The following is a 53,697-nucleotide window of genomic DNA, read 5'->3' as shown; positions in this document are numbered from 1 at the left end:
GTCCTTTGGCTTTGTAGCTTTGAATTTTAAAGGATCTTTTATTTACTGCTAAAGTGAATCATGTTACTTGAGATATTGAAAGGTTTCTTATATACATTAGGGCATCAGGCCCTTATGACATACCAGTCTGAGATGACTGCAACTTCCTATGGAAGATGAAGCAGGGCATGAAGGGAAATGGACAACGACTTCAATGATATAAGTTGGACATAAGAAGGACTTCTGCGGGGGAAGCATGAGGAGCAGCTGTGTACTTCAATGACAAAAGATGCTGATGTCAACTAGGGTTCTGAAACAACTTGAATATGACAATGTCAGTTGCAAAGTCAGATGAAAGCCAGCAGGCAGATGGCAGTCGTTATTCTTAGACCTTGTCTCAAGATGGTGCTACTGTGTTGTTGGAAGAGGACAAGTTAGGGATAAAAACTCTGTAAGAATTGGGAAAGTTGACGTAAAGATGGAAACCATCTCAGGGATTTCTTTTTATCAGGGAGGGATGTAATGGGTAAAGAAGCCAGAGAAAGGCAGTTAAATGCACTGAACTAGCTTGCAGCAACTTCTGAGAAATGAAATGCAAGTTAAAGTAAGGCTGGAGAATACTAGATGCTAGCTATTGGACAAGGATTTGGTAATTCTCCCAGATTAAGGATCTATTAAAAAATGAAGGATAAGGAAGCATTTGTAAAAATTTGGGGTTGATTCCGGGCCGTTCTTTTAGTCAGCTACAGAGAAGATGTCTCAGAAGACAGACCGGGATGAAAGGAAGGAACAAGTGCAGAGATGGCAGCTAGGGCTTATCTAGCATTCTTTGTCAGCTTGGATATTTCATATAATGGTATTTTCCAAGAATTGGTAATAGCTGTGAGGTAAAACTGTTCTCTGCAGCTTACAATTTTGTAGGTTCTATTTTTCTAAAGGAGATCTGTGTCAGGTGTGGTTCAGTTGCATTTTATCAGCAGCTGTTAGATCGCATTGAGCTCAAATATTGTATTTAATAGACTGTTTGAATGGCAAAACAAAAGTTGCCTTCCTGAGGACTCTGACTTGCATTACTCAGTGAAATAGTTTAGACTGTTTTACAGGCTGCAGGTATTTAGCAGGCTTGGGAATACCAAGATAGTGAGGCACAAGAGTGCTTGGGAGTGGGCTTAGGGGAAATGAAGGGAAATTAAATTTTCTCTAGCTTAATAATAAAATAAAACTAGCAACAGCAACAAAAAAATCACACCAAAAACCTGAACTGTGACTCTTCATTAAAAAACATATTTTCTCCTTCCATATCAGATGCATAGAAATTTAATAGTCAAAAAATATGCATTGATTCTGTGGCAGAGCAAGCCAGTGTTAAAATTTTTACCTATTCCATTACCAGGAGCAAAACCAAGTGAAAGAACAAAATGTCTTAATAAGCAAGCCATCCTGAATTTGCTCAGAGAGTTTAAGCTCAAACTCAGTTTATTAATCGGTTCCAAACTGAAGACGTAAGTAGTATATTGATCTGGAAATAAGCAGCCCATGCCTACAGCTTTTGTTTTTTTCTATTGGGAACCAGCTTTTATTGAAACCAGCTTAAATTAGCAAAGTCAGATGGTATAAGGACAGAGCTTAACGTCTTCCAGTTGTACAGCCAAGTAAGGGAGATGAAGCTTTCAGGAAATTAAATGTCCCCTTCACTTCACACCCATTCCTAAAACAATTTAGCTGCTAAAGAGATGCAGGATCTCTCTCAGTTTATTCACTCAGGGCCAAAAATAATTTTTTATTGTACTTATGTGCTTTGATGCAAGATGAAAGTTTGGTGATGTTGGGGAAAAGGATGATTAGCTTCTAATAACCTGTAATAGGGAGAGTATTACGAGAACATGCCCTTCCCACACATTGCAGTTTGTCTTCCTGTTGTACTAGAAGTCATAAGCATCTGGACAAACAGGAAGCCCTGTCAGCACACTTAAAGCACCCAGAAGGAAGCTGTGAGGGCATGGTTGCAAGATTGGAAAGGGTTCATTTTTCATTCTCAGAGTTTCATGGTGTCCTGAATCCAGTCAAGATAACGAGTCACATTTGTATAAACACCAGGTATGTCTTTGCGGCCACAGCCTATTCCCCAGCTGATGATTCCAATCACATACATACGATCATCCTTCATACAGACCAGAGGCCCTCCAGAGTCGCCCTACAGAGAAGTAGCAGATTAGTAACAATCTCTTTTGGTTTTGCATTGCTTTTCCCACCCCCACTGGCTTTAGGGGTGCATTAGTGTTTACAGAAATACCCTGTGTAGTATGCTCACAAATCAAGAGCTCTTAGTAACAGTACTTTTACCTAAGTCACTTTTATGTTCCAGACTCCCTCAATGCTCCTCTTATGGGGAGAGACACAGAAAAATGTAACACTAAAGTGTCTAACTTTGTATGGAGCTCATTTATGAAATGCAGATAAAATGTTGAAAAGAACAAAGAGAGGAAGGCCCTTATTCAAGCTATAAAGATCCAAAGGGTTTTATACTGCTGCGTGTAACAGTAAAGCAAAATTATTAAATAGCTGTTTAAACAGAAAGGATATGGATTGAATGCATGCTTTCCTTTTTCCTCATGCCATTGCTCTCTACCACCTTTCAGCCTTTATTCTTCTTTTCTCTACAGTAGAGGGGCACCCCTTTCCTTCTACAGAACCTCCTGCTGAGTGTTTTGCATGCTCACATAACAGAAAATACTAGGAAATGCTGGGGTGGATTTTCCTGTTCAGTTTTGTGGTATTTCCTGTATTTGGGATTTTCAGTCTGTGTTGCTCTGGTTTGATTGCTTAAGGGTTCCCTGCCTTCCTCTCCATGAGTGGTGGGGGAAGAGAAATGAAAGAGGAGCCACCAGTTCTGTTCATCAAAAGCCTACTAGAACTGCCATGTAGGCAAATGCGTAACTTCTTTTAACTATTTTCTGAAGCTTTTTGTTTAGTTAGCTCAAAGTACAGAGAAAAGAAAAGAGACAAGGAAAAGAAAAAAGAACAGAACTGGATTTACCTTGCAGGCATCATCAAGGTTCCTTGTGTCTCCTGCACATAGCATATTTTCTGTAACTGTCCGGTTATCTAGATACTGTGCCATGCACCGACTGGCTGGGAACAATCTGACATGGCCTTCCTTCAGGTGCTCTGAATAGAATGGAGAAACTGGAAGAAAAATGGCAATATAAATACGTATATATGTCTGCGTATGTGCATATATATGTTTTTTAAAAGTTGCAATTCCATTTCCATAGTTTAGGGGAGAGTGAATAGAAGTAGCTCTGTGGCTAAACTAAAATTTTCTTGCTAAAGGGTCTTTTTATATCTTGGGTATTCCACTTCAATAATCAGAACAGCTTAAATCTAGTTGAGAAACAATACTGTTTCTTCAGCAAGCTAGAGAGGTTTATGCAGGCTCCAAATTAAAGACTGCCAGGTTTCTTGTGTGGATAAGTCATCTTTGCATAGTTACATCAATCAAAGTGAAGCCATGGGAAATGTCTATGAAAATTCCTTAACTGTATGAAACAGGATCCTAACTTTTTAACATTAGACTTGCACTAACAAAAGTTAGATGCTTTGTCATACATAATACTGAGTAACTGGTACACTTATGTTGGAATGGAAGAGATTTGGGTGGTCAGTTTTGGATATCGGTTTTATTCTCCTGTATAGCTACAATTGCACAAAACTGAAAGTTGGCAGGATTGTTGTTATTCAGTAGAGTTTTGAATTACAGTTGCAGCATCATTTCCCTCTCAGAGTTTATCCTGTACTCCCTGTAAGCAGTGCTGAGGACCAGCTTTAAAAGCACTTTAAAAATACTTTATGCCCTCCTTACATGCTATGTCTTTAGGTCTGTTCCAAAACCCCCATGGATCCAAACTCTGATTAGGTCTTGCATGATGGATGCTTCATAGTTTTACTAAGTTTACAAGTTAGAGAATTTAAAGAAAATGGAAAAGGAAGAAAATAAAGTAAGGGCTGGGGTTTTTTTGTTTGCTTAAATACAGGTCTGCCTTTGTACACTTTCAGACAGCTTTTTTTCTGTTTGTTATAGTTCACTTTAAAAACAATTTAACCAGCTTTTCAATGTATATCTGGGATTGTTATTTCTTTAGGTTTTTTTTTTTTTTTTTTTTTTTTTTTTTGCTAATCTCTATATAACCAATGTCTCTTAGAATAATGCATCAATCTGCAACTATATGGTATATCAAGGCTTAACAGAAATGGATTTCTGTCAAAATTACAGTATCTAAATGTACTGAGTACAGCAGATGTGGCAGCCCTGATTGCGAATCTTATGTCTCTCCTACCTTATTCGTTGTGCCTTTTTTTTTTTAGTTTTGTACTGTGGAGAGTATCAAGGAAGACTCTACTACTGACAGACCAACCCCTGCAGCTGACAGAACTGAGATGAATAACTCACAGCAAAACTTGATTTTGAGTAACTCCTACGTACATTTTGTAGTGCTCCTATAAGCCAATATGATACATTACGCATTCAGTGATGCTAAAGGCTTGAATTCTTTGAGGGTAGAGGACTCAAGCTCTGGACATGTAGACTTGTATCTTCTACTTACATTCTTCGTTTCTGCCATAACCAGAGATCTCACATTCAGTCCAGTCAGGCAGCTGCAGCTCTGGCGTGGGGAGGCAGGCTGTGCGGACAGTGCCTGTTTCAACAGCACAGTCATCTGCTTCTGAGTTCAACTGCAACAGAGCTGAACAAGGAAGAAATATCCCCACTTCATTAATCACAAACTTGAGCCAACCATGACCTTCCAGTCACAGAGTCAGAAAAGTGCTTACCAATATCATTGTTGAAATTTTCTGAGTCAAATCTCTGATGCACAGTGTAGTTCTTCACTTGAAACTTCTGTTCATTTTCCTCGGGAGTTGCTCGGGAAGTCCTACCCAGCACAATCTTCAGCTGATTTGTACTAAAGCTGAAGAAAAGAGAGTGTCTATTCCTGTTTTTACTGGAGTGGACCCTTCCCTTGAAGATGCGCTATTGGAAAGTCTGCTTCGTTTTTTTGTTTTTTTTTTTTTTTTTTTTTTTACTTTAAAGTAACCTATTTGCCTTCATTTTTGTTCTGTGTGCTTACAGCCATCAGGGCAAAGCTCCTCTGCCAGCCCCTTGCTGTTCTCAAGTTTCAGATGGTTCTGCATTGTGTGTTGACAACTCTGTTCTTAAAATATCTGATACTCTCCTGTGGTACCTTAATGCCATCCTGCTAGTTTGCCCAATTAAATGCCTCTCTGTAATGCTCAGCACAATTAACTATAGTCTTTTAATGCAGACTTACTGGGATAAAGAGGGTTTTTTTTTCCAAGTCTTATACCCTTCCAGTAAAGCTATACTGGATGCTTCTATTTTGCAAACTTTTTTCCCCCAAATAGTACTGAATCCTCAACTTACCCTTCCTCAAAACAGTGAGCAGCTGACAAAACCCAGCAGGAGCTGATCAGAATTCCTCCACAGAGGAAGTGCTCTCCAGGTACTCGGTGATACCTAACAAAGATGGCAGCTTGCCATGGGTGAACCGCAATATCTGCGTAGGAACCACCTTTAATCCTGTACTGGCGTGCTCTGCGCTGCCGTAAGCCACAGGTGGCTGTGGATGACAAACCCAAAAATAGGCTTTTTGTTCAGGCACTCTTGCTTTGAGTTAGGGTTAAGAGCCTCCTCGTCACCAGTCCATGTTGAGGCAGCCTGCCACAAACTGTTTAGTATTTGACTCATCCCTGTTTCCTAGGAAACTTGTATTCTGATTTGAAAAATACAGTAAGGAAACCCTGCCTTTCCTGTTCTCCATTTCTGCAATCTTCCCTTCTGGCAGACCAAAAGGCACTTCTGTGAGAGTGGAGCTACAGAATCTCTTTCTGCTCCAAAACGGTTTTCTTGTTTGTTTAACTCCAGCTCTTTTTTAACTGGAAGACGCTTGAGTGTATAATACAGCTTTTTTTTCTCTCCAGATCTTATTTTAATACAGATGACATGCAGGACAGTAATGCTTCAAAGAAAGAAAAACCAGGAGTGCTGGTATCCTTACAGCAAGTAGGCACATTGCAGTACTCCCACGTGAGTTGATTTCCTTTCAGGACATGGCACCAGGGCTTGCTGTCATTATCAGGATTCCTGCAGCATAAGAGAGAGAAGAGCTGTTTTTATTATCAGATCTGCAGAGAGTTTGCAGAGACCTAAAGATGTCAGACTGTGACCCAAGTGTATTCTTTTTCATTTTTCTAGAGATTCAGAGGGCCCTAAGGACACACGAAATTTGCACTTGCGGAGTCTGATCTTAGAGAAGCATAAATAGGTCAGGTGGAATAAAATTACTATTGGGAGTGAGTTTCATTGTCACCAGTAATGTACTTCCTGTGTTTACTAATCCACGTAAAAAACTAGAGGCTTGCCTTAAGACTACTGCAAGATAGTTTGGTGGGGTTTTTTTTATTCTATAACCAACTACATACCTGCAGAAATTGTGACTACCAAGGTCCAGCTGGTAGGCATCTCTTCTCCAAGCAGTATATAGCTTGTTGACAAGGATTCGAGAATTCCACTTCAAACAGGTAGCTCCAGAACTGGTAACACTGTGGCTGCCGCGGTAATCTGTGCCTCTTCCAGATCTGCAGTTGGTGTTCCTAACTTCAGTAAGAAAGCTGCACATTAACCGACTGATGTGGACCTGAGAGTTCAGATAGAAATCCTAGGTGTGATTTCTATCAAGGCATCTATATATTACCCCTATGTATCTCATTTTCTCAGTGTCATAAATACTAAAAGCCTAAATATGATATAACATGAGAGTCTCAACTTTTTAGGCTACAGAAATAGCCCAAGTTCACAAAGAACCCTTATATATGCAGTGAATAATGGATATTCCAAAGTCCATTCCCTGTATGTACCCTGCATGTACCTTTTGAACAGGAAGGCACACTGCAGTGTTCCCAGGTGTACCTTCCCCCTTTGTAGATATAGCACCAAGGTCTGGAATCCTCATCTGGGTTTCTGAAAGAGTTACAATATTATGCATCATTATAAAGCTATTGCCAATAGTGACATGTAGGCCATTTACTTCACTAACTTAGTCCTGCTCTGCAGTGAAGATGTGGGCTGAACCGTCAGAAGTTGCTAGAATTCCTATTTTAATTATAAAACTGTTGAATACATTGAAGTGAAGATGAGATGTCAAGTAGCTAGCAGGAGTGGACAGCATGTTTGTGCAGTTTAGGTCATGTACAGGAAACACTATGTTTTTAGTTTTGACCAGGATATGAAGCAGTAGGAAACTGAATAACAAATGGAGTTTAGGGAGGGCTGGGAAGGGGCAAGGGAAACCTGTGGGGTGAGAGATACTTGCATTTTGTAGTCTGCCATAAACATCCAGTCTAGGAAGACCTGAAGTTCAGATATGTCTGCAGATGTTGCAATTACTGCTTATGGGCTGCACAGTATCTGCACCTGTGCAGAATGTTCCCCGCTTGGAATCAGACTACAGCAAGCAGCCATTCCCTTTGCTCCAAGCTCTTTGAATGGGTTGATTCCTGTGGCTCTGACCTGTGTGCCATCAACCTCTCACCTGCAATAGTTGTGATTGCCCAATCCCAGCTCAGCAGCATCCTCTCTTTGGCCACTGTACATCCAGTTCACCAAGCCATCACTATTCCAATTTAAACATTCAGTTCCACTCTCTGTCATGCTCCAGGTACCCCTATATGTTACTCCAGTGTCTTTGTAGCATTTCACTTCAGTATCTGAACAAAAGGGAACAAAATGTAAGGACAGCATCCAAAGTCTTTCCCACACAGCTTCCCCAGTCTCTGTTCTGTTTAAATCTGGCTCTCAGACATCTTGTCCAGTAAGTCAGTGAAAATGCTCTGTCAGGCAGACTGTAAGTGTACATGAAGGTCTTCAGTTGCAAAATTTACAGTTTTATTAAGAGACACCTAGAACAACCCAGGTGTCCTTGAAAATTCTTTGGTTATTCTAGCTTTAGAATAAAAAAGACAACTTATTAGAGAGCTTAGCCAACAGCAGGAACTTCTGGATACCTTATCCTTGTGCACTGCATAGCTAACATCAACAGCATTGCTCACAGCAGTTGATGTGATATACTCACCTATTTCACACTGCTTCCCTGAGAAACCTTGGTGGCACTGGCAGATGAAGAGCTGTGGGGAATAATATGCCTGTGAACATTGGCCCCCATTGTAGCATTTATTTCTAGTGCAGACTGTGGAATAAGCAAAAGCCAGGAAATACTGTTAGATTTCACAGAAGCAAGAAGCTGGCAATGTATACACATCTTCCATTTTCCTGTCAGTCTCCTTTAGCCTGTTCCATTTTTCCCTACCCACCTGGTATTGCCATGTTCTTACAGCCTTTTTATGTAGTGCTTCCATTCTTTCTTTGTTTCATTTTTTCCATATATTTTCTTAGACTTCCTCAGCCCCGTGCCCACTCCCACTTAATCCTGCCCGAGACAGTGTACAGTGTTTTCATTTCTATCCTCTTCTATTCCCAGACAAATTTTCTGCTCAGTAACTCTGGCCCTGACTGTGGAGTTCTTCTTTAGGATGATTAGATGGACAATCACCATTTCTTTTTTCTTTGTCATACATACCTCTGACAGGCACAGTGTGACAGCGACTCCGACCACTGTCGCACCTACAGTATTCTATTCTGCTCCCTGAAAGCCTCAGCCAGGTCCCCCTGTGTTGGTAAATTTCTGTGGATGAATTATCTGTGCAAATGGCTGTAATCAGAGAAAGGAAATCCTCTTTTAGAGATTAAGGGAAAAGACCTGGCTGAGCAAAAGGACTCCCTTCTGTTTCCAGGAGAAAAGTATCTGTGATCGGAGCATCTGTCTAATGGGTTGCCCTTTCTCCTTCTCAGACCACAATTGTCCGATCTCTTTCTTTGCTGTGCTGCCAGATGTACTATTCCACTATTGACTGGCCTTTTTTTCTTTCAGGAAGAGCAGAGGGAGGGGAAAACTTTGTTGTGGATGGTATTAATGGTCTGGTATTTTGCCTTCTGAATCTCTCATCCACATAACCGTGACAAAAAGCTTTCAGGCTCTGTTTCTTCAACATTATTTGCTTTCCTCTCCTGTGTTCATATTGCTCCAGCTAACATGGTTTTAGTTAGCCTGGCTTACCTCTAGATCTGGCTCCTCGTTTGAAACGCATGTGTAAGCCCTGCAAGCAAAGAAGGTTAATTCTGTGAGTAACTGCTCTCTTAAAAATATGAGAGAACAAGTATCTTCAAAGACTCAGTCTTTTTCTTGAGGGCATGTAAATCAGGGAAGCTCTGGGGAACTGTCTACCCTCATGTCAGACAGTCCAGTGAAAAGGGCCTCTAGTACCTCACTATGGGTTCCTAAGAATTGTAAAACATTTAGTTGCCACGGATTACCATGTGATTGCTTGTCATCTGAGTGATGTGAACTTGAGATGTGTTGTACTCACGTTGTGTGTGAAGTCATTATGCGCTCTCGGGGCATTGCAAATGCTAACTAAAGCTTGTCAGCTTTCTGCTATTTGAAGGAGGTTCAAGCAAATAATTTCCAAGGTAAATTCAAAAAGCAGTCACTTTTGCTCACTGACATGCAGTTTCCCCATAAGACTTTGTAGCTTGATTATCTTTAAGAGATGTGTTTCCTGCAGCCAATTAAATAAAATATTTTGGATAAAGTTTTATGGAAGAAACCAATTTAGAAAGCTTCTTTGAGTAGGCCACAAAAGAAAGAAGACAAAAAAAAGGAGGAAGGGTGGGCTAGCAATTTTTTGAGAAAGGGAGTAAACATTTTAGAATTTACTCAAGTTGTGTGCGGTGTGAGGCTTAAAGTGAGGGGACAAGGGAACCACTGATGTCCAGTTTTAAGTGAGAGTAGTGATGAAGATGATGACCACAGAAAATGAAAGGCTGGTTACAATGGAATTCTTATTAACAAGGAAAGATGACAGTGAATACATGAATACTATCTGGAGAAGCCACTTGCTTACTGACATGAAAACCAGCCAGGATAACACATAACACATCCACAACAAGAGGTAGACTACTTTGTAACATTTATTCCTCTGATTTCTAGTGAGCTAAGCAGATTCTCCTTCTGCCTGATGCAGACAGCTGGAGTCAATGGTAAGGAAGTGCTGCTGAAAACACAGGAAGATGGCAAGAGAATTATTTGATGCATTAGCCTCTTACCTGGCACTGGGCAGTCATGATTACTCCCACCAGCAGAAGGAGACATGGGAGTTTGCCTTCCATTTTGAGTGTTTTCCACATCAGGTCCAAATCTCAAATTATCTACAGAGACAAAACAAAAGATGTTGAACAAACAAGTTTTACGGTGTGAACAGAGTTCAAGGTGTAACTTTAAATGAAAGTTTTAAATTACGAAAGTTCTTTTTACACGTTTTCAACCCCTCACTTCTCAGCTGTCTGGTCTAACTATCCTGGTCTTCCTGGGGAAACTGCTAGACTGGACCCAGATGTGCTTTTACCTGATAGACTTAGAAGCTAAAGCACACTTTTTTTATGTCTGGAGGAAACTGAGAAGGTGTTTTCTGGGGAATAAGACAGAAGTAAATTCCAAGTACTTCTTCCCTAAATTGCAGGATGCCAACAGTACCGTGTGCAATATTAGAGAGATGGGCTTGTCTGATGGTGATTTGAATGAGTTAACTGATATTCAGATTACTGACACCTACTTAAGAGATCTCTTGCGGAGACACAGACATCTACTGAAGGGTCAGTTTATGGTAACAGTGAGCATTTGCATTTTTTGTATGACTGCTGCTTTGGGTGAGAGTGACGGCTTCTCTCTTGTGTAGAGGATGTGTAGGCAAAATGACTTTGCTTGATGATAGGTGGGGACAGTACTGCTGTGTCTCTTATAAGCCTTTAGTTTTTGCTATTATCATATGCTTTTGCTAAAAAAGGCAGAGCATGGCAATGGTCTAGCAGGTTAGCTTTTGTTATGATAGTGTCATTTATTTGTTGCAGCATCTTTCTGTATGTCACTTCTATGCAGTCACAACTATAATTATTCCCCCTAATCCCTTCAGCAGCTTTACACTTCAAAGCCCTCCTCAGTCCACCAGGAAGAGTTCCTACTTTCTCCAAATCAATTTACATAGTCTGACTCCTATATCAGTACTCTTGGGAGAGAACCTTCATTGATCCCTAGTGGGAGACTGTGAGGGTGTGATGTAGATGAGGTGGACCGACCCCCCCTGCTTTGAACAAGTCCCACACCAGAAGTCCATTTTCTCTCTTCCTTTTAAAATATAATACCTCCTCTACAAACCAAGAGCTGGGAGTGTGATACAATAGCAGGCACAAGATACAGACAAGAAGATACAATTTAATTTCCAGTCTCTAGGATTGCCCTGAAGTTCCAAATATTTTAAATAATATTCAGGCACTGTTGCCCACACTATCACCTTTTTATCATCTATGATATATGCAGAAAGCTAACCCAATTATTTGAGAAAAACTACTACTTCCAGAAATCATGAGCTCAGACTCTGTTTATATAAAGCCAGAGAAGGCAGCTGGATAACAGCTGGTGAAATTGAAGTATGATACATGAGTCATAAATTGGGATTCAAGGCTAATATGGTTTTTCAGTAAAAAAGACTCTGTGGTTTTTTAGTAGTTTTATCATTGGGTTTCTTTCATTGTTTGTCTGTTTTAAAATTTGTTCAAAGCAAAAGGCACAAATAGTCCAGTTTCTGAAGCAGAATCAGGAGTACAACAGGATAATTTAGGATGTGATTTCTCATCATCAGGCTGCAAAAAGAGGGGACTTAAGTTGCAAGTCAGACTGAAAAGATTCACAAGAACAACTTCCGAGAACCTTAATTACTCCACACTTTATCTTTGAGTCACATCTTGATGATAAAATCCTTATAATTTGGTGCATCTCTCAGTGATTTGTATTGGTCCATAGATTTCACAGTATGCTTTTTATATACTTTCAAGCTATTTTTCACCTCTTAGGAAACATTTTGCATTGTATAGCAAGCCTTTTTAGAAGTGGTACAAGTCATTTTCAATTAATTGATTTTCAACATTCAATTTCAACTTCAATTGAGTCTGAACTAAATCAGCAGCATTCCCAAAGCCAAAGTGAATGATCTGAACTGCCATCCAGTCGCTTGGTTTCTGCTGTAACCCTGCGTAGTATACTTACTCCCTGCAGCTGTGGCTCATTATTACAGCTACGCTGGTTTGTGTTCTGAATCCCACAGTGGCAATGTTTTAACTTGAAAATTGTTGGTATCACAGAGGATCTTTGTTGTTATCTGTGGAGAAGGCTTGCAGTTCTTACAACTGTAAGAAACAAGATTCTGGTAGCTAAGATGCTTTCAAGGAAAGCTTTGTTCAGTGAAACTACTTGAATCACGGTTGAGCTGCCTTGTTAGAATTCCTGCCTGGGAAGCATGGTAAAGAACTGTTGAGACCTTATTTCTGAGGTACCTGCTAAGATGCCCCAAAAATTTTAAAATAGTTTTTTTTTGTTTTGTGTTTTTTGGGTGTTTGTTTGTTTGTTTGTTTGTGGGAGTTTTTTGGGTTTTGTTTTTTTTTTTTTTTTTCTTTTTGTGGGAGGACAGCTGGCCTAACTGGTATCTTGGAAGAAGTCCTAGCTACCTGAAACCAGCAGGAAACTGCAGATCATTTTCAGGGGATAGCAAGAAACATCTTTTAAACGTAAAAATGTCCTTTTTATATTTTCTTTGCCTGGAAGACTGACATGAGGAATCTCTATTTAAAAAGCACCTGCATGGCTTAATCAAGTTCATCTCATACATTCATCTGTACAAGTAGGTTCTAGCCATACACAGCAAGTGTTTATACTGCAAAATGCTGTAGTCTCTCTAAAGTGGTTTTGCATCAGATGTCACATCCTCTCTTCCACTGATTTCTGTTGCCCCTGTTCAGGCTATCTTAGCTTATAGTGCTGCAGCCTTTCCCCCACCTCTCCCCCTGGGATACCTGTCCATCCACTGATGGCTGCTGTCCCACTATGCATGGAAAACTGGTAACAGATGTCACCATAGGTTAATTTTCAGTTTTGGGAAAGGTACAACTTAGGCCAGTCAACTGGAATGACAAGCTGTCAAATTGAAATCATATGACTGTTTGAAAAGTATGTTTACAAAGCTCCAAGCAGAAACCTGCAAGCAATGTGCATCTGTTAGGACTCTCATAAACAGGGTGCGTCTTTCTGATCAAAAATACTAGACCAATAGATGTGATGTTCTGACATTTTGATTCTACACTTTCAAGTACATTAGGACATAACAATATGTGATACCTTAAATTTGTCTCTTTTTGATGAAGCATCATCAACAGGAACACTTAAAATCCCACATATTAACCTATTATTACTAACAGCCTTTCTAAACAGTAATAATGTGAGCATTATCTTACCTATGTGGAATAAGACCTAAAAAAGAGCTTTAACTTATCAAATGTGAACAAAAAGTCATTAATCATAGGATCATTTAGGTTGGAAAAGACCTTTAAGATCATTGAGTCCAACTGTAAAACTAACATTGCCAAATCCACCACTAAACCGTGTCCCTAAGTGCAACATCTATAGATGCAAAAATTAAAAGTAGCTCTCTTTCCTCCCAATGACATAATGCATCTATTCCAAAATACGTTGTTTCTGAATCTATAGCCCTCATAGCTTTCTTGATGATGATCAGCTATCTTGATATAGTTGAAGCAACAGACTGCAGACCCTTGCTGCCTTTTCCTGCCTTCTGGATAAAGCATTTCTGTATCCCTTTTCTGAACCAAGCAGATGAATAGCAGATTTCAACTATTTCTCTTTTAAAATACAACAAAAAGACTTCTGTTTCTGGGGGAAAGAGCTAAAAACCCAAAAGAAAACAAAAGTAAGATGCTGTAGTCTTTGAAGACATTGGAGGAACTGAATATTTTAAAGTCTTTGTTTCTGGAATCATTCTCAGTATTTTCTGTGGTTTTGGCCACATTTAAGGAGAAGCATATTTAGGAAGAAGTGAAGATGACGCACCCTCCTCCTCCTCTGTGTCCCTCCATTATCATGCTTTGGAACCTGGGGTGAAAGGTATAGTCTCATCTCCTACTGGGAAGATTAGATAAATTCTCCTTTTGCAGCTAGTTCTCTGTGTCACTTTATCATCAAGTTATTTGTCCATAACTCTTAAGTTCTTCTGCTAATGTCCTTCGTGCAGGAAACTCCTTGCTTAACTGGTCAGAGCCTAACGCTGTCAGCCCTTTCTCTGGAAAGCTTCAGCTTTCTTGAAACAACTGAAAGTTAGCTTTACCTACACTATGAATTTCTTCAAAAGCAGGAAGGCAATAGCTCAGTTAGTTAATTATCACGGTGCTTCATTTATTAAATTGGGATTTATTAAATAATAATATTTAATACTATTTAATGACATTGCCACTGATGTTGAAAACAGGAAATGCCCTTTTTGAAACAGGTGCAGAGTAATGCCTACCTTTTTGCTTTTTCTCTTCTGTATTGTCTTGATGATTTTCTTTCCAGACCAGTCTGGGTTTGTGTTTCCTGTGTGTCTGCTCTGATCTCTCTGTCCTACTTGTAGCGCCACTCGAGGGGGTGGAGCGTGCTGATGGAGCTGGGCCATGGGGCGTGCTGTCCGCATCCCACCCCTTCCTGAGCATCTAGGGGATGGTCCAGGGAGGCGTCTGGCGTCCGGATTGTCGGGGACGGAGCCCTGTGCGGGACGGGAGGAAAGCTACTTGCTGGCATGCTGCTGGATTTTACAGCCAGATTGTTTTGTTCTTTCTCTTTTCCAGTCAGAGAGCAGATTCAGTTTTCAAAACAATTTTTTCCCCATTGAACACTTTATTGTTCAATGACAAAATAGTACGTATCCCTTACAAAGAACTGTCCCGTCCCATTATGCTTCTAGGAGTGTGACTGAATGCACAGCTGTATTATTTCTAATATAATTAGAAGTCTGCATTATGTAGACTTAGTCCTAAAAACGAGAAACTCCTGTTTCACACACAAGTGTAGTGTGCTGTGTTCCTAATTAAGATGTTTGGCAGAGAGGCCCTGATGATTGTGGAGCAAAGCATGCCCTGAACAGAGCCATGGGAAAAGAAAGTGTCAGGGAAGTTTTCAAGTTAAATGAGCAAAACTTCTTAGAACTTTAGATACAAATAAGGAACAGCATGCTGAGGGCCAGAGTTACATATTCAATGATATTACTCATCCTAGAAAATGAAGATCTACTTACTAGAATGTGGTCATGAGGTATTCAGTTATCTAAGTGTGGCAGACAAATGTGATGATCAGTTTTAGAGCTGATCTTAGGGCACTGTTATGAAAACAGTCATTGCTGCAGTTGTTAAGTGATGAATGTGTCCTACCTGTTTGAAACTGATTCACTAGTGTGCGACACACTAGCAATCAAGCTCCTGACAGAATTTAGTATAAGATGTAAGAACCAGTATGTGAGGGACTTCCATTTTCAGAAGCAGCTGCATGGAGTCCTCGTTTTTGGAAAGCACAGCACTGTTTTTTTTGCATAATGGTAATGAAACACTGAGTACTCTGTATCTGCATGGAGATCTATGTCAAGATTATCAAATTTATTTCTCCAAGAGTCACAGTGCTGGTGATAACATACATTACTGCCATAAATCTGATTTAAGTGTAGCTGCATTTGACTGTTTCTGGAAGGGACTTCCAGTTGTTGAGATTGAACACTGCTGAGTGAGTAGGGGCTATAATAGCCATTTGATTTCTAGATTAAAGATGCTAACAAACTGATGGCCATGGGGGAAGATTTCAGAAATTATTTCCTGTCTTTTCACAGCTTAAGGACAACTATAATTGTCTACACCGTGTGGTGCCATTTGTAGAGCTTAACATATTTTAGGAAAGCCAGCAGTAAAAGTGCTCTCTCAAGCACCATCTACTGGCTTTTCTCTAAGTTGACCCTCAGGATAATTTCAGCAGGACTGTTTAATGGCAGTGACGAAGTGTGACATCATGACATCCCACAGCAGGCCCATGTCACCCTGACGGGAACCTCTGTAGCCGGTGGCTTTGGCAGGTCCAGCGCAGGCGACTGGAGTTGTCGTGGAACTTGGAGTGCACTTTCCACCCCCGTACTGTTGTGCGTCTTTGCAGTGGTATTAAAGCACCTCACGCCAGCCAGCCCAGAAGGAAGAAATATCCAAACCCGATGTAATGCCCAGAAGAGCGCTTTGGCTCGGGCGGTGCGGTGGGAAAAGCAAATGGTGCATTCCGGATTGGCAGATCTTGGAGATGCTGTGGGAAGAAGACGGCAACTCTGCAATTTTACTTACACAGCCCAGGAGCTGTTCTCGCCTCTCCTCCCGAGCCCCTGACTCCACGCGGTATCGCGGCCACGGCGATCGCGACTCGCCCGCTCCTCGCCGGGGCGGCCCCGAGCGGGCCGAGTGCCGGCCCGGCGCGGCCCCTTTAAGGGCGGGCGCTCGCGCCGGAGCCGGAAGCGCAGGTCCCGCGGAGCGGAGCCGGGCCCGCCATGAGCCGCCCGCCCGCGCTGCAGGCGCTGACCTGCGGGCCCTGGGAGATGCGGGAGCGCCTCGGCACCGGCGGTTTCGGCAACGTCATCCGCTGGCACAACAAGGTAGACGGTGGCCGGGCCCGCGGCGCCCCGGCTCGGGACCCGGGCTCAGCCCAACCCTTACTGTGTCCACAGGAAACCGGCGAGCAGGTGGCCATCAAGCAGTGCCGGCAGGAGCTGAGCCCGCGCAACCGCGACCGCTGGGCGCTGGAAATACAGATCATGAAGAGGTGAGGCGGGGCGGCGGTGTTCTCGGGCCGAGGCCGGTGCCCGCTTGCGCCGGGCCGGGCGGAGGGGTCGCTGCGCGGTGTCGCGTCAGTGCCCCGGGACGCGTGGCGGAGGCGGCCCTGGAGCGCGGATCTGACGGGTGCGCTGAGGGAAATGGTGGGAGAGGCTTTCGGCCGCCGGCCGCCAAGGGATCCCCTTCCGGGAGGTGCCCGGTCCGCTGCGGCAGGTGCGTGGAAGTTGACGCGTAAGAAAACTTCACGTTGTGCTGACACTTGGGTCTCACACTGCCGTCTTCGGCTCGTCTGCTGTGCCATCAGCGCTACAACAACGCTGCTACCTAACCGCTGCTTTGCCTGACTTAATGTCTGTGCTGGGGCAGTCCCTTGGGGTGTTAGATTAACATTTTCGGGTGTAGTGGTCTGATTGCAGTGTGGGTCTTTTCTGGACGGTGGCAACAGACTGCCTTGCACTCCTTGCAAGGCTTGTTGCTGTACCTTCTAGACAGATCTGTAATGCATGTGTGTTGAAGAAACACAGTCTTGCATGTGAAATGCCAGGAGTTGGAATGAGTCTAGATCCATGAAAGATGCAAACCTTTAGAATTCCCTAATTTAGTTTCTAAAAGGATTTGTGACCATAGAGGACTTCAGGTGATGACCAGGAACACGTGAAACTGTATAGCAGTTGCAGAACATCACGTATACTTGCCTAATTTTTGTTCTGCAGACTGAACCATCCCAATGTGGTGGCTGCCCGCGATGTCCCTGAAGGGATGCAGAAGCTTGCACCAAATGACTTGCCATTGTTGGCCATGGAGTACTGCCAAGGTGGAGACCTCCGCAAGGTGAGGTCCCTGGGGTGGTAACCGAGGAATGGATCAGCTTCTAATCTTATCCTAGGTTTTCTACTGAAGTATTCCCTTAAAACTTTTGCTTTCACGTCCTGATGCTTCCCAATTCTAGTCATGGCATCAACAGGTGTTGGTGGCTTGGTCCTTGATATTATGTTCAGCTTTTGAAGACTTAAATGCTTTGTGAAACTCTTTTTATTTTTTTTGGATGCAAGTGACACTCTGAGGAGTTTGCACATAAACAATGAGGGCAAGCGTAAGGGATGTGCAACAGTATGTGAGTATGGCCAAGACCATTGTAGGGTAGGTGCATCTGTAGGCTGTACCTTTCCTGAAAGTGATTAACTCCTGTCTATCATAGGAAGAAATAACACATGATAGTTCTAATCCTAAGGCTTTTCTGACCTTTGCTATAATCTGCCCATAGCTAAAACACAGACTTTAGCCCTGATATTGGAGTTGATATTGGCAGGCACAGGGGAAATGGCAAAGAGGGATGGAACAAACAGAAGGATGAGAATGGGATGACAGTGACTTCTTTCACCTGCTCCTTTATCCTCCCATGCAATTAAACTAAGGCTGATTTAATTACGAAGCTGTAATTGCTGCTACCACAGGTCACAGTCCATACAATTTTGTGCTTCTGGAGAATTTAATTGCCGTTGCTGAAATTTCTTGTATCCCTGAGAATTTGCGGGACTGTGGGCCTCACTCAGGGTAGAGGAAGGAAAGACCGCATTCTGTGTTGCTTACTTGCAGTACCTGAACCAGCTGGAGAATTGCTGTGGCTTGCGGGAAGAAGCTATTCTTATCTTGTTATCTGACATTGGTAAGTGGTAGCAGTACCTTCAGTTGTCTGAGCTACAGAAACTCTTTTAGTCGTGAATCCACTCTCCAAATACACAGCAGTGACCTTAGTGACTCAGTTTTAGACTGACCTTTTATGATCTTGATCGTCTACCAAAGTGTTGCAGTCTGGGGAGGTCCTTGCCTACTGGAAGCTAGCCAGTGTTACTACAGTTTAAAGGAAGAATGTGAGGGAACACTCAGAGAACTCAGTTTGTGTCCAGAGTTCTATGATGTTAAGTTTACACCTTACACTTAGTGTTTCATTGTATGTTTGATTGTACAAGGTTTTATGTGAAAGCCATGCTTATTACTAGATAGTGCTGAATCCTTACTGAGCTCGTGCTAGGTACTGTTACTTATGCTCTTAAAATTGGCTTTTTGTGTCTCAGCTTCTGCTCTCAGATACCTTCATGAGAACAGGATCATCCACAGAGACTTGAAACCAGAGAACATTGTGCTGCAGCAAGGAGAACAAAGGGTAAGCAGGAAGCAGTTGTCTCTGCTTGCACAGACAAGTAAGCTTACAAGGAACATGCATGTGCTTCATGCAGTTACATGGTCCCTCTGCAAGAGCACTCAGCCCAGGATAACACCTGTCTCAGGTCACTGTGTCAGATGAATAGTATTCTGTGTGCAGCTGAGATAAGACATTGTATTAGACATCTGTTAACACCTGACATTTCGACTTTCAGGTATTAAGGAAAGAGCCAGACTGTACTGATTGACCTAAGATTGGAAGGAGATAGATGCAGAACTGCTAAGTGTGCTGTGACACCTTCAAATTCATTGTGGTTTTAGGAATCTACAGTAGTCTCCCATTTCTACTTCTGTCTATTCACTGGCACCTTTCCTGTATAGCTTTGAAGAGCTGAACCTTTTCTTTCTTTTAACAGGACTTTGGTCTAGCATTCTTATTCTCTGTTGTGTGTTTCAGTTAATACACAAAATCATTGACCTTGGTTATGCTAAGGAGTTGGATCAGGGTAGCCTATGCACATCCTTTGTTGGGACTCTGCAGTACTTGGTAAGAAAGGAATTCAGGTAGAAGAGCAGCTACTGCTTTCTAGTGGGGTAGAATTAATTGTTATCAAGCTTTGGGCTGGGATTAAGTACTTGCATGGTATGGGGTGTGTTTGTGGTGCTGAAGCTAGTGAAGGTGACTGTTTTTTTGCTGACACTGGGTTTTCTGCTAGTTGTTTCTGTTATAAATAAGCAGGAGTGCCAGTAACCAGGAATGCTGCTCACTCCAAGAGGGTCTTAAAGCGTGTGAGAGGCAGTGTTCAATAATGTCTTTAATGGTTTGTACAAATGTTAATGAGATGTTAAGGGATAGAGAAAGCTCAGAGCTGGGTGGCTTTGTCTCATGTGTGTAAACTGTATCAGGCTCCAGAGCTGCTGGAACAGCAGAAGTATACGGTGACAGTGGATTACTGGAGCTTCGGCACACTTGCCTTTGAGTGCATTACAGGCTTCCGACCATTCCTACCCAACTGGCAGCCAGTGCAATGGTGAGTGAACCGTGGCTGGGTGATAAGTGGGCATGGTGTGACTTTCCTGTTTACAGGAAGTAGAAGTGTGGTCCCTTGATTCTGAGGATAATATCCCTATGTTCCTTGTCCTTATGGAAACTGACCCCCTTCACAGGAGTTTGACCCACCTGAGCAAGTTCAACATTCCTGATACTTGCTCTATGGGATAAGGGCTGACTCCTGCAGGGCAGATAACAGAAATCAAAGTGGCATCTGTATTATGTCTGTCAAGAGTAGCTTTAAGAGCCTACTAACTTGCAGGATGGGAGAGGCAGGCAATTATTTCACCATTGTGCTTGCTTACATTAGGCATACAAAAGTGCGTCAGAAGAGTGAGCTGGATATTGTTGTTTCAGAGGACTTATCTGGAGAAGTCAAGTTTTCTAGCCGTCTGCCCTGCCCAAACAATCTGAACAGGTGAGTACTAGAAATTGCTGTGCTGAGATAAACTGATTCTTCTGCAAAAGGACCAAGCCTTACTGTGTTAATCTGTGAATAAATTGAGTGCATAACACAGGCAGTACTATTATCGCTTGTCAGACTTGTATAGTCTTGGTTTCTGCCTTTGTGATAGGGAGAAGTGGGGGGGAGTTTTGTTAGTCCTCCCACACAGAATAGGCCATATGGTTACTGCAAATGCACTTTTACCTCTTCTGATCTCCTTCTGGTTTTTATTGCTCAGTGTTTTGTCTGGGAGGCTGGAGAAATGGCTGCAACTCATGTTAATGTGGCACCCACGTCAGAGAGGTACAGATCCTACATATGGACCCAATGGGTGTTTCAAAGCTTTGGATGACATTTTGAACTTGAAGGTAAGCAGTAGGTCCATATTGCCCTGAAAAGTTTCCCAGAGAGTAGTTGCCTGTAGTCTGTGAGAGGAGAGGCTTGAATCATAGACTTAGGAGGAAGAGTGAGGCAGAAACTGGCAGAACTGTCTCCTGACAGTTAGTGACGGGTGCTTTCCTCTTCCTTCTTTGAGGACAAATAGTCCCTGAGTTTATTAGGAGTAGTGAAATGCTTCTGTGCATTCTTAGTTCCATATTCTGATAGAGGATTCTACAGCTGAAGGTATTTAATTGCCATTCTTGTCCTCTCACTTGATGGAGGAGAAGAACTTTGCCATAATGTTAGGAAGTAGCTGCAGAGTGACTTCTTGAGTCTGCCAAGTGCTTTGAACAGTTTTTTGGTGATCATTGTCTCAGTCCCTCAATCTCTGCTCTAAGGCTGAAGATATATTGGTCATCTTTCTTATGCCATGCTACTCTTCTTGTAGTTGCTTCATGTTTTGAACATGGTTACGGGAACTGTCCACACCTACCCTGTGACAGAGGAAGAGACTCTGCAGAGTGTGAAGGCCAGGATTCAGTCAGATACAGGAATTCCAGAACAGGACCAGGAACTACTGCAGGAAGCAGGACTTGCATTGTTTTCTCAGAAGCTGATCACTAAACATACAGCTGATAGCAAGGTGAGTCTGGATACTCCCTTTCTTGCTTTTGAGTGAATCAGAAGACACTGCTCTCAATTTGGGATCACAGGACTTGGCATGCTTTTGCCATGGTAACCTCACAGACCTGACAGCCGTTGTAACATAGGCACCTATGCAGGTGCATAGGCACCCTGTTGCCTTTGATGTTGTTCTTTGTTTAGCTGAGGAGGACTGTTCTGTTTACGGTGTTACCAAGGCTTGCTTTTCCTGAGAAAACCTAGTTGGGTCTTTTGTCTTCTGCAGGTGAATGATACTGCAGCTGCAGACACGGACCTTCTCTTCCTCTTTGATAACAAGAAAGTTTCCTATGAGGCTCAGGTGGCCTTGCGTCCTCATCCAGAAAGCGTTGACTGCATCCGTAAGGACTTTCTCTGATGTGAATGGCGGGGGTCTGTGTTGAGAGCGGTGTCCGTGTTCTGCAGTCTGTGTCATGTACAAAGAGTAGAGGGAGCTTTTACGTCAAGAAGCAAGTAAAATAGACTGTCATTCATTCAATTTATCAGAATAACTAAAAAAAAGGAAGTGTTGGATTTTGATATACTGGGGGCACTGCACAGGGGTTATCCAGCTCTAGGCTTTGCAGGTGGTAACATGCCCCTCAAAGGACCAATGTTTTGGTCTGTTTTGTGATAACGCAACTTTCCGGCTTCATGTTGATACGTACGTTTCCCTTTTCCCCACCTCCTCTGTTTTCAGTTCAGGATCCAAAGAAGAATCTCCACTTTTTCCAGTTGCGGAAAGTGTGGGGTCAGATCTGGCACACAATCCGGATGCTGAAAGAGGACTGTAACCGTCTTCAGCAGGGGCAGCGAGCAGCCATGTACGGTGGCAGTTTCTCTAAAATACTTATCTCTGTGCTCTGGTGAAAGGGAAGACAGAAATGGGACCCTGTTGGAATGGGGAAGCCCATGATTGTAAGCAATTAATGAAAAGCTGAGAGTTAGCCCTTTGGCACAACTGCATTTGTCCTCACTGCTATCTCAAGTGTCTACTTTGGATGTAAGTGGAAGCCTGGTGGATTTTTATTTTTAGAGGCTAACAGGACCTTCTTGTCCATGCAGGATGAATCTGTTGCGTTACAATAGTACCCTCTCGAAGATGAAGAATTCAATGGCCTCCCTTTCTCAGCAGCTGAAAGCAAAGCTGGACTTCTTTAAAACAAGCATCCAAATTGATCTGGAAAAGTATAAGGAGCAGATTGAATTCGGAATTAGTGAGTATAGCATCTTGCAAACAGGTCTTTTCATGCCTTTTATGCTCACAAAAACACCTACCCCTTTCTCTGTGAACCTGAGAAAGCCAGTCACTCTTCTTTGATTCCTGTAGCTTCTGAGAAGCTGCTGTTTGCCTGGAAAGAGATGGAGCAAGCTGTGGAACTTTGTGGGCGGGTATGTTTCTAAATCTAATGGCTTATCATAAAGAAAAAGAGGCTTGTGTTTATTATCTCTCCCCTCCTCCCCCTTTTACTTCATTGTCCCTGCCTTCAATAGAAACTCCTTGTGTTCGGACTGATTCCAGATTTCACATTGCCTTGGTTTGTGTGGCACCATTTTTGTACATTACTTGTACTACCTGAAGCTTATTCTGTTGTAAGGCTTAGGGGAAGGAGGGAGATCTTGGGGAAACCTCAAAAATGTCTTGGAAGTTTTATCCAAGAGCACCGACCTAATTTCCTTGAATTGAAGTGACTCATATTCTCATTTGTCTTTGGCCAAGGCTGCTGTTTGCATCTTGCAAACAGCAAGAAATATGTGTTTAGAAATATGAATGAGAAAGGAAGAACCAATGTGAGTGGTAGTGTCTCTTAAGTATGAGACTATTCTGTTGCTTATGTTCTACCCTGCTTTCAGGAGGATGATGTGGACCAGTTAGTGAAAAGGATGATGGCCCTGCAGACAGACATTGTGGACCTGCAGAGAAGCCCACTAGGTCGTAAACAAGGAGGAACACTGGAGGATTTGTGAGTTGAACTGCCTTGACCTTCAGATGCAGGAGTGTTTCTAGCTAAGCTTACTTACTACAGGACAATGAAAGGGCTATTACTTCCACCCATATTATGGGGGACTGGGAGGACTTTAACACTAAAGATGGCTTTTGACTCATCTGTCATTGGTCTGAAGTAGCAGACAGGTATAGAAAAGATTTGAGTTCTCAAACTATTTGTTCTTCATTTTGGTTCTTTGGAAACCCTTTGTTTTTTCCTGCTTTTTTATTCTAGAGAAGAACAAGCCAGAGAGCTGTACCGAAGACTGAGAGAGAAGCCAAGAGGTAAAAGACACTTTACTCAAGGTCAGCTTGCTTTGTGTGGATAGAAACTTTGGAGATATAGTAATGATCATTGAGAAAACTATCTGCCTTCTAGGCCTGCCCAGACACTAGCAGCACATGGACTCTCCTGGACTTGCCTTTTTCTCCAGAGGGGAATCAGGGAGTCAGTTTCACACTAGGCCAGCTTTCCTTTCTTGGTGCTTTGTAAGCTGTTCTCAAAACTCCTCTGGAGCTCTTCTCAGAGCAGGCTGTTGCCACAAGCATATGCTGCTGCTTCTGTGTAGGAAGGATAAAAGACATGGCTGTTCCTCTGATACAGTCCCAACTCTCCTTTTCAAGTTCTTTAAATTTTGAAGAAGGTGGTCAAAATTCAGTGTAATTCATCCCACACAAATTTGCATATCCTGAACTTTGGATGCTTCAGGATTGAAGCAGTAGTGGAAACAAGCCACTAAGAATCTTCACACTCTGTCCTATAAACCTACCTTTTTGTGTAATACTGACTCTCATTCCAGATCAGAGGACAAGCGGTGACAGCCAGGAAATAGTACGACTGCTCCTACAGGCAATCCAGACCTTTGAAAAAAAAGTTCGAGTCATTTATGCTCAGCTCAGGTGAGCTTTGTAGATTTTCTTCAGAGCTGAGAGAATGCATTCTCTCTTCCAGGAAGAGAAGGTTTAAAACTCAATGCATACAGCTAATGAAATCTTGCAGTGTTACAGGAAATAAGTAACTTCAGGAATGTTGTCCTACTGCAGTGGCCCACATGTGATCTGATAAGTTTTTACTTTTTTAATAGTAAAACTGTAGTTTGCAAACAGAAGGCATTGGACTTGTTCCCCAGAGTGGAGAAAGTGATGACTCTGATGAGTGAAGATGAGGAAACAGTTGTTAGGCTTCAGGAGAAACGACAGAAAGAACTGTGGAACTTGCTGAAAATCGCTTGTGTAAGTAAAACTCCACTTTAACCCAAGAATATAGTTTGTAGCATAGGTTACTGAAATAATAGTAAATTGAGTATGTCCTATGGTTATTTTGAATTTGTATTAAAGCCAAGTTCCAGGTTGTCTCATGTTCCTGGCTGCTGAAAACTAGTGGAAATAATTGGACTCTGAATATTCTGTGTTTTCTTCAGAGTAAAGTACGTGGTCCTGTTACTGGCAGTCCAGAGAGCATGAACACATCTCGTCTTGGTAGCTCGGGTCAGCTGCTGCTGCAGGTCCCTTCTGGAACATACAATTTATCAGACTCTGTAAGAAAAAGGTGAGGCAAAGTCTGGACTTCTTCAGTTGCTAATGCCAGCACTACAAAGCTGGGCTTCCTACTTTGTGAAATAATGGCACACAGCATTTCTCATATTTTGTACTTCATGTTCAGCTTGCATTGTCAGCAGTCTTGGTTTACTTAGTAAAGACTTCCTGAGGCTTGCAGATCTTTCTTATAAAAATTGGGGAATCATGTATAGCTTCACTTCCCCCTGCCTCAGTAATAACGGTGTTTTTTTGGTTTTCTTCTTTAATCTGAGATGGTTGGGCTCACTTGGAAGTTCACTGCCAGCAAGAACTGTTGAAGCATTGTCATGTAACGTCATAGTAGCTGAGCTGTATCTTTGAGGAGACTGCTGTGACGAAGCACGTGTAGTTCTGGCTTGCCTAAATGAACTGGGTCACTCCTTGGAATGAGAGACTCTGGTTTATTTGCATATTGCTCCATCCTTAAGTTTATAGGCTTCTCAGCTTTTTCTCTAGCAACTGTGGTTCCACATAAGAAGAACCCAATCCCATCCTGGAATACATTTCCTTTCCCCTGTGTAGTAACTCAGGGGCTGCCACTAACTTTTCAAGTTGCAGTATGAATTACAGGCCTATGACCTGACTGAGTTCAGTGTTCTGCAGCATATCTGCCAGAAATATTTCTTCATGATAGAGGCAACATCTCTTTAAACTGTCATAGAAATTAATAGTGTAATAATTGCCCCTTTCAGTGAGGAGCTACTGCTGGAATCTCAGAAACTTTGTAGCCAACTAGAAAATGTGATGCATGACACAATGAAGGATCAAGAGCAGAGTTTCTTGGTAATGTATTCATTCTTCTATAAATGGACTGGGGAAGTGCATGGCTTCAAAGTTCTGCTTCTGCAACTTTGCCACCACTAATATAGCTAATTGAAATCTGCAATTTACTCTTGGACAAGAGGCAAGTAGGAGCTGCAGAGATAGGAAGCACCTGTTCCCTCATAATCTGTTGACTGACATATTCTGCTTGCCTAGACTGGGTGCCACATGCTGGGAACTTGTGCTGAACAGTAAAGGATGGGGCAAAGCACTTGGCCATTGTACGAAAATACTGCAGAGCTGCACACAAATTTAACTTTGTGTGGCAGTACAAATTGGGTGGCAGTACAGTGGTGGGCATGGATGCTTAATTTAATGATGCAGAATATTAAAAAGATTATAAAATAGTAGAGTGCAAGTAGGTTAAGTGTTTCCTTGATAGCAGTCATGTGGCTCATCATGAAATTATATTGACCAACTTGTTCATAGTAATTTTTTTTAAACTCATTAACATGCTTCACTTTTATTCTAGAGAAAACTCGACTGTAAGTTAGCGTTGAACTTCATTTATTCTTTAGGCTCTAGACTGGAGCTGGCTGCAGCTTCAGGTAGAAGAAACAAACAGTCCAGGACAAACCGAGATGTAAAATCACTTTGGTTGCCTCTGAAGCCACGCTACTTTGGGAAGCCAACTGTGAAAAGCTGCTGCCTCTGAGAAGGGAGTATCAACTGCCTTCTTCTACTGTCACCAATTGCTTATGTGATACATCCGGCCTAGTTCTTAGTATCCACTTGTCACTTTTTCACAAAGATACAGTAGGGAATGCCTGTTCTTAACTGCTTGGAAAATGTTCTTAATTGTGCCTTAAGACAGCAGATATTCTGTCCTGATAAATCTTCCCTTAGGCATCACCTGTGGCTGTTTTGCTGCATTTTAGGCTTTCTAATGAACAATGGACCCAATACCCAAAACCCAGTCACTGGTAGATGTCACCTTCCTAATGAACTGTGAACTTAATTTCTTAACTTTGCTGATTTGCACTTTTTTTCTTTAAGTGTAATTAATGGTTGTACTTACCTAATACTTGTTTCCTGTATGGGAACGAACTTATCTAAAACATGTAAACTTTTGGTTTGCTCTTTTTGATGCGCTCAATAACACTATAATGGAAAAAGCTGCTTTCACTGTGGAGGTCACTGAAACGTGAGAGGTGTAAGAATGTTATCCTAGAAACCACAGGAGAAGGAAATCTTCAGTGTACAGGTATATTGTAACAAAGCATTTGCAAATTATCTATTAACTGTGCTTACAGTTGCATGGAAAAAAAAAAAAGAAAAAAAAAAAAAAAAACAAAAGAAAAAAAAAAAACAAAAAACAAAAAAAAACCCCCACAAAAAAAACCCCAGCTGGATGGAAACTTGGTAAGAGTCAACACACACCAACCCTGTGTTCTGACCGTGACCAATTTATTTCATTCTGATGTAACCCCAAATTTCCACTACGGCACAGAGACCACCTTTTATAAAAGCCTGTGAGTATAGGACATGCAAAATGCAATACAATAGTGGGGAGAGGTTGGATTTTCTTCTGGTTTTTTTTTGAAACAGATTTAAAATACAGGAAACTGAAATGTGGCACAAACATCACAACTTCCATGCATGCCTTCACATGTCTTCCTTTGTTGTGCTGGCACACTCTGGACTTCAGCATTGGGTTAAAGTCATTCTTGGGCAGAGTAGAAAGTTCACACTTCTTCAAATTTCAGAGTAATATTAAGGCTGAAATGCATGGGGTACACTTTTCCTTCATGCTCCAGAGCACCACCAGTTGTTTTACTTAAAGCTGTGTTAGACTTCCAGCTCAAATCCCAGCCCGAGTTTGTGACCTCCAGCACTGAAATTCTTGGCGTCAATCAAGCCTGAGAGTGTCAGCTTTACACCTACAAAAGCAAGTCATGAGAACCATCATACACTGAGATGCCTGTACAGTGCTCTCTTGACCTCCCTAATGTGGCTTAGTTGCCACAGGAACTTGTGTACATAGATATCCTTTACTTCTGAGTCTGTGTAAAAACTTCTAGCTCCTATGTTCATCTATTCTGTTTTTAAGATGACAGTGAATTAAACCATAGTATAGTACTTAATGCTATTCTGTTTTTAAGATGACAGTGAATTAAACCGTAGTGTAGTACTTAATGCTATTTGCCCATTTGCAGTGAGAATTACGTACCAGGTCGGAGGGCATGAGTGTAACCAATTCCAATGAGGCTGGCATTGTTCACTTTAGCCTACAAGGAAAAAAAAAAAATCACAGTATTCATAAACTGAATATTTAAGTATTCTTACAGAAGTGTCCCAGTGCCCTGAGAACGGGGCTTAGGCATTAATGCTCTTCAGCTACTTGTAGATGAACCTCTATTAGAAGCATGTTCCAATCTTTTCCTTTTCTCAGTAAATGGTAGTCCTACACCAATTCTGCCTACACAGAATGCCATGTTGTTCTTCACTGCCTCCTCTATTATGTCTTTATATCCTTTAAAGTGCTACTTACTACAGTTCCTCAGAGCCTGTTCACATCACTCAGGAGTGATTTCCTTTTTTCTTCTAATGAGCAAGAAATACATGAATATGCAATCCCCTTTCTGCATTACTACTTTTTGAGCTCTTTACTATAGTATTTCTCATCTTTAATTTTGGTTCAATGGTCCTGGAACTAATTGTTGTTTTGAAACATAAATGCTTGTTACTTCAGTTCTTAGTATTAAAATACTCACTTGTCAGCTGACTTTCAAGGGTTAGCTTACTCTTCGGAGAGGGCTGTAAGCTCAGCTGAACTTCCACCATTGTAACCTTAATAGGGTTTTACATTATGGATTTCAGAATTAAAAGGACACTGCGTCCTTTCATTACCTTTTAAAATACATTTCGCAGCACAATAGCGCACTATTCCAAGCACACTAGTCGGACTATTTCACTATGGACAAAATTATATTTAGGACATCTTTTGCCCCATAATTTCACAAGTGTGATGTGTGAGGTCCCAATTTAAATTTGAACCACAACAGAAGCCACAGTTTGCAATCTACCATGCTTCCTCAGAAACTAGTTAAAGCAACTGCTTCATAACATGAATTTTCAGTATTTAGGGAAGCTTGAAATACTCATTTCTGTAACAAAATTCTTACCACAACGGAAGACTTGTCATCCAGTTGGTACTTTCCAGCAATACCAAAACGTGTGTTGTTACTGCCAGCAGTCCATGCAAGATTGACTGATGTCTCAACCTTATTAGTAACCTTCTGATAAATAGACCCACCAAACTCAGTGCCATCATTCCTGTTTGTAATAGATGCAAGTATGTCAAGCCTTGCCTTGTTTAGTAACTCCTTAGATTAACCCTTCCCCACAATCATTTGATCATTATCTCCTAAACTGAACCAAGAGATCCAATACTTCCCTGAACCCACGCTCACTACTTCCTAACTGGAGCTGGCAGACTGGTGCTCCTATTTTTTTACACAAAACATGTTTTGCTTTGCAGAATGGAACAGGACTTTGCAACGGCCAGAGACCTACAGTTTGAGGTTCTGACAAAACAAACAAACAAACAAACAAAAAAACAACCACAAAAAAACAAACAACCCACCCAGATAAGTGGCAGTGATTACTGCCACTGTGTAATAACACATAAAGGAGACTTCAGTTATTGAAATAAGAAGACTGAAAACCACGTTGTGACATTACAATTGTTTAAATACACCATCTTCAAAGCATCTCAGGCCATCTGAATGCCAAGACTAGAGCTATGCAGGGATGACAGCTGGAAACAAACACAGTGCTACAGCTGCCTTTCTCCTTCATTTTGGCCATTTCTCAGGGAGAAACTTTCTGTCCGATGGAGAGGGGGAGAAGGTACAATAGTTTAAATGAAGGCTTTTTTTGTCTTGTGCCATTACAGAAGTTAAAGCTCACAGCTTTTAATTACAAATTACCATAAAGGGCCTTTACACCACCATCTTAGATATACAACCCCAAAATTACTCTGAAACAAGGTGTCAAGACAGCCAAGAGATGGGAAGTTGCCCCTGTTTTAGTTGTACTGGAAATGAAAACACTGAATATAAATTAACTGGAAATAAATCAGCATCCTATTCCCTTCACCCACCTTTGAACTAAAGCCATTACTGCTAACTATTCCTATAGTGTGACTCCTCTGTTTTTTTTCTAGGCTCAGGTAATACTTACACATTAGTGTGCAGCTGAAAGTCTCCTGCCTTATATCCCAAGGCAAAGTTACTTTGTGAAAGCTTATACTTGGCTGTATCATAAGCCATCTGGTAGCCAGCAAGCCAGCCTTCATAGCCCACCACTGCCCAGCCATAAACAGTTGGTCCAGAGAGATCAATGTCTACGTTGCAGCCTACATGTATATAATCTCTTTTGTAGGTGGTCTTCAACTTTCCACTCTTCTTCCTGCAGAAACATGCAGTTTTATCCGCAGTAGTAAACAAGTATGTAATATATGTAGTTTTATTCCAATATGCATGTTCTTTAAGGCCAGTTAATGAAACTACTGTATTCCCTACTCGAAACTTAACTGCTGCCGAAAAGAGGGCACAGGATAAGGATTATGGTATTAGGTATATTCACCTGGTGCCGCTTTTCTCCCTACCACCTCAAACTCCACACACTCCTCAAGAAGCAAGAAAGACAAAATTGTTTCTCCTTAATGCTTTAAAACCCATCTGGTTTCAATTTTTTTTTTCTCTCTGTGAGTATAATGCATTATGGCATCATCAGTTTATTTCAGGAGCATCCATAAGCCTGCAGCAATGGCTGTCTTTCAATGAATTTTTGTCTGTTTGGTTCTCTCCACTGTTCCTTCCTTGTGCAGTGCTTGCTTTCCTTTCTTCACTGCTGGGTAGCAGTCTCCTCTACCAAAACCAGATTTTTTCATCCTCCAGACATCATCCACTTAGTCTGCCTTTTCTGTCTCTCTCATGATACCTCTTCCTCCCTCCGATGCACATCTCTGTTGATTTTGCTACCAATTCAAATACAACTATGACAAAACTTTACCATCTCTTTAATTCTCCCCCCCAACCTCCTTTCTCTTCCACTCAAGACACGGCAGAACACTTGTGCTGCCTGTCGCTCACACCTAGGCCTGGGGTCTCATTTTTGACTTAGCTTCTAATTCCTCATGTCCAAGCAGTATTTCAAACTCAAAGAATCTTCTGACAGGCTCTCCCCATCAATAAATTAATACCAGTCCTTATTTGCAAAGCAGTCTCAATCTTTATGCATTATTCAGACATAAACAGCCCTCCTTTGCTCTGCTACTTACCAAATTTAAGTACATGAGAATTGAGAAAGACAACTAAGTGCTATTCCATTGCCCATTCTACCTCATTCAACTGCGCACAGACATTTGGCCAAAAGCATCAGCAAAAAAAAAAAAAAAAAAAAATTGCTTTACTGACTTGACAGCCTTAGGACTGTCAAGAACATGACGACCTAGTCGTTTAAGGGGAGAGTTAGAGATTAGTACCTACTGCAGAACAATAAATTTGCCACTGGCCAAAAAGCTGAAGAATGCTTTCAAGCAGAATTCGTCCTTCTGAGTAAAGTATTATCCACTGCCTGCAGAAGATTCTACAGTGACTGCAGAATCTTCTCCAATAAATGCTGAGCTTTTACACAATGAGCAGAGTAAGTATTTTTAGAAGTTATGGGAAATTCTAGCAGTCTGTAGATAAAGGTAATAGAAAATGTTTACCCTGTGTTTGGTACAAATGTAGTGTCAAGAGCCACCTTCAACCCTTCAGCCAACTGCAAAGAAAAATACACATCTGCTCAAAAATCAGTTGAAACATAATTCTTATATTCCACTACTAGAACTCTTACTTCCTGTCTAAAGAGAAAACAAAATAGAACTATAATGTCTCCCTCATGATTTACAATGAAATCTGAAGATGCTGCATGATGAAGGATTAAAATAAGACTTTTTCTTCCCACAAGGAAGCCCTTTAACAGCAGAGACTTTGTAAAACCTTCTTTACATACAGGAAGATGACGCATCTAGCGCTGACCACAAGAAAATTATTCACAGAATAATGACAGAAAGAAAACTGCTCAAGTCGTGTTTCCTTACTCTTTATAGTTCAAAGAGTCCATACTGTAGCTCAAAAATCTCTCTCATAATCTACAGATACTCTGTTAAGACACTGTACTTCTTCACAGGCCAAAGCACATACCCATCTCATTTTCCCCCACCTTTGTTACTAGCTAGACAGCACTTTCTATATTAAGGCACAGGTGAAAGTACAAATATGAATGGCCATACATGGCAGATGGCACTACAGAATTTGTACTATCTTTGGCATCATTACCTTGAGGCATTAAGTGAAAGGCATAAACCTATTAATGTCAAAAAGAACTGTGTTTTGAGAGTGCTGCACGCTAGCAACCCTTTGTGTAAGCAGTGCCAAGCTGCAAACATTCATCTTTCTCTTCAACCTTACAAAATATATTTGATCTCAAGGCAGCCAAACTTGAGTTCTTATACATTAAAGCATTTAAAATTATGAGACCTGTCTTTGGTTTCTCTGCCTGGCTGCAGCAGTGACAGTTCTACATAGTTAGGTTCATTCAACTGAGCTAGGTAATTCCACACACCTATAACTGCAGTAACTGTACCCCCAAATCATTACCTAGCACCCCCCACTCCCAGCCTGTGTGTTCTGCAAATACATGTAATTTCTTTTAATACTCCAGATACTTTTGTGCAGTTTTCATTCTCCAGTGTTTTCTGTTCATCTCAATACAGTCTCATACCAGTTGCAGACACATTTCCAAAGTATCTACTCGGTCTTACTTGATTCTCGACACAAACTTCTGTTCCCAGTGTGTTATCTGTGTTCCACTTCTGAGTGAATGTAAGTCCATGGTCTTTCTCCTTATATTTGGTCTCTAGACTGCCTGAAGCCTTGCCTGTGTCCGTGCTGGAAGAACCGGTTGCAGTGAATTCCTGTCAAGAGCACAGTATCACAAAAGCACAAAACAAGTCTGAGTTGGAAGGGAGCCAGAAGGATCATCGAGTCCAACTCTTCTGTGAACGGCCCATACAGAGATTGAACCCGCAACCTTGGCGTTATTAGCATCACGCTCTAATCAACTGAGCTAATCACAGGGTTTAAGCAGCTAATCATGAGTTTTAGCAGTCTTTATATTTAATTACATTCAGCTTTTCCACTTGTCAAGTGCCAGCACTCACACCCTTAGGCCTTTTGACAGAACCCTCAAAATCATCATGCTCCTCTTCCCTATCCCCACCTAAAATAATTTCTTTTGCTTCACAAAATGCTACTCCTTCTGGCATCTCTGTTCTGAATATTTCTTTTATTGAGGTGTACTAATAGAGCCTTGGAACTTGCCTAGGTTTGGCAAAAGCCCTGTTACACCAAGACCTGACACCTTCATTCACTTCTCATCACAGGAGTTTGATTACTTGCTACCCCACATCTTAACTTTACCGCACATTTTCCCAAGCTTATGCATCAAAAAATCCATTTTCTGATTTCCACTGCCAAAGTGGCAGTTATTTCAACACTCCACAATTTGCTCTGTACCTTCACGTGACTCTATATCCAGATATAAAAAGATACTTGCTTGCGATACAAAGCTGTATATATTCCTGGATTTTTCTTCACAATCTCCTCTAATTTCCTTTATCATCTTACTAGTACTGTCCCATTTGTGGATGGAAAAGCACCTATTGCAGTCCTGGAAATCCGCTCCCCCTTAGGAAAAGCCATCCTACATTCAAGTTAGGTGAATAGCAAAAAGAAAAAAAGTCTTTTCTCACATTTCTCCGAACATCTTGTGTGTTTCTGCATTGTAGTCATTTCCCCCCGCCATGTTTCAGCAGTGAAAATTTTTTCTGGAGAACTGATGCTTTTCATACCAACTACTGCACCCTAACATTGTGGTTCCCCCTACCATTTATGCTATTGTCATTTAGACTCTTCATATACTGTGGTGGTGACTTTAGTATCTTCCCCCACAACTTCTCTTTCATTCCCTCAGCCAGTAACTCCACTTCAGAAGTTAAGTCACCCTTCATAAGGCACCTTCAAATTGCAGACCTTTTCTCCTTTACAGTATCAGAAAGTAACCTGACCTGAGCACCTTGACATCACTCTGTCAGGCTGGTCCTTCACTCAGTAGTGTAATGAAATGAACAACTTTGAATTTTGTGTAACATGTATTTTGTAATATGCTATTCGGTCAATTCTTCACACACCAGAGCTTCCTGTTATTTAGTGGACTTGAAATCTCAATATACATCTCTCCTGGAATAGCACAAGAGGTAGTCTACTCAGTGTTTCACGCACAGCTGAATATTAAGCAGTGAATAGGCACACTGCAGCAGTAGTAAGCTCAAGGTGTATGAGTTTGGTTTTAAGAAGCATCTGAGAACTGCTCTCATTTGTTATCCTAATCTCTCCAATATTTCCCTTGAAGGAAGATAAATAATCTGTCACTACATTTACAAGTTTTGTCTCTCTTGAAGTTTAAGTATTGAAAGATACAGTGCTTAAGAGATGGCAGGATCCATTTCCAACATATCCAAGCTTTGGAGCCCTGACTTTCCAGATCCTTCTCATTCCAGGACTGTATTCCTGGATGTACATTACTTTGACAATTCTGGACTTTGCAGAGTATACATGGATACAAAGACTGTCTTTAAATGGTTGTTAAGTGCTGGGGAGACAGGTCACACTCCTTACACACAGTCTGGGGTAGTGAGGGATGCTGCTGGGGCAGAAAGAGACACTTACTTAAGATAATGCACTACTGCAAAAGCACAGCAGTTATTATAACGCATCTAGCCAGCTACCAAAACATGTGACAGAAGTCAGGATGTGTTAAGACTACTTTAAGACATAATTGCTATGTCTTAAAGTAGTCTTTGTCGTAATTGTTCTAATGTCACTTCCACAAATTCAGTGTAAAGATGTGCATCAAAATTCAGAAGTAATTTTCTTCTAATCTTAGAATAGGAAACTGATTTAAAAAGCTTGGTTTCTTTCTCAGATCAAGTAAAGGACAGATTGTAAACATCTGTCTCAAAGCCAAAGGAAATAAAAACCCTGCATTGTCATATGATCAAGAGCCAAAGCATTCTGTCAGGCATCAAGAACTCAATCTGCTTCTGGAAGCAGACACCACAGAGACAGAAGTCTGCTGCCATCAGTCTTTATCTGTGTAAACTAGAACATCTCACCAAATATAATTTCTTGAAGTTTTTTTAGCTGAAAAATCAAACTCATTCTGGCTCCACGCCACACGCCAGTCTGCATCAGCAGATAAGCATAGCTTCTCATTGTCCTTCTAGTTCATGGTGCCCGGCTTCTGCAGGAATGCCATGCACTTAGGAGGCAAAGCCACTTGCAATCTATGAAGCAGTTATAATCAATAGACACTATCACTGTGGTTTTCTAAGTCCACGGGAAAAACACCCAAACGTTTGTGTCGCAACAATCTGAGGTACTATTAATATCCATGTATGAACTAGTTCTCACACTTTGTTCCTAACTTCATCTCCATCCCCAAAACTCTATTATTGTTGCATCAGAATCACTAACAAGCTCAAAACCCGAAGCACCAGACAACTGTACCAATACCATATCTATCTTGTGTTCCCTCTTGCTGTTTTTCTTCTTGTGGATTGTTGGACAAAGATTGCAAATGGCTTTACACACATGGATCATACAGCAGATCTAGGGTTATGGACACAGTCAAACTGTACAACGTGAATAACAACACGACTAAAAACAATTCAACAGTTTACAAATGACTTAGTATGCAGCACAGAAAGCCTTGTCAGACAAAGCAATAACGAGCCAACATGTCAAAACAGTCACCATTCTTACCAACTGAATAAACATCCAGAGAAAATTGCATGGAAAAGAAAAAGCCCATTTTAGAACTTAATACAGTTGTTCATGTTCCATCACAATCAGAAGACAGCATAATTAACTATAAGCATATTATTTGAGAATCAAAACTTCCAGCCAGGAAAACTGCCTATCAAGAGATGTCAGTAAGCAGAGGCAGCCATAGTATGGAGACCACATAGTTCCTCGTGGCCACAAATTCCTGGTGCACAATGCAAGTAATCATCAAAAGCTCAACTGAGACAGAATGCAGTAATACAGAAGTAAGGACTTACACCATTTGCACAATAAGAATGCAAGAGAAGGAGGGAGCTCAGGCAAATATGGTTACAAAGTAGGCTGAGAAGCGACTCGTCTTACCAATCAGAACAGCACTGAGTGGTAAGACATGCAGAACTCCAAGTCAGTGTAAGAAAAATATTATCTAGTAAATAATGTATGCCTGTGGTTAAAGATCAAAATTATGACACCCATTCCTAGTTTTGCCAGCCCTCCTGTGAAATTGTGAGGAAGCTCCACTTCTCCATCATTAAAATGGGGATCACAGGATATTCTTGTTACTTGGAATGCTAAAGCTTACTTAAGCTCTCAAATTCTACATACAGGGTACTGCAGGACTGTTTTCAGTTTTAATTAAGTCCTGAATTTTAAGCACAGTGGAAATGAGTGAAAACACAGTTAAGTTAAACTCCGGTGCTTACTTGTCCCTTGACCTTTTGGATAAAAGTCCCTCTGGACTAAAATTCCTATGAAAACTAGTAACCGCAGGGAAACTCAGTTGCATTCATAAGTAGAAATGAGAGCTATGTAAGGTGAAGAAACTCATGTTTGGGATACGTCAATGGAACAGGCAGGAAAGTAACAACAAGGTGTACAAAAATTCTTGCATGCCACAGGAAAAAAAGTACTGCTACATCAGCTTCATACTACTGTAGAAATATCTCAGTCAGCTATGAGTTTTAAAATGAGAAATGAAAGAGAGAAGCAACACCTGCTACCAAGTTAATACTTGTTATCAGTTCAGGAATTTGTCCTTCCACTGCTATGCTGGTGATATTGAAAGCCCCAAATACTTACCACCCCACTGGAAGACTTGGTCTTCAACTCTAACTTGACCATTCCAAATCCTGAAAATAAAATAGCACACACCACCTGTTTCACTGAAAGATACAAACAAGGCTTATTTTCAACACACCTAAAGTATGCCAGGTAGGGTACACTGACCTGAAACATTTTTCATGTTTAAACAGTTGTTGATCGTAGTGAGGGTTACGAGGATTATGGGAAGAATGATTGAAGGAATTCTGACAACTCAAAGTAAGTTGCCTCATAATTTATAGTCATAACAGATACCAACCATGAAGTACCTCCACCTTCTGTAGCTACCTGCAGTCTAGGACCCATCAATACAGTTAACCATCTCTTCTGATTTACTTAGTCTACATTTTATTTCTGATTTCAGGCAGGAAATTTTTCTTCTCTACTCCAAAAAAAAAAAGTTTCAACTTACTTCAATCAGTGCCATATACAGAAGTACTACTGCTTTCTTCCTCTTCTGTCTGCTCTGAATCTAGGGAAATATCTGGCCCTTGCACTAAGTAGAAAAGCTTGAAGTAACTGACTCTAAAGCAGGGAACTTGAGTTGATTCTTAGCAAAGCCTGAACTGCAGGGTGGGAGAGACCAGACCATAGTGCATTTTAGTTTTATGCAGCATATGGATTTAGGATACAAATGAAATCTTTATTACACACAAAATCAACACCTTCTAGTACTGTTTCCAGAAAAGGGACAAATGCAAATACTGTGAAAATATCTGCACTCCAGCTTTAACAATAAGCTATTCTGATTAACATAAAGGTCACTCTTCCTCAGGAACCTGTTTACTGCCACATGTGGTCTCCTACAGCAATCTACATCAGTATCCCTGATTTAATGACTCTAAATAGAAAAATCACAAGGTAAAAAAAGGACACAGCATTTTTCAGAGACTGTTCTGGAGTGCATATTAAGGTCAAACTTGTACTCTTCCCCTTGAACTCTTTGCCACTGCAGTACTATCATAACACATGTCCAAAGTTCAGAATCAGAAGGGACTAGATGCTCCAGGGCTCTGCTGGTAAGGTATTAGGGAATCTCTGAGGAACTCATGTTCTTACAGGCATTTTCAAGATGCCTAAGGGAAAAATATGAAAGGTGATCAAACCATCCTCATCTTACTTACCATATCCCTTGTTGAAAACATCCCTGGCAGACTTTCCCAGGTCACAGTATGACGGTGGGACAGCCATTGGATCTGAAACACACAGCAAGCTGTAAAAGCATAAAATGTAAACTATATCCAAAGCATTAATAAACATCTATGATTAGTAGTCTCTGAGTACGTCACCGATACAGAACTGCCAGATTGTTGAAGAATGTTCATCAAAGTCATCCTTGCATCATTGTTGCTTTGTCCAAAACAAGCTTAGATTCAAAAAAATTTATAAAAGCCAATCCATTTAGAATCACTGAACCCCAGCTATTACATTCCACTACGTATGCTGGCCTTACAGTCTTACGTTGCAAAAAGAACTCATAGGAGCCTTACTGCTGTTCTGATAATGAGGAAATATTGCTTTCTGAAAGGGACCTCAAGTGGCAAACAATGTCAATGCTTAACAATCCCAAAGGAAAACAGGTGTCACTTCCATCTGCACTTGTGACTCCACAGAAAGCTTTTTCAGAGATGTGAAAAATAGGAAAGAGATCTCTGTATACTGTCCAGTAGCCATCAGTAAGTATTTCTGCACTGTGCACACAGAGCAGCAAAAACTAAATTTGCTAATAGGGGTACATTTCCTAATACTGTTACAACTACATAGGAGACCATAGCTCAAACGGATGGGCACGTAATATTGCAGCATAGATGATACATTTTATTAGTTACTACAATTTAGGGATTCTGCATCAGAAAAAAAAGTAAAAAAAAAGGCAAACTCTTCCCCGGTGGAAAATTAGACTTTCTCTTCTAAAATGAGTCTGCAGAAAAACAAAAAACTCCCCTAAACACCACCCCATCCCCGCAAAAGAAATAACAATAACCGTGAGGCCGGTTTCATGTTTCCCGACGGATGCGGCGGGGCCTTGTCCGCGACCACCGCCACGCACCTTTCGCGGTGGAACCAGAGGGGCGGCGGCTGCGCGGCCCCGGGAGCGCGAGCGCCGCGCCCGCCCCGGCGCTGCCCGCGTTACGCAACGGGTAACGGAGCGGGCGCGCTCCGGCGCCTCTCCCTCTCCCTTATGAAATGCCGGCGTCGTGGGAACACTCGGTCGCAGCCGCCCCGTAAGTTCGTGCCTCCCGGCCGAGAAAGCGGAGCAGCTGGCAAGACCTCCGGCCGCCTGGTCTCAGAGGGAGAGCCGGCCCGCGGCTGCCCTTTCAGCAGCCCGGGGGCCTGCGGACGAGGAATTGCCGCTGGAGCGAGGGGCCGGCGCCCCCTCGGGCTTCTGGCCCAGCCCCGCCGCGGCAAGGTGACTCGGGGGACGCCCGCCTCCGCCTCGGTGAGGCCCAGAGGACGGCACCGGGCTCCACCCGGACAGCGCCGCGAGGCCCTATCCCATGCCATCCCATCCCGCCCCGCCCCGCCCGGCCCGGCCCGGCCCGGCCCGGCCCCCGCCGCGGCCCCGGCGCTACCTGCCGCCCGCGCTGCCTCCGGTACGCCTCTCGGCGCCCCCACGCCCGCATGCGCGGCGCCACTGCGCACGCGCCCAGGCTCTGGCCCCGCCCACCGGGGCTGCCGCCGCACGGCCCCGCTCTGTCCTGCGCGCGGTCAAAGCGTGGCGGGAGCGCGCGTAGGAGCGCGCTTCGGCCTCCCGCCGGTGCGACGAAGGGCTGCACTGCAGCCGGAGCCGCCTCCGCTCTCGGCGATACGGAGTTGTGCTTCGGCGGGACGGAGGAGGCCTGCGGAGGTATTCAGTGCCGCAGGCCCCGCGCCCAGGGAGCTGCAGGGCAGCCCCGCCTCACCCAGCCTGTCAAGAGTCGGTACGAGACTCCAGCGGGCACCAAAGATCGTCTCAAACCCTTCACCTACCTTATCAGCAAACCTCCTTAACTCACTGTCAGCCCCGTCTGGAACTTCTGCACAGACAAACCCCTTAGGGCCACTATAGCCCTGAATCGAAGGAATGAGACAGGCCCACCCAATCTTAAGGTAAGACTCCAACTAGGACAAAACCAAACACAGAATGCTGCACCTGGTATCGCTGACAAAGCTCAGCTGTTATTCTGCACATAAATAAGGTTGTGTATGCACCCAGAGTATAGTACATGCCCAATTACACAGATTCCCAGTGATAAAGTTCACAGCTATTGCCTCCCACGATTACCAGACATCTTGCGGTCTAGTACAAGTCTAGAAGAAAAGCCAGCGAACTGAGATAGAGGGAGTGGGGAGAGAAAGGAGAGGGAAAAAAAAAGACACAATGTATATTTATATAATTCACAAAAAACAAGCAAGCTCTCTGAAGAAGATATTTTCTTTTTTTTGCACATAGAAGAATTCAGTTTTATAGAGAGAGACTGCAAAGCCAAGGAATTCTGTGTCAAGGCCCAAGACAAAGTAGTCTTCTGGGCTACCCGTTGAAGATGATGGAGAATGCATCAGTGTAATGCTGTGTGCTGGCCAGGAAACATTTGTAAACGTGGTAAACTGCTTTTTAATCTTCTAAAGTGACAGTGAATAAAATAATAATCAAACACCACTACACATTTGTTCAAATATACCCCCTGTTGAGAGAGTGGCCAAATTATCCTTTCTCTCCTCAAAAAGGAAAAAAGCCCAGAAGTTTCTCTCCTCAGTTTGGTAAAAAGACACCTCATGGACCTTTGGGACTTCACCTCAAACCTAGGGCTGCCAACTGGACAGAAGCCAAAAGGTCCCGCCTAAGTAATTCACTAGAAAAAGAAGAGAACAAAAGATGTAATCGCTTTTGTGGGGTGTTTTAGCAGGAGCAAGAACCTCTTACCCCTGGTTCGGGTTTTTCTCTGTAAGAGCTTTGTTATTTTGCCTTTTATTTAAACTTTTCTGTTTCCAACACTATCTCGGAAGCCACCCTGCTAATTTTATGCCATTTGAAGTAGCTGGGCTATCTTGGGTATGATAGGTTCTCTGAGAGCTCATAAGACCTGGCTCGAGGAGAAAACATATCACATATTCATGATGGAATATTCAATTTGTTTATTCCTATTGATTTGAAGTAAATACTAAATATATCAGCTATATATATATTTTTACAATGAGGCATCAGAATACTTCACATAGTACCTAGTTAACTTCTAGTTTTCTTACATACTACTGCATGCATTAGCACTGGGGAACATTCCCAGAAAATAATTAAAAATCCTAACAAGTAAAATCGAAGAAAATAAATGGATAAGTAAGAGCATCAGCTGGTAATCTCCATTACTAAGATTGATCAACTCTCCTTGTATAAGAACAAGTTGAAAATTTAGTTGTTCTGCAGGCTTAAGCGAGATGAAAATAAGAAATAGTATTCAAATACAATAGCACCAATATATTCCATGCTCATGCTCTGTAAAACATGGAAGCTAGTAGCTTACTACTTTGAAAATTTTTAAGTTAACCAACAGAATCCCTGTCCCAAATACAACTAGTAATGCATTCTTGAAGAGACCTCGTCTCACATCCAAAATACTCATTACTTTTCCCAACAATTAAAGGGGAGGTGTAAAATAAGATTTGACAGGTTTGCATATAAAAAAGGGCAGATTGAATCTACAGGAGCGGTAGCAATGCATCAATTAATCAGACCAAGCTGAACGAAACACAGAGCACTGCAATCAATAGTACTACAACATATCTAGTAACGAAATTCACAGTTCACATGCAACAGGAGAATGGCCACCTTAGCCAATAGCCCATACTGAAAGATTTTAGAAGTCAGTACACAGGAGCAACTCGTCATGAGCTTCAGCACTGCACCAAGACACTTAACACAGGTATGATGAGACACAGAGAGAGTAGTTGAAAATGGTACTCTTCAGGAATACTTCATTATATAGCCCGCTTTTTCATTCTGGTATCTACATATATATATATAGAAGATACAAAGAGAGATGCTGGATGCTCCATCCCCGGAAACATTCAAGGTCAGATTGGACTGAGCTCTAAGCAATCTCCTCTAGTCAAAGATGGCCCTGCTCATGGCAGGGGGACTGGACTACATGACATTTAGAGGTCCCTACCAACCCAAATTATTCTGTGACTATATGAAAATTAAATCTCACAGGATTTATCTTCACGACACATTCTGTTCAAGTGCCATGGATTTGCTTTAGACATCAGTAATATACCGTTTTTCAAGTAACATTTGAAGTAAGACTGTGCACTTTCACATCTTCATAAGAAGCTATGAAAATATCTCTGTAGGCCATAAACCTAGACAAGCAGTTAGTTATTCACTCCGATCCTTTGGCTCTCGGTATTTCCACTGGATATAGTCAAAGATGTCTTTTTCACATTCTACTGGCAGGGCCTCTCCAGCAACTCCTGCAAGCAAATTACACAGGATATTTGAAAGGTGGAAAGTCTGTACCATTCAGAAATGCCAAATGCATTGCAAGATTAAGACAAAACTGCTGTAGGTAAAAAACCCTGAAGAATCCACCCAGAACAACGTCCCCACCCTCTGTGAAATTTTCATAGTGTTTACATACTGATTCTTATTAGTGTCAAAGGAAATAAGGTAATGAATTAACTTTGGGGCCAAGTGGTTATGCAGTTAAATAAATTTATAATTGTGCATGGGTAATTATAATCACATCTCCTCCAAAGCAAAGCAACTGAAGGACATGACATACCCTGTGAAAAGAGTAGGAAACCAAATATGTGCTGTGCATGGCACAGAAAAAAATCTTTAAATCACTAAGACTTTAAGTAGATTAGGAGGCCCAATAGGTAACTTTGTGCCACAGAGCTGCCTGTATGTAAGTAGGCTGCCCCTTCTTGCTGTAACGGTGCCCAATAATCAAAAAGGACACCGTGAAAAATTTCACAAACTATAGCATTTATCAGAAGTATTTCCGAAACAACTGCAACCCATTGAAGGAGATCACACAAAGTGCGTAACTGGAAAGAATACTCTGTGCAAAAACTCAGACTGACCAGTAACACCCAAGCGGCGTATTGTATATTCATTGATTGTGAAGCCCATTTCCAGAGCATGAGTTCTCATGTTCTTATTGAATATATCACTTCCTGTGAAATACAGTACACCACAGTAATACTGATCTTTCGGGATAAGCCTAGAATAAAAAGTAGAAGTGAAGACTTAGAACAAATATACAACAAAGAAGTAACAAGCCATTTAGAATTCAGTAGTTCCGACGCTTGTAGGTTTACTTTGTATTTATGCATCTACATTCTGCAACTCCGTACATTTAATTTTCCCACAAGCCAGATGCGAAAGTGAAAGGAACTGCATATGAAAGAAAGGTTCAGCGTATCTACACCAGAAGTTACTGGTGTTCAGCCACTACCTGGTTATGGTGCTTGCACTTCTGCTGAGAATCAGTGTCAAAGCAGAATGATAAAATAGGACACAATTCTGAATCTGAATAGACTATCATGATTTGAAGCACAGCATTATTGCTAATAACCTGTTGTAATTACTGGCAGTTGTCCAGTGGCTGCCACACTGCAAAGACATTAGAAACCTAGTAAATGCCATGTTCTGAACATGGAAGTAGAGATTTGAATGAAAAAAACTGATGCAAATGCCTACTCTGTAGCAGACAACTAAACTAGGGGTTTGGGTGGGGGGATTTTGATGCATGTACCGGATATCAATTCTGCGATGTGGATAAGCTGTTCCATCTTCTTTATCTGGCAGCTGACAGACACCCTATGAGGAATTAAGGCAAGCGAGAAATTCAGATGAAATTAAACGGATTTGAGAACCATCTTTACCTCCCCACCCCTACACAACTCTAAATAGTCCTCAGCCATCCTGGAAAGCAAAGTTAAATCCCTGCTGAATTGAATAAATATTTTACTAGAACAGCCAGATATCAGCATACAGTGAATCACTATTTTACACTTTGTTGTGAGAACTGTTATAGCATACAACTGCTCACATTTTTATTGCACCAGGAAGGGCCCTAATTTCCCTGTCCTCATTATTATCAGGCTTTTCAGCATGCACGAATATCAGCAGGTTGCCCCATGGGATATAAAAAATTAATGTTCTTGTAATTCATTACTTGCTTTAGGCATCCCACATAATCCCTATTATATCCTAAGTTTAGCAGCTTATCCATTTAATCTGTTCTGCAGCAAAACCGACACAAAAGGAGACTAAAGTATATTCTACATGAGACAAAATCAGGTAAACATAATTCTGAGATCAAAGCTAAATGTTTCCAAGATCCTGAGGAGACAGTTACAGCAGTGGTCACTGGTGCAATTGAAGAAGTGATTTTGTGCTGAGGTTCCAGGAAACATCCAGCAATACAGACGCAATTGACAATATGTGATGAAGGTTATGTCAGCAGGGTTTAAAACTACACAAATATCTGTACACTTTCTAATACTGAAATCTTAGCATAATGTATTCCCTCAGAGTTAACTGCAGGAAATTCTTATGAGATGCAAGCAGGAGAATTAAAAAAACAAACACACATCACCCCCAGTTCCAGCAACCCAAGCAATTGTATTCATCCTAGCTTCTGGCAGGAAAACTAATCCCCCCAAAACATCCTTCACCACCAAAAAAGCTCTTACCATGAATTTTGTGTCACCTTTAGACAGCATATCTGTGACAAAGTGGACTTTTTCCAGCTGTTCTACAACCTGATGCAAAAGTTTTGACTAGGAACAATGGTAACAAAGAAGAAGAAATTACAAATAAAAGACTATCTTACCTATTTACTAGATAGAGGCTCCTATATGTACTATTCTACATGAAATTTGACCCAAACGGAAAAATATGTAACAATAATACTGGAAAAAAGCTAATAAAATTACAGTTGTGCAACATAAGAAAAAATTTCCACCAATACCTCCGAGTGAGATCGCCTTTGGAAATGAAAAATCTAATTCAGCTTCTAAACAACAAATCTATAGAAGGCAGGCAATGAAAAAAAACCCCACTATCATTAATACTACTTCAGCGTTAGTGCCAAAAGATTACAAGGGCAGCAGGACAGTTTCTTATCATCTAAATGATTATGGCTACATAAAGAAATAGTCAGTCTACCTTTAATCCAGCTAGCTTTACAGTTCTGCATTATTAAAGCACATTAATTCAAGGGGAAGGAAGAGGAAGGAGAGAAGGGTAAAAATAAGTATATTGACTAGTTCCGTAAGAGGAATGCAACGTAATACATGGACCTGAGAAGTAATTTTAACTCCTCAAAATAAACATGGCGATCCAAGAGAAAAGTTCTATATTACAGTAAATACAAAACCACAAAAAGCTGCAATACAAGTCTAAGATTATATGCAATGTACAGTTCTGATCTGTGGCATCTGAGAAATGCACCTGTTTGGATGATTCGGATGTGAAACTGGGATGGGTTAGGAGAACATCCATATCGCCGCTTGACTCTGCACCTAGGCAAGAAAGAAGCAAAGAAAAATCCCATGTGTGGCAAAGTATACTGATGTTGGTGTACATACATCTTACCTCTTCTCATAAACATGGTTTTCTAGCAGGGAATGGTCACTATTAGAGATAGCAAAACAAAAAATAATCTTAAAGTAAAAGAATCTTGTTCTTTCATCAAAAGTTTATATTCTCCATACATAAGAAAATATCCAATAATTTCTTGCTGTACTCTACAGCAATGAAACACAAATATTGTTAATGTTGTCCAAAACAAAGCAAACTATTTATGTTACAAGATACTACCCTTTACGGGGGAAGGATGGAGAAGCAAGGATTTATGCAGGTGTCTCATCACTGAACTAACTAGTCAAGACAATACTAACAGGAAAGGCCAGGTTCCAGCATAGAGTCTGTCAAGAAGAACAACCTACACAGTAACTTGTCTTGCTTACTATCCCAAAATAAAGATAACAAGATCACAGAGTACCAACCTCGCCTAAAACTGCCACAGACTGTAGCAATATAATTTGGGTCCAGTTTCTTTATCTCTTTGAGCACAATTTCCTATGTAAAAAGGAAAGAAGCGTGTTTAGAGGTGGCCAGTCATTCACTGGCCATCAGTACATCACATTCTTAACAATGAGATTTTTACCTGCATTTGCAGCATTTCTTCCCTTGGGATTCTTTTCTCAAAATCTTCAAAGTATCTGCAAATATAAAAATAGAAGTATCTGAAAGAGTGGCTGGGGCAGCATTTTAAAATTTTAGTCAATTAAACGTATATCAGAGGAAATAACAGTAACTTACACTACTGTCACATCACAAAAAGCTCCTGACTCTCATCAAACATCTTAGAAAACATCTTGCAAGGTGACAGTAAAAACTCACAACTGTGAGTTTGACAATGCTCAGAACACGGTTTCAGTATTTCCACTGTATGCAAAGAGCTGTTGTGAGGTAGGAGAAGTATTACTATATAACCAAATGCTTAATATTTACATAGCCCTCTGAAAATATAGAAGGTTTCTGACACAATTCAGCTGACCAGCGAGCAGGAGGAACAGGTTCCCCACCCATGGTCAGAGGTGACCTATGTTGGAAGGAGCTAAATGGAAGCTCGCAACTCAAATACAGCTCCAGATATATTTGCCTTCCACTGTAAAACTCAAATTGTCAGCATGCTGCTTGACTGTGGAGAAAAAGAGGGCAAGTGAAACACCATTTGGCTTTATTTGGTTCACTTGCAGCTTCTGACAAACACAGCTATAGTTCTTCCAGAACTACCACACCAAAGAGACACTCAACAAACAGCAATCAAGCTGATGAATACTGAGGGACAAACACACATTCTGCGCAGCATTCTCACGTTCAGACATGCAAAGGTTACCTTGTTCACAGCACGTAAAAAACCAGCCTGGGCCACTTCTATGCAGATTGTGAAGAAACAACTCCACAACCTTGCTGAAGTGACTCTCTATGAGCTAACTGAAGAAGTCACTTGGTATTAACTTCCCTCTGAATGGAGACTAAGCCTTCCAACCCAAATGAAACAAAAGCTCTAAATAACTGCTGAAAAGGCACGTAGAGCACAGAGAGAAGAGAACCTTACTTAGCCTGTGTAACCTTACAACATCCTGTTGTCTGAAGGAGTCATTAGAAACACCACCACTTGTACCCAAGAAAGCTTACTTCAACCCAATTCGCTGGTGATGGGTCAGCTTGTGCTCAATTTTTCTTAGATCTAGAAAAGAATCCAAACAAAATAGTTAACTGAGGACTAAAAATTTTCCAGTAAGTTTCTATCAGCGCAAAGATGATGCACGTAAAGAATACGTAAGGAGAATACAACCTCAAAGGAGGGAATTTCAAACTACCTACACAGCAGCTGACAGGATGAGCACAAATGCACAGAGCACTTCCAACAGAGACTTAATAGACCACCAAAATCCTTGTTACCTTTCATGTAACCTGCACGTACCTTACTTTGGATATGTATGAAATGCCTTAAGCCTGTGTACTAGCTTTAGCATCTTACACGCCCTCCTCAAAGCCTAGGGCATATATGCTAACACAGTACCACTGTAGGAGAGGCAGCTTGACAGAAAAAAAGATTACTGGAGTGTGAACCAAGGCCCCATATTCACACCTACCTTCTAAAGTCTTAATTCCTTCCTCGACAAACTTCCTAGCAGCAGCAGGACTGCAAAGAGACAAGGCAATCTGGCATCAGGAACAGCAAGAATCTTGCAACACTGAACAAGACATTAGAATGATTTATAACTGTGTAGGTTCTTAAAGACTAAGACTGAGGTTCCTTGTGATGCTTACATCTTTTCAGCATACTCATTTTCAGTTTATGCTTTTGGTCAGCAGAGATCCAAAGTTTGGCCTGCACATTTTTTAGCGTTGATATAACTATACAGTGATGTATAAGAAATTTAAAAAGTCACAGCAAAGAGGCAATATTGCTTCAGACAGTAATACCAAATGCATTATAACATTGCAGCAGAGTTCTGATGGGCTTTTTTTTTATTTGTTTGTTTTTGTTTTGTTGCCTCCTTCGAGGCTCTGCTTCTCCTTTTATGAAAACCCTAAGGTCAGAGTCTCACTTCCACAGTTCCATTCTTGACCTGCATCTCTCCTTCCCTTCTCAGGAAGCTTCCCACTTCCATTCCTCTACCACAAAGTCCGTAGATCATCACTCTATACCCTTTTGCCTCATTCCATCCCCTAATCATGACTACAGTGTGTTAGTGTGGGCATTACATTATCAGCTCAGGCTCATTCTCTTCATTATGTGCAATCACCCAAATTCTGCTCCTAAGTCTATTAAATGAACAGAAACAGGGAAAAAAAGCCCAAAAAACACCCCAAGAAACTTTTACCCAATGCCAGTGACTCGTGTCAGGAAGTTGATAGAAGCACTTGTATCATCTTGTCGAATCTACAAAAAAAAAAAAAAAAAAACAAAAAACCAAACCAGTGCAACCCAAATCCTTCTTTACTCCATTTGCAATAAACAAACAAATAAAAAGAAGTCTTGAGAAGATAAAATAGCTTAATCAGACTCTGGTTTGGAGGTTCACTATAAGTCACTGCAAAACAGTACCAAGGGCAGTGTGGCGCATCACAATAATGCCACATGTAACTAGCCTGAAAACCGCCCAACTGGCCATGCTAAGGTGAACAGCAGGCCTAAAGCACAAAACTCCACAGCCTTCCAGCAACAGATTTCCACTTCTGACAGAAGATCTGCACATGCTGATTATGTAAGCTAAAATATTTTAATAAATAGACAGTTTTGAGGCTTTGGCTGAGCTTCTCAATCCTTGATTTCTACTTACCATACACTCCTGTGTTCACCACTCCTAAGACTTTCCAGGAACAACAACAGCAATGTGCAGAACAAACAGGCTACTTTGCAAGTTATCAAGAAAAGCAGCTATTGAGAAATACAGAACAGGAGAAAGAAACTCACCTTTTCCAATTTACGTAGTTTTCCAGTGGATAAGAACTCATCTATCTTTTCAGCTATTTTAGCACCCACTCCATCCTAAATATTAGGGGTGAGTACAAACAAGTTAACTTAAAACTCACTTAAAGTCATTTTATGTTGGAAGCAAGGAAAACTCCCTAGAATTTAGAGTCCAGAAAGAACTATGGGGCACCCAAGACCACAATAAAATATTGGATCATAAAAGAGCACAAGAATTCAAGGGTACAATATAAATGGCATAAACACTGTAATGCAAGGGCTATATCAAGTTTCCCCGAAGCATTAAGTTTGAACAAGGCTTTGATTCTTACTGCTCAAGATCTCTGAATTAACAAAGGAATACGAGGGCAAAGGGGAAAGATATTTTTACAGGCAGAGGCTCAGATGGGATGCCCAGTTCCAGCTCTGAAACCCCCACAGTGGCCACACCTCATCCGCGTCCCCGAACTCTGACTCGGGTACCGGAAGGAGGCGCTGGCAGAAGCGGGGCTGCTCCCACGCTTCCCAGGAACCCCCGGCACGTCGTCCCCGCTCCGGCTGCCCCAGATCCTCCAGCCGGCAACCCCGACACGAGCACCTACCAGCTTCTTGGCTTCGGCCCCGCTCTGTATCTTGCTCGGATACCGAGAAATGACCGAGGCCGCTTTCCTACGGAACAGTGCCGGTCAGCGCCCGAACGGGCTGGGGCCCGGGACGGGGGCGCGGCGGGAGGGAAGCGGTACCTGTACGCATTGTACTTGTGGATGGCCCGGTTCACGTTGCGCTCGTAGTTGGCCAGTTCTGCAGGAGAACCGCGGTGAGAGCAGCCGGGCCGCGGCCCTTCCCACCCACAGAACCGACCGAGCGGACACACCTACCGGTGAGGAAGTCGGTGATGCCCTCGTTGGGGCTCTCCTGGGGAGCTTTGCGCTTGCTCATGGCCGGCACCGGCACAGAACGCCCGCGGGAGCGGCAGGCAGCGATCGCAGGGAGGCGTTTCCGGCAGTGGCGTCACGGCGCGTCCGGTCCCGGTGCGCGGCTGGGGCCGCGGGCAGCGGAGGGGATCGGCCGGCGGTCGGTGTGCTGCTCGACATTAGTCTGCCGTGTCCCTGGCCCTCCTCACGGCTTGATGCAATCGTAGCTCTTTTTGCCCAAGTAGCCAAGTATCATGGGCTTCAGGTGACATCACCTGGGTCTCGAATGTCCGTACTTACCGACGCAGCCCACTCACACGCCTCTTTTCGCGCACAGCGCGCACGCTTCTCCCTCACCTATATGAGATTTTTGGCTAGTCTGCTTTAGCGGCACTGTTCCAGGCTGCACCGGCAGCTGTGGTCTAATACCACAGTAGCCCAGTTTCAAAACAGTAGAATACCGAGTTCCAGAATACCAAAGTAATCCAGTTTTACAATACCAGACTATAAAGTTCCAAAATACAGCCACACACCCAGTTTGTAAAACCTACACTTCCTCCTCTTCCTTTTTCACAGTAATCAATGGGTCAGCTTTCCAGGGCTTTCAGCACGTCCAGTTATACCTACCCAATGGAAACGGTTTAAGAAAATACAATGCAAGGATAATTTTGGGAAAAATAATTTCTACACCACAAATCACTGCCTGATTTTCCTCAATTTAAAGGCTTCACTTGAAGGGAGCTCTGTTTTTTTTCAGCATTTTAAGGGTTTAAAACTGCATTTCAAGGCATGTCTATCTGTGCCCCAAGACACGATGCCTTGTCAGGAACTCAGACAAGGCATGTACTTACCTCTTTTGAGGTAACTTCTTTGTGCTGGTTTTTTTAGTCTTTTTTTTGGGTTGTTTTTTTTTTTGGGGGGGGGGGTTTTGGATTTTTTTTATTTTTTAGAGTTGTCGGGCCAGTCAGGGCCACAGGCCCCTGGAGACACAGACCGGTCCTTTTCCCTGGGAAAGAAAAGTGGCCAGCCCAGGTTCCTGACATCAGTTTGTAGGGTTCCCTTGGGACTGTCAGGGCAGCACAGGTTTGAGGTGGGGGCAGCTTGGGTCTGCGACACATCTTCGATCGTTTGGATTTTTGGAGGTGTCCGGCCACTTCAGGGCCCCAGGCCCCTGGAGGCAAAGATCAGCCTTTTTCCTTGGGAAAGAAAAGTGGCCAGCCCAGGTTCCTGATGTCAGTTTGTAGGGTTCCCTTGGGACTGTCAGGGCAGCACAGGTTTGAGCTGGGGGCAGCTTGGGTCTGCGACACATCTTCGATCGTTTGGATTTTTGGAGGTGTCCGGCCACTTCAGGGCCACAGGCCCCTGGAGACAAAGACCGGTCCTTATCCCTGGGAAAGAAAAGTGGCCAGCCCAGGTTCCTGATGTCAGTTTGTAGGGTTCCTTTGGGACTGTCAGGGCAGCACAGGTTTGAGGTGGGGGCAGCTTGGGTCTGCGACACATCTTCGATCGTTTGGATTTTTGGAGGTGTCTGGCCACTCAGGGCCACAGGCCCCTGGAGGCAAAGATCAGCTATTTTATTTGGGAAAGAAAAGTGGCCAGCCCAGGTTCCTGATGTCAGTTTGTAGAGTTCCCTTGGGACTGTCAGGGCAGCACAGGTTTGAGCTGGGGGCAGCTTGGGTCTGCGACACATCTTCGATCGTTTGGATTTTTGGAGGTGTCCGGCCACTTCAGGGCCACAGGCCCCTGGAGACAAAGACCGGTCCTTTTTCCCACGGAAAGAAAAGTGGCCAGCCCAGGTTCCTGATGTCAGTTTGTAGGGTTCTCTTGGGACTGTCAGGGCAGCACATGTTTGAGCTGGGGGCAGCTTGGGTCTGTGACACATCTTCGATCGTTTGGATTTTTGGAGGTGTCCGGCCACTCAGGGCCACAGGCCCCTGGAGGCAAAGATCAGCTCTTTTTCTTGGGAAAGAAAAGTGGCCAGCCCAGGTTCCTGATGTCAGTTTGTAGGGTTCCCTTGGGACTGTCAGGGCAGCACAGGTTTGAGATGGGGGCAGCTTGGCTCTGCGACACATCCTCGATCGTTTGGATTTTTGGAGGTGCCCGGCCACTCAGGGCCACAGGCCCCTGGAGGCAAAGATCAGCTATTGTATTTGGGAAAGAAAAGTGGCCAGCCCAGGTTCCTGATGTCAGTTTGTAGAGTTCCCTTGGGACTGTCAGGGCAGCACATGTTTGAGCTGGGGGCAGCTTGGGTCTGCGACACATCTTCGATCGTTTGGATTTTTGGAGGTGTCCGGCCACTTCAGGGCCACAGGCCCCTGGAGACAAAGACCGGTCCTTTTTCCTTGGGAAAGAAAAGCGGCCAGCCCAGGTTCCTGATGTCAGTTTGTAGGGTTCCCTTGGGACTGTCAGGGCAGCACAGGTTTGAGCTGGGGGCAGCTTGGCTCTGCGACACATCTTCGATCGTTTGGATTTTTGGAGGTGTCCGGCCACTTCAGGGCCACAGGCCCCTGGAGACAAAGACCGGTCCTTTTTCCTTGGGAAAGAAAAGCGGCCAGCCCAGGTTCCTGATGTCAGTTTGTAGGGTTCCCTTGGGACTGTCAGGGCAGCACAGGTTTGAGCTGGGGGCAGCTTGGGTCTGCGACACATCTTCGATCGTTTGGATTTTTGGAGGTGCCCGGCCACTCAGGGCCACAGGCCCCTGGAGGCAAAGATCAGCTATTGTATTTGGGAAAGAAAAGTGGCCAGCCCAGGTTCCTGATGTCAGTTTGTAGAGTTCCCTTGGGACTGTCAGGGCAGCACAGGTTTGAGCTGGGGGCAGCTTGGCTCTGCGACACATCTTCGATCGTTTGGATTTTTGGAGGTGTCCGGCCACTTCAGGGCCACAGGCCCCTGGAGACAAAGACCGGTCCTTTTTCCCACGGAAAGAAAAGTGGCCAGCCCAGGTTCCTGATGTCAGTTTGTAGAGTTCCCTTGGGACTGTCAGGGCAGCAGAGGTTTGAGCTGGGGGCAGCTTGGGTCTGCGACACATCTTCGATCGTTTGGATTTTTGGAGGTGTCCGGCCACTCAGGGCCACAGGCCCCTGGAGGCAAAGATCAGCTCTTTTCCTTGGGAAAGAAAAGTGGCCAGCCCAGGTTCCTGATGTCAGTTTGTAGGGTTCCCTTGGGACTGTCAGGGCAGCACAGGTTTGAGCTGGGGGCAGCTTGGGTCTGCGACACATCTTCAATCGTTTGGATTTTTGGAGGTGTCCGGCCACTTCAGGGCCACAGGCCCCTGGAGACAAAGACCGGTCCTTTTTCCTTGGGAAAGAAAAGTGGCCAGCCCAGGTTCCTGATGTCAGTTTGTAGGGTTCCCTTGGGACTGTCAGGGCAGCACAGGTTTGAGGTGGGGGCAGCTTGGGTCTGCGACACATCCTCGATCGTTTGGATTTTTGGAGGTGCCCGGCCACTCAGGGCCACAGGCCCCTGGAGGCAAAGATCAGCTATTGTATTTGGGAAAGAAAAGTGGCCAGCCCAGCTTCCTGATGTCAGTTTGTAGAGTTCCCTTGGGACTGTCAGGGCAGCAGAGGTTTGAGCTGGGGGCAGCTTGGGTCTGCGACACATCTTCGATCGTTTGGATTTTTGGAGGTGTCCGGCCACTTCAGGGCCACAGGCCCCTGGAGACACAGACGAATCCTTTTTCCCTGGGAAAGAAAAGTGGCCAGCCCAGGTTCCTGATGTCAGTTTGTAGGGTTCCCTTGGGACTGTCAGGCAGCACAGGTTTGAGCTGGGGGCAGCTTGGGTCTGCGACACATCTTCGATCGTTTGGATTTTTGGAGGTGTCCGGCCACTCAGGGCCACAGGCCCCTGGAGGCAAAGATCAGCTATTTTCT

The 53,697-nt window shown here is 42.7% G+C and overlaps 4 protein-coding genes across 9 annotated transcripts; 1 reads left to right on the top strand and 3 right to left on the bottom strand.

Moving 5' to 3' along the window:
- Positions 1 to 1,422: 1,422 nt before the first annotated feature.
- Positions 1,423 to 16,480, bottom strand: PLAT (plasminogen activator, tissue type). Of its 3 annotated transcripts, XM_054000599.1 has the most exons (15): positions 16,364 to 16,480; positions 14,521 to 14,757; positions 10,220 to 10,321; positions 9,171 to 9,210; positions 8,634 to 8,765; positions 8,130 to 8,243; positions 7,590 to 7,764; positions 6,927 to 7,018; positions 6,481 to 6,655; positions 6,057 to 6,142; positions 5,423 to 5,618; positions 4,813 to 4,949; positions 4,584 to 4,724; positions 3,017 to 3,165; positions 1,423 to 2,173 (listed from the first exon to the last, which is right to left on the bottom strand). In XM_054000599.1, exons 3-15 carry the CDS (start codon positions 10,298 to 10,300, stop codon positions 2,015 to 2,017), a joined length of 1,677 nt encoding a protein of 558 aa, XP_053856574.1. In that variant the 5' UTR covers positions 10,301 to 10,321; positions 14,521 to 14,757; positions 16,364 to 16,480; the 3' UTR covers positions 1,423 to 2,014. The 3 variants fall into 3 exon arrangements, with proteins under 3 accessions (XP_053856574.1, XP_053856575.1, XP_053856576.1); XM_054000600.1 differs by lacking the exon at positions 14,521 to 14,757; XM_054000601.1 differs by lacking the exon at positions 8,634 to 8,765 and having other exon boundaries at positions 16,364 to 16,478.
- Positions 16,481 to 16,549: 69 nt separating this feature from the next.
- Positions 16,550 to 27,016, top strand: IKBKB (inhibitor of nuclear factor kappa B kinase subunit beta). Of its 3 annotated transcripts, none has more exons than XM_054000597.1 (21): positions 16,550 to 16,668; positions 16,741 to 16,835; positions 17,560 to 17,677; positions 18,443 to 18,512; positions 18,922 to 19,010; positions 19,467 to 19,556; positions 19,916 to 20,040; positions 20,371 to 20,478; positions 20,744 to 20,873; positions 21,335 to 21,529; positions 21,794 to 21,908; positions 22,247 to 22,370; positions 22,612 to 22,763; positions 22,877 to 22,938; positions 23,401 to 23,510; positions 23,769 to 23,818; positions 24,334 to 24,433; positions 24,619 to 24,766; positions 24,955 to 25,082; positions 25,804 to 25,894; positions 26,452 to 27,016. In XM_054000597.1, exons 1-21 carry the CDS (start codon positions 16,564 to 16,566, stop codon positions 26,518 to 26,520), a joined length of 2,274 nt encoding a protein of 757 aa, XP_053856572.1. In that variant the 5' UTR covers positions 16,550 to 16,563; the 3' UTR covers positions 26,521 to 27,016. The 3 variants fall into 3 exon arrangements, with proteins under 3 accessions (XP_053856572.1, XP_053856571.1, XP_053856573.1); XM_054000596.1 differs by having other exon boundaries at positions 23,769 to 23,839; XM_054000598.1 differs by lacking the exon at positions 19,467 to 19,556 and having other exon boundaries at positions 23,769 to 23,839.
- A 307-nt stretch (positions 27,017 to 27,323) lies between these two features.
- VDAC3 (voltage dependent anion channel 3) lies at positions 27,324 to 39,767 on the bottom strand. Of its 2 annotated transcripts, none has more exons than XM_054000607.1 (9): positions 39,507 to 39,767; positions 38,058 to 38,146; positions 36,913 to 36,962; positions 32,751 to 32,903; positions 31,653 to 31,705; positions 30,119 to 30,346; positions 29,059 to 29,209; positions 28,104 to 28,161; positions 27,324 to 27,813 (listed from the first exon to the last, which is right to left on the bottom strand). In XM_054000607.1, the coding sequence occupies exons 2-9, from the start codon at positions 38,122 to 38,124 to the stop codon at positions 27,722 to 27,724; spliced, it is 852 nt and encodes a 283-aa protein (XP_053856582.1). In that variant the 5' UTR covers positions 38,125 to 38,146; positions 39,507 to 39,767; the 3' UTR covers positions 27,324 to 27,721. The 2 variants fall into 2 exon arrangements, with proteins under 2 accessions (XP_053856582.1, XP_053856581.1); XM_054000606.1 differs by having other exon boundaries at positions 38,058 to 38,129; positions 39,507 to 39,590.
- Positions 39,768 to 41,025: 1,258 nt separating this feature from the next.
- POLB (DNA polymerase beta) lies at positions 41,026 to 50,419 on the bottom strand. Its single transcript, XM_054000605.1, has 14 exons — positions 49,793 to 50,419; positions 49,658 to 49,715; positions 49,517 to 49,583; positions 48,918 to 48,992; positions 48,325 to 48,383; positions 47,590 to 47,639; positions 47,129 to 47,180; positions 46,092 to 46,146; positions 45,931 to 46,003; positions 45,374 to 45,444; positions 44,614 to 44,700; positions 43,671 to 43,735; positions 42,997 to 43,136; positions 41,026 to 42,381 (listed from the first exon to the last, which is right to left on the bottom strand). The coding sequence occupies exons 1-14, from the start codon at positions 49,851 to 49,853 to the stop codon at positions 42,287 to 42,289; spliced, it is 1,008 nt and encodes a 335-aa protein (XP_053856580.1). The 5' UTR covers positions 49,854 to 50,419; the 3' UTR covers positions 41,026 to 42,286.
- Positions 50,420 to 53,697: the final 3,278 nt, after the last annotated feature.

This window comes from Vidua macroura, chromosome 28 (assembly GCF_024509145.1).
Source record: "Vidua macroura isolate BioBank_ID:100142 chromosome 28, ASM2450914v1, whole genome shotgun sequence".
Taxonomy (NCBI): domain Eukaryota; kingdom Metazoa; phylum Chordata; class Aves; order Passeriformes; family Viduidae; genus Vidua; species Vidua macroura.
Note: the sequence above shows the minus strand (reverse complement) of the source record. Positions and strands in the feature narration are given on the sequence as shown.

Coding starts and splice junctions, on each gene's coding strand:
- PLAT (XM_054000599.1), bottom strand. CDS start 10,300: ATGTGGAAAACACTCAAAATGGAAGGCAAACTCCCATGTCTCCTTCTG. Junction 4,725..4,812: donor AAATTTCAACAATGATATTG/GTAAGCACTTTT, acceptor TTCCTTGTTCAG/CTCTGTTGCAGTTGAACTCA. Junction 2,174..3,016: donor ACCTTGATGATGCCTGCAAG/GTAAATCCAGTT, acceptor ACTTCTCTGTAG/GGCGACTCTGGAGGGCCTCT.
- IKBKB (XM_054000596.1), top strand. CDS start 16,564: ATGAGCCGCCCGCCCGCGCTGCAGGCGCTGACCTGCGGGCCCTGGGAG. Junction 20,041..20,370: donor AACTGGCAGCCAGTGCAATG/GTGAGTGAACCG, acceptor TGCTTACATTAG/GCATACAAAAGTGCGTCAGA. Junction 22,764..22,876: donor GCAGATTGAATTCGGAATTA/GTGAGTATAGCA, acceptor TGATTCCTGTAG/CTTCTGAGAAGCTGCTGTTT.
- VDAC3 (XM_054000607.1), bottom strand. CDS start 38,124: ATGGCTGTCCCACCGTCATACTGTGACCTGGGAAAGTCTGCCAGGGAT. Junction 29,210..30,118: donor TTTCAGCTGCACACTAATGT/GTAAGTATTACC, acceptor TATTACAAACAG/GAATGATGGCACTGAGTTTG. Junction 28,162..29,058: donor ATGACAAGTCTTCCGTTGTG/GTAAGAATTTTG, acceptor TTTTCCTTGTAG/GCTAAAGTGAACAATGCCAG.
- POLB (XM_054000605.1), bottom strand. CDS start 49,853: ATGAGCAAGCGCAAAGCTCCCCAGGAGAGCCCCAACGAGGGCATCACC. Junction 47,181..47,589: donor AGGAATTAAGACTTTAGAAG/GTAGGTGTGAAT, acceptor ATTCTTTTCTAG/ATCTAAGAAAAATTGAGCAC. Junction 43,137..43,670: donor CATCGCAGAATTGATATCCG/GTACATGCATCA, acceptor TTTTTATTCTAG/GCTTATCCCGAAAGATCAGT.